Raw genomic sequence first — 72,089 nt, 5'->3', positions numbered from 1 at the left:
GCTCCGATCTTAGTTATTTTTTGTCTTCTGCTAGCTTGTAGATTTGTTTGTTCTTGCTTCTCTAATTCTTTTAATTGTGATGTCAGGGTGTCATTTTGAGATCTTTCTAGCTTTCTGATGTGGACATTTAGTACTGTAAATTTCCCTCTTAACACTGCTTTAGCTGTGCCCAGGGATTCTGATAGGTTGTTTATTGTCATTGTTTTCAAATAAATTCTTGATGTCTGCCCTAATTTCATTATTTACCCAGGAGTCATTCAGGAGCAGGTTTTTCAATTTCCACGGAGTTGTGTGGTTTTTAGTGAGTTTCTTAATCCTGAGTTCCAATTTGATTGCATTGTGGTTTGAGAGACTGTTATGATTTCAGTTCTTTTGGATTTGGAGTGTTCTACTTTCATTTATGTGGTTGATTTTAGAGTAAGTCCATGTGGCACTGAGAAGAATGTATATTTTGTTGATTTGTGGTGGAGAGTTCTATAGATGTCTATTAGATCTATTGATCCAGAGCTGACTTCAAGTCCTGAATATGCTTGTTAATTTTCTGTCTGGTTATCTGTCTAATATTGATAGTGGAGGGTTGAAGTCTCCCACTATTATTATGTGAAAGTCTAAGTCTCCTTGTAGGTCTCTGAGAACTTGTTTTATGAATCTCGGTGCTCCTGTATTGGGTGTATATGTATTTAGGATAGTTAGCTCTTCTTGTTGCAGTGATCCCTTTACCACCATGCAATGCCCTTCTTTGTCTGTTTTGATCTTTGTTGGTTTGAAGTCTGTTTTGTCAGAAACTAGAATTGCAACCCTTGCTTTTTTTCTTTGCTTTCCATTTGCTTGGTACATTCTCACTCAGTTGGTTGTTACAGGGAGCAGGACCCATTTAAGGAAGCACTTTGGCTATCCCCTTGGTGGAGCGGGTGTGCTGTGCTGGGAGGAAACCCACTTTTCTGGGCTGCCCAGACTCCTCAGAACTAGCAGGAGGAAAGGCTATGTCTGCTGGTCCATGGAGACTATGACCACCCCTCCCCCTAGGGGCTCAAACCCAGGGAGATCAGAGTTCTGTCCCTGAGCCCCTGGCTGGAGTTGTTTGAGTTCCTGCAGGGAGGCGCCACCCAGTGAAGGATGGGTCAAGGTCAGGACTGAAGAGGCACTCCGGCTTCAGTCTGCCATAGCCGGTGTGTTGGGCTGTGGGGACAGGTCTTGGGACCAAGTCGTCCAGCTTCCCTGGCTCCAGAAGAAGAAAAGCAGGGCCTTGAGCTATAGAGATGGCTGTCATCCTTCCCCCGCCCTGGGAGTTTAGTGTGTTAGGCAGCTAGCAGTCCCAGTGTTGGCTGCCACCTCTCCCCCAAGAGCACAGACAGCTTAGACAACAGGCAACTGCCCCTCCCCCATCCTGCTCCCCCACCACCTCAGCAGGTTTCAGCAGATTCTAGCTGAGTGGCCATTGAGAATCTACATGGCTTGGTGGTTTGTACTCTAGGCCCCAGTGGCGTGGGCTCACAGTGGGGTCTTCCAATCCGTGGGTTGCACAGTTCCACGGAAAAAGCAATTTCCCAGGCTGGGTAGCATGCTCACTCACTGTCTCCTTTGGCTGAGGGTTGAGGTTTTCCATGCCCATGTGGCTCTCAGGTGAGCCACTGTACCACACTGCTCTTCCTTTCTCTCCGTGGGTCATGCCAGCTGCCTAATTAGTCCTGATGACAGAAGTTAGATATCTTGATTGCTGGTGCTGGATTTACATGCTGCTTTGCTTTGTTTTTTGTTTTTTGAGACAGTTTCACTCTGTCACCAGGCTGGAGTGCAATGGCGGTTCTTGGCTCACTGTAACCTCCGCCTCCCGGGCTCAAGTGATTCTCCTGCCTTAGCCTCCCAAGTAGCTGGGACTATAGGTACACATCACCACGCCCAGCTAATTTTTGTATTGTTAGTAGAGACAGGGTTTCACTATGTTGGTCAGGATGGTCTTGATCTCTTGACTTCATGATCCGTCCGCATTGGCCTCCCAAAGTGCTGGGATTATAGGCATAGAACACATTTGACTGGAGGCAGTTTTGTATTTATAGGTTATCTCTTATTGCTCATGGGTGTCCCTTTATTTTCACTCAATAAGCTGTGAAATGCTTGAGTGTCAGCCCTTGTTTTAGTTCTTTTGAAGGGAGCCTCCTTCTAGTTGGTCACCTTGGCCCTTCCTACTCCTCCCCGCCCCCAGATTCATAAGAAAGTGGAGAATTCTGTGGATGTTTAATGTATGTGATGCTCAAATAATAGCAGTGATAACATGCTCAGGAACTTAATAAAAATTTTCAAAATAAACAATAGGGTATTATGTAAGAGATATGAAGGAAGCCAGAAGAGACTAATAAATGTCATCAAAGTAAATTTTATTAAGAACTTTAATAGCCAAAGTGCAGTTTTAATGAGGGGATAGAGCCATTTATAAATAGGGATTCAGTGTGTTAAACATAATAACACTGAAGGAGTGAGGTAATGTTAAGCTTGGCTAAGACTTTGGCTTTTTTTCCGCTCTTGAGCAGTTTAACCATTGTGCTTAAATTGTTCAGTTAAATAAATCACAGTTTGTTTCTTCATTGCCCTGATTAGTTGCTTGATAAAACAGTTCGGTCATAATGGCTGAGTTATGGCTGAATTGATGGTGCCCATAAATAGATTAGAGAGGATTATGTACTTTTCAAATTGGAAGACACATTATAGATTGCCTAGTCCAAGGCGTGTAACCAAATCTGCCTTAACAGAGCTAGTCTATAAAATCTCATTTTGGAGGGAACTTGGAAGGACTAAGTATATACTTTTTTGGAAAATCTGACATCTGCCTCTTGCATGGTACTGGAAAGAGCGGGATCTGGGAGTCAGAAGACTTGAGTTTAAGTCATAGTGCTATTTCATATAGCTATGTAAACGGGCAGGTCACAAGCTTTGGATGCTTACTTCCTCAAGTGTAAGATGGGGCAGTGTTACCACCACACAGGCCTGTGGAAGAACTGTACATTTGTTTATTGTGTTTGTGTTCATTAGTAATAATCATGTGTAGAACACATTTGACTGGAGGCAGTTTTGTGTTTATAGGTTATCTCTTATTGCTCCTGGGTGTCCCTTTATTTTCACTCAATAAGTTGTGAAGTGCTTGAGTGTCAGAAACCAGTTACTTTATTATTCCCTATTACAGCAAATATGGTGCTGTTCCCAGAAGATGATTCTAGCTAGAACGGTTGACCAATTGACTGAATCCTTGCCTAATCCTAGGAGACATCAAGTGGTGGCTACCAACGAAAGAGAACAGGTAATGGAATGTCATTAGCCGCTGTGTATTCTACCAATAAATGCACTCGTGTTAATGTTATGTATCGTTAGTTTTGAAAATGTATATTAGAAGCTTTTTGCTTTATGAAATTGGCTGCATTTTATGAAGAGAATTTGCATTTTTATTTTCAACATAGCTTTTATGATATCTTCAATTTTGATTGGAACTGAAGAATATTAACAAAATATTGTCCTCAATTGAAGAACTTTAATGAGAAATGTAAGTCTTGTATCATTCTGGGATACATTTAGCTTATTGTTTGCTGAAAGACCTGATCTTTGTCCACAAGTTCGCTTTCCTTTGCAGCACATCGTGGTATTTTTCTTGCCAACTCATTACTCTGCCTGTTATTAGATATTATTAATTCAATACCCATAAATGAGCACCTACTATGGGTCAGAAACTGTGCTATCTATCAGAAATGTAGAGATAAATAAAATGCAGTCCTTATCCTCAAGGAATTTACTGTCTGGCTATGGGAACATAATTTTCATAAAGTCTTCATAAAGCATTATGGCAAAGGCAGTGATGATGTTCTGTACACAGTATTGTGGGATTCCCGTAGAAAGGCTTCTAACCAGCCAGGGAGGGATCAAGGAAGGAGATCAGAGAAGTGAGGAGATCAGAGGCAGAGGACACTACTCCATGGAGGACGTTAATGCCTTTTCAAGAAGTTGAGCTTAAACCCATGTACTATGAGGAACATGGCAAGTATAAGGATTGGAGTCGAAGATTTCCATGTTAGATGACTCTGGCAGCTGTGTATACGTGGAACTTGAGTGGGGCAGCAAGAACAAACACAGCTATATTAAGTACAAAGCCACTGCAGTAGTTTGGAATGGAGATGATGAGTTCTACTCGTGGCAATTTTCCATGGAACTATAGACTCCCAGGTGTCAGTCTTTAAACATTTATGTAGTTAATAGTTAATGAACACCTACTATATGCTGGGCACCAGGTATGAAGAGACAAAGAGAACATTTAGTTACTCTCAAAAGAAAAAAAAAAGCAGAAGCGTGACAAGTGCTATGACATAGGTATCATCAGGTTTATGGCAGCACCACTGAGGAACTATTAACTCATCTTGGAAACCAAGAAACACATCACTGAAAGTCCTCCAGGGAAAGAAGGTACAGGTACAGAGGCATCCAAGCATGTGAAATAATATGTGAAGGGTGCTATGCCACTGAAAGAATTATGTGTTTTGCTTGGAAAGTGTTTAGGAAAAATTTTAAGTGGGGACAGCACCTATTGGATTTATGTTTTGGAAAAATCTCCCTCCAGCAATTCAATGGACTTCCTAAAAAAAAGCCTAGACCAAAGGAGATAGGAAAGCAAGGATAAGGATCAGAATAAAGGAGGTAGCTGGAGAATAGACGAAAGGGTTCAAATTACTTAGGAGGTCAAAATTATACCAGATATCCCACAGCGCTCAGAGCCTACAGGACTACATGGCCCTCACTCAAGAGGACTGCAGGGAAAGCTGGGGTTCAGTTAAGGTGGGGGGGTCAGGCATGAGTCTATGAAAAAATGGAATATGTATGGTCATATTTTTTCATTTTTTTAGAGTCATGGGGTAGAAGTTCTAAGGTCCCAGATAGTGTAAATGTTTGGGACTATGAAGATGAAAGAACAGTGAAAGAATATGGATTGAAAGACTCCAAATGAAGAGTCTGGGGAATAACAGGTGAATGAAGGGACTGCCACTTAGAACATCCACCAAGAATAGTCAACTAAGGCATTCATTCGCTCAGAAAATATTCACTTAGTGTGTTTATTCTGTTTCTATGTTTTATGTATGTTTACATTGCATTTATTATTTACTGGGTTTATTTATTTATAAGAAACATATATTTGTGACTCAACAACAATGTCCTAGTTACTCTGTGAGGCATTGGGGATACCGTCATGAACCATGTGTACCAGGAAAGGACCTAGTAACCCCAATGTTTGAAATGAGCTTTGATGTGGAGTTGGTGTGATGCTCATCCTGGCGGAGCTGTAGGTGGTGAGAGAAAAGATGCCCTGAGCGGTCATTACTTCTGCAGAAGGCAGCATGGCACAGTCTACATTGGAGTCTCAGGACAGCACAAAATATCCTGGAATGCTCAGGCTCTGGACTCACCCAGGCCTGAGTCTGAGTTCTGCTTCAACGTGTACGGTTATGTCTCTGAGAAAGCAACTCCATCACTTGGTCTCAATCTTAACCTTTGTAAAATGAGAATAACGATAGCCACCTTGGAAATCTACTTGAGTATTCAAATGACGTGCATATAAAGGCTAAGCACAGACCTTGGCTCAGAGTAAGCACAAAAGTAATTAGTTGTTTTCATCATTATTAGTTGGTACATATATGTAGAGCCATAGGAGAATCAAAGACCTGGATCTTCAGGAGATAGATACTTGCTTTGATTGCACTGAGGCCAGTGGCACATAACTTCAGAGACAGCTTTGTTGGTGGCCATAGAGACTGGCTTCCTGTGGAAGGACCTTAAGGTTGCAGCTACTGAAAATTTGCTTACCCTTCTACATTTTTTTAAATAAGTAAGAGCTTTACAGTTTCTAATAGAGCTGTCACATTATTTCACATCCTTAGATTAAGTGTCCAAATTCCTTTACTGGCAATTAAAGCCAATGAAAAATTATTTTCATATCTAGAATCTGTTATAACTATCAGATTCCAGGGATCAATTTGGTTTATGATGCAGATAACCTGCACAGTCTAAGATAACACTGAAAAGGAGCAACCTGAGGTGACGTGGGCTAGAACTGTGATATCAGCCCAACACATTTCCGCTAACACACCGAATATGCTGGAGTTTAATCAACTGAAGAGAACAGTGGCGCTTATTGAGTGTGCTAATTCTCTAGGCAGAAAGCTGCCCAGAGCACACACAGCAAAGATAAACAAGGCCATGACTTGGTGCGGAGAGTCTACACAATTGTGGAGGCTGAAGGAAGGATCAAACAAAGGCGATGATAATCTCAGTTGTCAGAGCAATTCTGCTTATTTGGGTTAGATTGAGTTTATGGAGGGTTTGTTCTTTAGGAGTTGTTTAAGGAGGCAAACAAGAATTATTGTCACTCCAGGAGATGTTGAACCCGTGTCTGATTTCATTATGATGGGTAATGTCTACATCAATATGAAAAAGTCGATTAGCAACACTATTGTTTTCAGAGAACTCATCTGGCTTTCTAGACTTCCAACAACATTCTCCAGACCACCTCACAATGCCATCTCTCCCTTCAGAGGCAATGTTTAAAATACTGGAATAAACCTTTGAATCTTTTTTTCATACCGGACATTTTCAACTATTTCATATTGTACGTTATTCAAAAGGCAGGGTTTAAGACAGTTATCTCTCCTTCATCCCAATGGAAACCTTTGACTCCAAGGTGACTTAGCAGAGATGACTGGGCTTTATAAACAGCTAGACTTCAGTTCAACACCCACTTTCACTAGCTGTGTGACCTTGGGCAAGTCACTTACTATTTCGGGGACCTTTGATGTGATCTGTAACATGGCAGTAACTATGACCGTTTAGGGTGTCTGCAGGTAGTCAATAGGAAAGCCTGTTTGAGCATGGAGTACAAGAGCCTGCAATGCATGTTCTCTCTCACTCCTTTTGCCTCACTAAGCCTCTCACTGGACAGGGACCTGTGCTCAGATCCCAGAGGCTTGAATTCTAAGTGTCTCCAGCATTTACTCATAGGGTGTCCTTGGGCAAGTCATTTACCTTGCTAGGCTCCAGTCTGAGAATTGGTTTCAGGAGCCCCAGGGTTTTTCTCGGCTTCTTGAGGAGCCTCCTCACTTCCACAGGCAGTCTCTGCTGCTGGCATAAATCTTCTTCATCTTCTACCCGTCCTAATTCCTTCTATTTCTTCAGCCCATAGTGTTCCTTTGCTCTCTGCAATAGCATAAGACTTTCTGTGTGCATCACTCACTGGGTGTGTGATTGTAAGCAGCCTTCCTTTACTCATTAAACTTTGCAGTTTTTTGTTCTTGTCTCCCACTCTAGAACAAAACATCTCTCTGAGAAAAGGCATGTGTTTTATGCTTCTTGACTTTCTTCAGTTTGTGCCAGGAACAAAGCAGGTGATTAACAGCACCTTGTTGAAGTAGTGGTCAACATTATGTGTACAAAAGCGTAGCCATGTGATACGATCCATTTAGAACACAAAAAAGTGCCATTCTGGAAAGCGCTGAGTATAGGCACCCTGCCCAACACAGTCCACTTCCCTACCTCTTTCTGTGTTTTCTGCTCCTCTGCAGGGACCTGGGAATATTCTCGAGGCTCGCCTATTCATGGAGAGAACTAAGAGCCTACCTTCACTCCGAATTTCTGTGGACTGAAGTCCTCCTCCAAGTTGAGCTGTGCAGTTTCATACCATGACAGATTTTCCATTCCTTCTTCCCAGAAGCCAATTGGCAGAACCACTCTGCATGCTACACTGTCGTGGTAGGCTGCAGACAGATGTGACTCAGAGCATGTTTGATTTCCCAGAACATGTTTCCATGGGAGTAATGGTGAATGAGCTCACCTTCGAGTCTGCCAACCAGAGGCCCACAGAGACACCCAGGACAGCTGAAATCTACCAGACACAGAAAAGGAAGTTTCCAGACACTAGCAGGGTCTACGAATGCCTGCTGGCCAGCCGTATACCTAATTCTGAGAAACTGGCTTCACTGTCTTGGTCCAGCTAATCACAGGCTAATCCACAGGTAAACTTTAAGTGGGAGTAACAAGAGAAAGAAAGGGCTTTAAGATCTATGTTCATGAAGTCATAATCTGCATTAGGGTCTGTCTTAGGGCTCTACTTTCATATTTTCATTAAATATTTGTTAAATTCCTACCATGCGTCAATCCCTATTCTAGGTTTAGAGGATATATCAGACAACAATCCCTGCCCACCCCACTGCTAGAACGCATATGCTTATATAAGACTTAAAAACAGCATCCAAATTTACACAGGCTTACGCTATTTCACCAACCTGAGCCCCTTTGCCTTTTGGTACCCCAGTCTCCCAAGGAGTTATTCAGTGAGTCTTTCTCTCATGTCCGCCAAGTGCCTAGTACTGTGCTAGCTGCTCACGTGTTGCTATTGATACAATTCATAGTTCATAAAAATACCAAAATTTTCCTGCTACCTAGGATGGTAAAATATATTTTCTGAATGTTTAAGTGATTATCTGTTATACTTTCCAACTCACTCATCACTAGTGAATAACTCTCAAAGGGATGAAATTAATAATGACCTAATGATGCCGAATAAAGAGAGCAATGGTATTAACCCCCATTGGAACCACAGTACCATCTGAATACCTTGCCTCTTAACAGAACTTCATAATTATCAAAGTGCTTTTTTAGTTATTGATTGCTTAGAGTGTTGATAGATCTACTGACACCCACCAGAAATGCAGACTAGTTTAAGAACACATGTCTTGGATACCCATTATGTGTAAAACACCTAGCTGGGCATAGGAAATCTATCAAGGAACAAAGAGAAATAAGACTCCTGTCCTCAGGGAAACGGAGATAAAGACACAGAATGCTGAGGGAGGGAGTGAAGAGCCCCAGTCTAGGAAGGCTCAGGGAAGTTTCATGGGGAGGCTGAATTTATACTTGATTCTGAATTAAGACCCCTGTGAGTGGAAGATGTGGGGAGAGGATTTCCAGCTACTGCTGTAAATGTTAGCTTCACATTGGCCATATGACAGGTTGCACGTCTGTTCCATTGTCTCTGGGGATGGTTGGAGACGTTGGAAAGAGCAGGTAACTCTGCATATTAAATTATAACCCATTAGGCGGCCGGTTAGATGAAAGGGCCTGGCTTCATAATCTCTTTCTTTCCATGAAGTGACCATATGGTCATCTTTCAGCTGATACATCATTCTAGGACTGAACTGCCTGGCAGCCAGTGACGTTTTTTGTTTATAAGATTAGAAATACTTTTTTTTAATTATTGTAAACATGATCAATGATATTTGTTTTTGTAAGTTAGGGAAAGCAGAAAATATAAAGAAGAACAAAGGAATAAACAATAATGCTACAATTCAGAGACAATTATAATTTGCATTTTGGAATATTTCTATTTGAGCATTTTTCACTGATGCAGACAGTTATTCATTCACATTTATAACTGGGCCCCTTATGGATAAATAAGCCTGCATTAGTGTGAGAGGAAGAAGAATGTCACACAATGGTAGATTCGAGTGCTCAGCAAGACACAGTGGCATCTAATGAACAGGTTTTAAAATTAATAAGAACATTCGGTTGGTTTCAGTTTTGGGGAATATTTTATGCTATGAAAAATTATAAGCCCCATGAAAATCTGATATATGCATGTATATGTTACTATTATTTCTTACAATAAATTTTAAGGTAGTTTTAAAAAATTCTTGCTTTATAAAGGAATACATTTAATAACAGAAATTCAATAAGTTAATAGGAAAGGGAGGCTACACCCAAGCAGTGTCCAGGCACCATTTGTTAAGGGTTCTGCTTATCCAGCTTCACCCATTCTGGATCCCAGGTTAATAACCAGGTTAGGATACCACTCCTTAATAATGTGGTTCGATTAAACGGAAGTGGTTTAATTAAAACTCATTGAGACTTTAAAAGGGGAGTGGATGCCTATGTGGTCTCTGTTCTGTTGGCCACCATGTGAACAACTGTTTAGCCATGGACTGTACTGAGAAACATTTTCTCTGATTGAGAAGTGCCAAGTAGGCTGGGGGACCAGCTAGAGAGACATAAATCCTTGATTTTCTGGTGAAAAAGAACATGTTTAAAGACAGAAATGTGTGGAATTTGTTGTTGTTTTTGAGTTATGGGGACTGAATATCAGATCTGTTTAAGCTTTTGTGAGAATACATTTTTCTGAAAGAACTTAGAGAAGTGTTGAGTTCCTCGTCGGGGTTAAAGCAGTCAAGCATGAAGACATACGTATGGATGAAGGGCCAGGCTGGAGCGAGGACTTCTCCAGGCCATCTGAGTTCCAGGTAGATAGAATCAATTACAACTAACATGCACAAATAGTAGAATGCCTTATGGTACTGATGTGAGTGACCGATCTCTCTTTAGGGCACTATACTGCATGCTGGACCTCCCAGACCCCCTTGGTAAGGTTGGTATTTCCTGGAGAACCCTTCTCAAACCCATACCTTATTTTATGCCTTCCATCATATCGCTTCCATTGCCGTCAATGCCACCATCCCCTTTCCTATCCTGACTTTTCACCGCCTTCTGAAATGCCGCCTTGACTTATCAAACTGTACCGTCATGGTTTGTTTGCCTGCCTAACTCCTTTAGTTTATGATTCTCCAGAATGCAGGAACTGTGCCTAGTAAAACAGTTGGTATATAATAAACACTTCATAATATATTGATTCAGTTACTGAAGCAAACTTACATCACCCTTTAATAAATGTTTCCTATTATTGACCTCTACTAAAATCCAGCTTGCCTAAGGAATTTTATTTCTAATATATGCTAACACTGTTTTCTTCTCTGACTACATTTATTGGATACTTATTATGTGCAAGACACTATGTGATCCATTTAATTCTTATAGTAACCTTGTGATATAAGTACTATGATTATGGCTACAGGTAAGGAAACAGAGTCTCAGGAAAGATAGATGACTTGGCCAAGGTCATAAAGCTGGGAAGTGACAGGACCATGATTTTTGCCCAGGGAGTCTGATGTCAGAGCCCAGAGTCTTTTCCACTCACCTCAGAAGTCCTGTTTGTCCTTCAGGGCTAAGCATAGACTCAGCTTCCTCAGGAAACTTTCTTGCAGTCATTGTCATTGTCTATCTTCTTATCTCACCATTAGACCGAAGGCCTTGTGAGGCAGGAATAGTGTCTCTCTTCCTTCTGTCATCTCATTGTATGTGGCCAGCATCTTGTAAAGTTGTTTGGAAAGGAATTCCTACCTGTGCTGGGCAGATGAGGGAAAGGAAGCTTGGGGATTTGTCTAATCTTACACAGCCACCCTCTGTTGGAGCCAGCAGTAGGCCCCAGGTTATTATCTCTAGTTCCAGCTCCTTTCCTGGAAGAAAATGCCTTAGAAAATCCCTTTATAAACAATACAGGAGGTGATAGAGTTTAGAGATTCTTAGAATTGCAAGCAACCACAATGGTTACCTAGGTAGATGTCCTCATTTGAAACAGTAGGCCTAGAAAGCAGAGGTGACTTATCCAGGACTGTGGAGCAAGTTGGTAGAAAGATTAGAGCAATGAAAGAACAGAGAACAGAACTTGCAGTTACCAGACCTGGGATTTAGTCCTCACTCTGACACTTAGTTCTTCCCGAATGACCTATAATATAAAGGATAATTGTTCAGATTCAAACCAAGTTGACAATGTCTTTCCTGTCATTGTCCTTAGCCTCTCTATATGCAAAGAATAGTTTTCTTTTCAGTAAAAACTCCTTTTATTCTGTTTGGCACAGGCACTTCTTACTGAATTGCTTTCAAGTTGTTTGTGCTGTTTTTCTTGACTTATGTTCTCTCGTAGTCTCCTGGCTTCTCCCCGCTGCAGACTCTCCACCCCCAGCCATGCCCTCTGCACCCTCCCATCTCCCCATCTTCTCACCAGCCTTTTGTTTTTTTCATGGATGCCAAGACAGCCAATCAACATTGCTTGCCTCCTTTCCTGCTGTGCTCCACACACCCAACTAAGGCCATTTCCTGGTTGCCATCCTGAACCAGGCTGCAATGGCTAAAATATTAATGGCTCCCTTTGTGAAAAATAACACTGCAGCTTCTTATTGTAAATTAAAATTTCCAGAGAGGCAGAAACAATGACATGGAGGAAATAAAGCAAAACTCTAATATGTAAGAGTGTTCTAGAGTTAAGGCAGGAGAAGATATCCTTAGCCCTGCCTTCCCCATCACAATGCTGGGATTCTGCAGTGGGAAACACTATCACCATTGCCTGAGAGTCACCATCTTGACCACCTAGATAAGGTGTATGGCAGGGTAGGTGACCCCTGTGGTTTTGCCTGGCTGGCTTTTCTTCTGGGTCCACTGGGAGAGAGGATAAGGGAAGAGCAGCGTGGATCAGAAAAAAAAAAAAGGCAAACTGCTATATGGATAAAGAAAAGAGGGTCTTCCTATGGTTAAAAATTCGTGTGACTTCTTGGGATGAGGAAGGTTGAAGGATGCTGAGAAAAGATCAGGTTGAACTCAAAGGCTAAGAAATGTGATTCCTTCCTTTGCTTAATCTTAAGTAAAGCATTTAGCACTCTATGTTTTAATGATCTGATTCCCCGACCACACTTGTCATTGTCATCATTGTATTCCTGGGGCCTTGCATGGTTCTTGGCACAAACCACAATGCTAACCAGTATTTTCTGAACGAATGGATAAATAATCAGAGAGGGAATGAGAGCAAAAACTGACCCTGACTATTTTCAGCATACTGAACGTTAATATTTTTATTTCTTTTGTAAGAGAGTACAAAGGGTTGGGAGCAGAGATATCACAGGAGGAGGAAAGACAGCGCCATCTCTGCAGAAGAACCCCTGAGCCAGCACAGAAGGAAGGTGGATCCCCAGGGCAGCCTTTCCTACCAAGAACATCAGGCCCAATTCAGGAGAGTTTGCCAGTAGTTCCCCAGGGTTCCAGGGTGTCTGCCAGCCTTCCTAGGAACCCTGGGCATGCCTCTAGGTGCCAGTGACGCAAACTCCTTTTTCTACTTCCCAGTTCAACCTGGCCACTCTCATCCTCACAAGTTCCCAATCTGAGTCCCATTCTCTGACCTTTCTCTGCTTTCTTGTTTTTATCTTAGTTGAGATTGATCCTCACAGGTTCCTCTGGCCCCTGCACTCATTTTCATTAGCAGGTATACTAACGTTTGTCTTCTGATTCAGGAAATCCTTCCAACCCTGTTTTCAGCTCTGTCCCCAAACCCTTCCACCCTCCCATTTCACTTTCCAGTCTCCCCACTCCTGGAGCAAAGAGCTCTGCACTTGGACTTCTAAGCATGCCTGGCTCATATGGAGCAGGGGAGTGGGAATATGCCCCTCAGGGCAGAAAGCCTGCTTTTGGTGAGGACCCTGTATATCATTCAAACAGGCATAGCAGTAGAGAATCTTCACTGCACCGCTCCTCCAGCTCTGCCTCTGCCCTGCACTATGCTGAATCTGCAGCTCATTCTGCAGTAAAAGCGGTAGCCTGGCTGCAGCGGGTGCTCCAGAAGCCTGGCTGTAAGCATGCATACTGTATATGTGGTATGCAAGGAAGCCATCATCAGTCATATAAAGCAGTTGCTATGGAATGTGTGAAAAGTGAGAAACATGATTTAATTGTGGATTTTATTATAAGTGTGATACTAGTCAGAAAGGCCCAGGAAGCTGGCATTGCAGCTACCAGCTCAGGGAGAAGGAAAGAGAGCAGCAGAAACAGCTATAGGAGATCCAACTGATGTTAACATATGTGGACACCCTCCGGTCTCCTGGCCCCTTTCCTTTCACCCAGACTTGGTATGCGGCAAATCTAAACATTTGCAAATTCACAGTCGTAATCAGTCATCCGGCACATTATGAACTTCCACTGGCGATCCCTGTGGGAGGGAGAGTCAGAAAATGAACATCAGCGAGAAAGGACATGGCAGGAAGAGTTACTGCTGGGGAAACAGCAGCAGAGAACATTTGGAGGATCTGGGAACTGAAGGGACACTTAACTTCACTTTCCTCTTAGAAGACATCTTTATGCAGCTGCTCAAGAACCGACAAATCTGAGAGTTCAGGTCACCCTTGAAGGTGACTAACTAGGTCACTGGCTGTGTGGAGGCCTCTGTTCATCACTGGTGGTCAGCTCACCCCTGCTGCCTCCTAAAAGTACCTCAAGGACCCATGGGTTAACAGCTTGGAATAAAAGCATGTATTTAATATAATCTCCATTTCATTGTAAAAAATCTTGTTTTAGGCCAGGCATGGTGGCTCACGCCTGTAATCCCAGCACTTTGGGAGGCTGAGGTGGGCAGATTGCTTGAGGGTAGGATTTCTAGTGAGACCAGTCTGGCCAACATGGGAAATCCCAACTCCACAAAAAAATAGAAAAAATTAGCTGGGTGTGGTGGTGCATGCCTGTAGTCCCAGCTACTTTGGAGGCTGAGAGGGAAGGATTGCTGGAGCCCGGAGGTCAAGTCTGCAGTGAACTGAGATGGTGCCATTGCACTCCAGCCTGGGAAACAGAGTGAGATCCTGTCAAAAAAAAAAAAAAAAAAAGAAAGAAAGAAAGAAAGGAAAAAGCTGGGCACGGTGGCTCACATCTGTAATCCCAGCACTTTGGGAGTCCAAGGCAGGTGGACCATGAGGTCAGAAGATCAAGACCATCCTAGCTAACACGGTGAAACCCTAACTCCACTAAAAAATACAAAAAAATTAGCCAGGCATGGTGGCACGTGCCTGTAGTCCCAGCTACTCAGAAAGCTGAGGCAGGAGAATCTCTTGAGCCCAGGAGCCAGAGGTTGTAGTGAGCTGAGACCTTACCATTGTACTCCAGCTTGGGCAACAGAATGAGACTTCATCTCAAAAAGAAAAAAAAAAAAAAAGGAAACTTGTTTTAAAAAGTCCATCCATTTTCCCACTGACTCTTTCTGAGCACTTACGGAATGCTGAGTGCTTAGCACACACTGGGCTCTGTGCTATGCCTGTGTTTCCCTTCAGAAAACACTGCTACTGAGGAATGAAAGAATCTCCTAAATTAAAAAAGAAAATGGTTGCCATTCTGGCAACACAAGAATGGTTATGAATTGCCTATGTGTTTAAGTGGTTGGGAATGGGAAGAGTGTACATAGCATTACTGAATTTTGAAAAGTGTGGTGTGGATACATTTCAAGGAATGTTCTTTGCTCGGGGCAAACTTACGTTCTTTATTCATCCATTTGAGAGAAATGAATTGAGTGCCTACATTGCATGACACTCCTGTGCTCTAACATCATTGAACTGTGATCCTGATAATTATAGCCTCCAATATATCTGGCATTGCACCAGAGGCGGCACGTGTTTTCTCATTGCTTCCTCACAACAATTCATTGTTTAGGTGAAGAAGCAGGCTCAGAGAAATAATTAACTTGCTTTATGGTAGAATTAGGAATAGCTGACGATTTCACATTCCAAGTTTATTGGACTCAAATCTTAGTCTTTCTCGTAAACTACACTGTCTTCCTAACTAGGTGATCTTAAGCCCAGCAGAACATATGACTGCCATGCTCTTTGCAAAGTCCTGATAAAGGGAAAAAATGAAGACTTTTTGCATATTTAATTAGCAAATCATTTCAAAGCTCAGTGGGGTCCTTTACAAACTTAGAGTTATCTATCTCCCTTTTCAATCTGCAAGGCCGCTTTCAACAATTTATCCTAAACACTGTGACTAACAAGGCCTCCATCCAGCTTCTACACTGGAAAATGGGGTTGACTGCTCTCAGTGCTAGGAAGTAGGGGCTCACTCTACTCAAACAGCCTAAGGCAGGCTTTCTCATTCTGAGTCTGTTGCTCCAGGTCGTTTGTTTAGAACAACTGGGTATAGAGTCTCTCAACACAAATCTGGGTGATACCAGGGCCTGGGTGATATTTTGATTTCTGCAATTGTTAAAAGAGGTCATAGCTCTTTTTAGAAGGAAATTAGAAAATTGGTGGCATGTGGGTTTACCAAATGACTGTAGCCAGGTCTTATTTATCTGTGTACCGACAGACACAGATAACAAGATCTTATGATCAGGCATTCAAACTACTCTTTTAAAAGGCTATTCATTGATGCTGAGCAAACTTAGACTTGGTCCTGTGGAGACCAAATGATTCCACCAGGTTCAGTGGCTGATTTTACTCCAGGATGGCGGGGGCAAATTTGCTCCCCAAGAGAATACTTGGCAATGTCTGCAAATACTTTTGGTTGTCACAACTCGGGGTGGGGTGCTAGTGGCATCTAGTGGGTAGGCTAAACAACTGGAATGCAAAGGACAGACCCTGAAACAACGAAATATCTGGCCCCAGATGTCAATAGTGCACAGATGGAAAAACTGCATTCTCCAATCCCTTTTCCTTCTCTTCTCTCTTCCTTCCGAAAACCCAAAGTGTGGATCATATAGAGGCACGGGGTTGAAGGGGGTCCATTCTGACAATAGGCACTCCTCTAACCATATTTGCTTTATTCTCCTGATGTTTCACAAGGAAAAGTGCTCTTTGAAATTGAGTGAGGGGAAAAGCTTCGACCATCAAGGGATACCAAGTTTAGGACTCTCTGCTCTTGATCGGGCTGGAACCTACCCTCGTCTCCAAGTTGAGCAACTCCATGAGGTGAGCTCATGAGAACAGCTCACTTCCCACTGCCTCCCATTGTCCAGCCAAACCTGCAGTTAATTCTTGACCAGTTAGGAAACTAAAATAAGGAAAACCTCAGGTCAAAGTTCTTGCAGAAATATATGTGCATGTACAAAATCTGCACTTGTATTCCATGTATGTACATGGAATACAGATTTATATTCCCTAGCCTATGGGGAAGGGGCTATCCTTCTCACCTTTCCACTGCAGAGAAAGTGGTGGTTGCTCCTCGGATATAGTAATCATAATTGTAGGAAACCATGTCCATTTCCTCACCATAGTGACCTGGATATTCTGTTGTCAGCCTATGCAGGGAGAACAAAAGGTTAGAGAAAAATAAAACACATTATCATTGCTGGGAGCAAACAGAAGACATACTATGAAGAAGAGATGAAGTTTGAGCATCTTGGCAAATCCAGACTGAAGTTGGATGGCCTCCACTAAACCACTCCAGGCTGTGAAGAAACAGATAGCTCTCCTTCTACTTCTTATCTTCCTTTTCTTGGCCATTAAACTGTACACTGAAAAAGATGTAGGTACTTCCCCAGGCTTTGGAATGATCAGAATAACTTCGGAGTTCTTGCTATTGACTAATATCACTATCATTCCTATTCAAATCAACTAAGACAATGTTTTCAAGTTTTAGATTATGACTCATTAGTTGATAACAAAATCAATTTAATTGGCTATGACTAGCCTTAAAATAATAAAATAGAAAAGAAAATATCAAAGTATGCATCACATGCAATAAGGATAAGTTTATGTATGTAAACATTTTGTTTCAAATATATATGTATGTGTATTTATAAGATGTATATATTGTGATAGTTTAATATATGTTACTTATTGTGAGTTGTAATTGACAAAGTGTTAAAAAATTATTTAATTAAAATGTAAGCTCCCTGACGGTAGAGTTTTTGCCTTGTCCACCACTGTTCATCTAGCACCTAAAACATGTACATAATAAATATTAGCTGAATAAATATATGGGCTGGGGAGAGTCAATCTCAGTTTCCAGACATGTAGAAGAATAAAGTCTACCTTATAGGTTTTTGGAACTAATAAAAATGAGTGACGAGTGTGCTATACTAGTACATGGTAGGTGTTGAACCACTAAGCACTATTTTGTTTCTTCTTCCTCTTCCTTCTTTCCTTTCCTTCTCTCCCAGTATTGAGTAAATCCTGGGCCTCCATATGAGTAGGTCCATTGTAGTCCACTCTGGAATAAGTCTAGAATCCCCCAGTTCTCATAAGGGCTTTGCCACTGGGACCTTCAGGACCAAAACAGTCCTTTTACATGAAATAGTTACTCCAAAGTTTTTATCCACACCCCAGGGCAGCTTGGAAAACAACTAGTTTTTGAATGTTAATAATTTAATCTGATTTGGGTTTACCAGATCACTGTTTATTAATGCTAGGAAGATCTTCCCCTCTGAAGACTGATGGTGATCTTTCTCTGAGATTGCCATGAAATCATGAAAAGATTGATTTATAAACTGTAAGGGCTGCTAGAAAGATCTCGGTGCACTGATGGAGCAAGATGAATGATTAGCACATTCTCTTGGTTCATAATCATTCCTTTTACCCATTATTCCCTAATCCTTGTTCTCTGATTTGACTTTTCCTAAGACATAATTATGTTCTATCAGGATGCCAAGCCCAACCCAAAGTGGGGTACATGTGTTTTCGCTTCATGTGTTCATGAAGGGAAATAAGACCCTGCTAATCCAGAAACCTATTTTGTGCTTCTAAAGAGATCCAGAAGCAGGACTTTATCTTTCTAATAAAAAAAAGTCGGGTAAACATCTTTTTTTTTTTTTGAGATCAAGTCTCACTCTGTCACCCAGGCTGCTGCGCAATGGTGCAATCTCAGCTCACTGCAACTTCCGCCTCCTAGGTTGAAGCAATTCTCCTGCCTCTGTGTAGCTGGGATTACAGGTGTGTGCCGCCATGCCCAGCTAATTTTCATATTTTTTTCTATTTATAGTAAACTCATTTTTGACAAAGGTGCCAAGAACATACATTGGGAAAAGACGATCTCTTCAATAAATCGTCCTGGGAAAACTAGATATCCATATGCAAATGAATGAAACCAAACCCCTATCTCTCATCATATACAAAAAGCAAATAAAAATGGATTAAAGACTTAAGACTTCAAACTATGAAATGAACTTAAAGAAAACATTGGGGACACTCTACAGGGCATTGGATTGGGCAAAGATTTCTTAATACCCCACAAGCACAGGTAACCAAAGCCAAAATGGACAAAGGGGATCACATCAAGTGAAAAATTATCTGCACAGCAAAGGAAACAATCAGCAAAGTGAAGAGACAACCTACACAATCAGAGGTTGTCTCAAAAAACTAAAAATAGAGCTACCATACAATCCAGCAATCTCACTGCCAGGCATAAACCCAAAGGAAAGGAAATCAATTTTTGTATTTTTAGTAGAGATGGAGTTTGACCATGTTGGCCAGGCTGGTCTGGAACTCCTGACCTCAAGTGATCTGGTCTCCTCGGACTCCCAAAGTGCTGTGATTGATTACATGTGTGAGCCACCGCGTCCAGCATGGTAAATGTCTTATAAGTAGAACTAATAGGGCCTTTGTTGGATCCCACTGATTTATGATCCACGAGAATTCTAACAAGGACTGTACTAAAGTTTACCCAAAGAAAAGGAGGTTTGTTGAGAATGTGAACAATGCAAATTAGAATTATAAGAGGTTTGTGTGTGTGTGTGTGTGCGTGTGTGTGTTTTCCTTACTTCAGGGAACAAAAAATACTTTCTAAAACTTTGAAGCAGTCTTGGATAAATGTGTAAAAGTTAATTACCTTTTTTTTTTTTTGCTAAGGCAGAATCTACATACAGCAACATTGCATTAGGCTAAATCCAACGGCCAGAAGTATTATGAGGCTAAATTTTTAGTTTTTAATTTTTTACTGACTACTCTGATCTGTCTTCAGAATACTTGGATAAATACCATGGAATAAAGTGAAAAAGAAAAGCTTACCTTTAAAAAAATTTCAGAATTTTTAAACTTCAAAGAAGGCAAATAATACTTTCTTTAACTAAAATTCTCTATTGCTTCATTTCTGGTAATGACCAGACATAAGACCCCTGACTAACTACACAGTTTGTCTGAGAAGCCTCTTTGTGGGGGACTGCTGTCCAGTGAATTTCCAGAATCTGCTAAAGCAGGTGAGGTGCATGATCATCGGCACATTTTCACCATGGTCCCAGACAGGTTTTGTTTTGTTGGACTTTCAGTTGTTGTTATTTTGTCTTGTTTTTGTTATAATACCATGGGATGGAATTTAGACTGTCTTAGAGAAACCTGGGTTAAGGAGGGCAGGAAAGGAGGCTGGATATCGATGGAAATCTCTCCTACTTTATGAAATAAAAAATCCCAAAGGAGAAATGACCCAAGTCACTGGTACAAAGTGAACCTCCCAAACACCATCCATAGGAAGAACTGTCATGTCAATGTGACCCAGGATTCTGTAGTCCATATTTTCAAACCAGATATATGTGGGTACATTCAATTCCTGATGACATCACGTGTGTGTGCGGACACACACACACACACAGTGTCCTAATAAATGAAAGCCTCAGTAATAGTTTCTTAGAGAGAAAAAATAATTTAAACTTTCAGAACTATACACTGAGACAGGGGATAGGGACTTGTCAGGAAATTAAAAGAGGCTACAAGGAAGCAGAATGATCAGGTGTGACATTCTGTCACATTCTGTCACATAAGCTGTGACATTGAGCTTTGTGAATGTGGGTGGTGGAAGAGTTCAGTGTGGTTTCAGCTTCCTTATGAATTACTAGGTCACTTTCAGCAGCTTTTGGGCAAAATACACTTCATACTGAGCATGGCTGTACATTTCTAGACCAATTAAAACAACCAAACAAACCTTCAGCTTGGCAAGATGAAGAAGAGCACAGGTCAGGAAGATGCCTTTACTGAAATGAGTCTATTTTTCAAACATTTCTATGGGTAGCCTTATTTTCTCTTTTCCCCTAAAGTAGAGCTTGAATAGATTGATTCAATTTTAGATTATTCAATTTTTAATAAAAGCTACTGGTGGGTATGTGGTGTGTGTGTGTATTTCTCCTGTTGCTTTGGGATGAATAACTCTTGTGGTACAATTTCTCACTTTGCAACACTTTTTCTGCTGTCAAGGTGACAGACAGAGAATTGTTCCAAAGCTAAGTAAAAACTTGATAACATGAAGCCACTTGTACAACTCTTGTGTCAGCTGAGGCTGATGGGAAAAAATTAAATAATATCTTAGTTATAAGCTGAAGGAATCAGTCCAAACTGAAGAAAATTTTAATATTGAAATGGATTTTCCTCATCTAAGATTCTTGAAGCACTAAAATTTTCAACAGATCCAACTAGACTCAATGAAAGTTTGCTGGTCAATACAATATCATAGACTGAGCCACTGCTGACAGATGTCTTGGCTCCTTTGCCACGAGAATAGACATGTCGCATAGCTGAGCCCAGGTATATGCTTGCACATCCATTTTAGAAAGGGAAATAGAGATACAATCTAGTTATATACAGTGGCCAATTTTATTCATTGTCAGAGGTTTGGTTGAGGACTGATTAGGTTTTTAATAGTCAAAGATTTTCAATCTATTCCCTGACATAGAGGTGCAGCATAAGGTCTTGTGAAACACCACCTCTACGAGACCTTATTCAGAACTAGACATTTTTCTTCTATGAAAGCCCAACTTCATAGCACTGAGGTGTGTTTGTCACAGCCATTTTACTAGGGGGAATTAGGACAACTGGATTACTTGATGTTACCAGGAAGCTCCTTTTTCAGGACTTTCCCTCCTATTGATGTGCACATGAACACAGATGCAGCTACATCTCATGGCTCTGATTAGCAACTATCAGATCCCAACCTGGTCCCACTTTGTGGGGACACCAGAAAATCACATGCCACAGACTCCCTACCATAAAAATTGGAAGAAAATGCCAGCATTTACAGATGAACAGCTCAAAATGGATACCTGAGGAAGCCATACTTCAGCTTTTTAAAAAATAAGAATAAAATTAAGATGGTCTTCCAAATGATCTTTTATAGCTTGGCTCATGCTCAAACAATATAGCTCAGCTCATGCTCAAACAACATTTTAGAGAAGCTTCTACTGTTCATTCAATATTGAATTTTGTTTTTCTCCTATTTCTCCATCACTCAATGAGCACCTTACTTTAAATGTCCTATTCTAATGTCTGGTGACATGTCAGCTGATATGGTTTGGCTATGTCCTCACCCAAATCTTACTGTGAATTCCCACATGTTGGGAGAGGTACCCACTGGGAGGTAATTTAATCATGGGGCAGGTCTTTCCTGTGTTGTTCTCATGATAGTGAATAAGTCTTATAAAAGCTGATGGTTTTAAAAATGGGAGTTTCCATAAACAAGCTCTCTTTTTGCCTGCTGCCATCCACACAAGATGTGACTTGCTCTGCCTTACCTTCTGCCATGATTGTGAGGCTTCCCCAGCCACTGGAACTGTGAGTTATCCATTAAACCGCTTTCTTTTGTAAATTGCCCAGTCTCAGGTATGTCTTTATCAGCAACATGAAAATGTACTAATACATCAGCACTATATATTTAGCATTTGATTAAAATTATAGAATGCTGTATAACACCATGATGGCCAATATAGTGAGCTCTTTGAGGGATCATTGGTGCATGGCATCAAATATACTTTTATGATCTGGTTCACAGGTGGGTTTGGAAAAGAAACTCGATATGTGTGGATTTGATGTGTTAAGGTTGACTTACATTCTATATTCAGCTAAAAAGATGTCCCTTTCTGACAGGCAACTCATTGAGAAGTTTGTTAAATAAAGCCAGTCTGTTCATGATCAATCCTCTTGGATAATGCTTTTCCAGCAAGATATAAGGAATTAACATATTTCAGATTAGTTTAGTTTGTTTTTATTAGAAGCTACGTCAGACCCTCTTTGAATTAGTTTTGCAAAGACAAAAAAAAATAATCCCCAAATGGAGTTATGTATAAAGGAAAACACCCACAAAACAATCCCCTGGCTTCTTTTCACAAGAGCTGGGGGTTGGCCAAATGGGACCTCCGTAGTCACCCCAGTGCCCTTCTCTGCATGGAAAACCTGAACCCTGGGGTTCTGGGGTGTGAGAAATAAAAACAAATGTCCATGTGTATCCTCTTGTGGCATTTTGGGACTTTATATTTCAAACACTTCAGACATGTATCACAACACAAGGGAACAACAGTTCTAGGGATATCTGTGGCTTAAATTAGTAAAGGAAAGTCCCTGAACACTTTCCAAATTGCTCTCTTGGAACTGAGTTTCTAACTCACTGTCCAAGCCCAGGGCTAGTTAGCAAGCACATTTGCTTTGACTTGTGTTGGTTTTCATTAGCCACATTACGTGGTGGTTCACCCTGGGTCTGCACCTTCAGGTGGAATAGTAGGGGCTATTCCACCTTCAACAGCTCCCCTCCAATTAGACTAGCTTTATTCTCTGTTTTCTACAAGATGCCTACTGTGCTATTATGTAAAGCTTCACCTGTAGAAGTCTTATTCCTCATCTAGAGACAGCTCAGTACTATGCAAGGAGCATGGGATTTAGAGGCAGATAGACTTGTTTGAGTCAAGTTTGAAGCTATGAAGGAAGTCACAACTTCTGTGGCGCAGTTCTTTCATCTGTATGATAGTATCACAATTTTTGTGTATGAGGATTAAATGCACTAACACATGAACACACAGTAAGTGTCAATAAATATTATTATCATCATTACCATTATTAGGATTTCAACCAAAGCCAATGAATTTTTATTATTTCATATCCATTCACATTCATTGACTAAGTGAATTAATTAATAGAAGTAAGAATGATCACCTCTAGAATCTATTATAGTAGAGGGAAGCAGACTAGATAGAATAAAGCATCAGATTTGGTTTGTAACTGAGAGGTTTACTTTGTTCTAAGTAGCTAGCCTTGGGTTAAACAATACTTAGCCAGATACATCTATGATATTTCCGCTTTTGGAGTTTGAACATAGGGAGGGAGGTATAGGTATTTCCTACCTATATGCAGGTAGCAAATACAGTCGATATGGTTTGGGTCCGTGTCCCACCCAAATCTCACCTTGAATTGTGATTTCCATAATCCCCACCTGTCATCGGAGGGAAGCAGTGGGAAATAATTTAATTACAGGGGTAGTTACCCTCATGCTGTTCTCACGATCATGAGTGAGTTCTCACAAGATCTGATGGTTTTATAAGGAACTTCCCCCCCCTTTTGCTTAGCACTTTTTCCTGCCATCATGTGAAGGACATGTTTGCTTACCCTTCTGCCATGATTATAAGTTTCCTGAGGCCTCCCCAACCCTGTGGAACTGTAAGTCAATGAAACCTCTTTCCTTTATAAATTATCCAGTCTTGGGTATGTCTGTATTAGCAGTGTGAGAATGGACTAATACAACAGTCATCAGTAGCATCTGCAGGGGATTAATTCCAGGACCCTCATGGATAGCAAAATCTGCAGAAACTCAAGTCCCTGATATAAAATGGTGTAGCATTTGCATATAACCTATGAATATCCGCCAGTTTACTTTAAATCACCTCTAAATTACTTATAATACCTAAAATAATGTAAATTCTATGTGAATAGTTATTATACTGTGTGGTTTTTTATTTGTATCATATTTATTGTTGTATTTTTATTTTTATTTTTCTGAATATTTTTGATTCAAAGTTGGCTGAATCCTTGGATAGGGAACCTCCAAATGTGGAGTGCCAACTGTGCATGTCTACATTTTAAATATGTAGTAATTATGAAAACCACTCCAGCCGATGAAAGGGATGATTTATTTTGCTCAAGTTCAGAGAGGCTGCTGGCTGCCAGAATGAATGCTATGTATATCATGCAATGCAAGGCAATGGTTTTAGTAGGGCACAAAGCAACTAAACCCAATACAAGTTCCTTTAAATAGTGATATCTAGTCCAATTTTCTCAAAACATAATTATATCCATCTTTATAATAATAGCTTCCAGCTTGCATAGAGGACCTGCATAGAATTTACTCTTCTTCCCAGGCCTCTGGGAGCTGAATTGCAGGAGGCTGTTTGGGCACAGGTGGCATATGACAGGCACAGTAATGCGGGGGCCTGTGAAATTGTTCCTGTCCCTGAAACAGCAACGGGAGTGGGCATGCAAGCACTCCCTATCTTGTATTAACATCTGAACAATAAGGCTAGGAATTAAATTAGACTGAGTGCTTTGGGGTGGAAGAGATAAGAATGTTCTAATCAACTGATTTTGTTGTTAATGAGAGCTATACAGGAATTAAGAAAAAGCACTCTCTGGCTTATGACTTGTACACACAGAGAGGGGAAATAGGCAGTGAAGAATGCAAAGTCTGAGAGACAGATTATCAGGGTTGAAGAAAAATGGTCATCTGAATGGATGCATGATTTTGTGGTCAAACGATATTATCCAATGCACCTAGTGAAAGGCCATGAGTCTGGAGAAGAACGATTTAGAAAAGAAAATAATTCACAACCATCATTTCTTGGGACACAGAGTCTCCGCCTGGACACTAACAGTCTGGTGTGCAGCCTGCAGCTGCTGAGCTGTTTGGAGAAGGGAGGTTATAACAAACAATGTCTAAAGGGTTGTGGCAACTTCTGTGACATGTGTTTGTGGTTTGTAGACCACTGGACTAAGAATTAGAATTCTCATATCTAAATAAATATCTGTAAAATTCACATATTCATCATCCGGTAGAGACCATTTCATAATGGCATGTCCACATCTATCAGGAATTTGCTTTCTTGCCAGAGTCCAGCGAGGCTGCAGTATCCAGCAGAAACTGCACAAGCTGAAATGAGAGCAGCACCTTGGTTCCCACCAAACAAATAAATCCCACACTCATTAGGGAGTTAGTTGGATGATTTGTTTTTTCCAGTCCAAAGTGATGATATTTTTGAATCCTTAAATGCTCACAAACATAGGCACTAGATGCTCACTTAGCTAGTTCATACAGTGTCAGGCTCCGTGCTGCAGAATGGCTTTCTAAGAGGGAAGGGAAAAAATGTCGTTCCCACCCACATGGGTCCAGTTCCCTGAGAAGTAATTCAAGCTAATTAAAGTCATGTAAGGGAAGGTTTCAGATAAGAGGGTTATCAGCATTTCACTGTGGGAAGGTGCAGGGAAAACAGTTCTCACTTCACTCTGCAGAACTGTTAAGAGGATCAAATAAAATAACGTACATGAAAGAAGGTCTTTGTCAACTACAAAACATCATCACATCAATGTCGGGTTTCACCATTGCTACTGTTCCTAGGGGCTTGCAACATTCAGTTACTCTTATTAAGAATCTATTTTGTGCTAGGCAATGTGCTGACAATGTTGAAAAAATAAGACCTAATTTATGCCCTGGAGGCATTTAGAAAGACATATAATACAACATCATGACTCAGGCAATTTAAAGATGCCACTAAAATGTCTAGACACACCAGCGGGATGGTGAGTCATACACCGGGTACCATGGTGCATACTTGAATCTCGTTCTGCTGCTTCTCCAATGCTTTCTTTGAAAAAAAAAAAAAATACCGTTTTATTTGGCGACCGTGATAGCTCTCAGCTCCAACACCATGCCATCAGAAATAGCCAGGTGGAACCATGCCTTAGTGGGACTTGTTTCAAAGTTGACTTATCATGTCTTTCTGAGTAATTCTCTCTGCTTTCCCCCACTTTGGCTCTACAGACCAACAGAAACATGTCTGGATGGTAGGATGGGGTAAGGAAGGGTGAAGTGTGTGCAGGTAGGGGTGGGGTTGGGGTGGGAAAGTCATTGCAGATTAGGCTTTGGGTAAACTTTGCCAGCAGAGACATGAATATCTTCAGCAACTTAAAATTGCTCATCTTTATCTGTCAGTCTTTCACACTGAGACTTTGTTCCTACATATATGTCTATATGATCATTACATTTTTAGCACATTAGCTGGTGAACTGCATCTAAGGGAGCTTAAGAAGCTCTTTCTAAAGTATGTGAGAGGAATTAATACTTAACATTTTTGAAGCAGAAGTATCCTGGAACCAGTCTCCAGGTGACCACTGGAAATCTGGGGCATCATTAAAACAACAGATTTTTTTGTTGGAAAGCAAAGACTTGTCTTTTTCAGATCTCAGCATTCAAATAAACAGGATAAACTTCAAGAAGCCATGCTCAGTGAGTAACACAGATCACAGAGGTCCATGGAATACGGGAATTCTGGGAAGATTTTGATGTTTACCTCTTTCTCTCACAGTTATCTTCATCCACCCCTACCTCTGCTGTTTGACAACTTTTCTAAAACCAGTGAGCCTTGGTTCCTTACCTACCTGATCACCCAAAGCCTTGAGGCCCAAGTTCACTCCCTGTTGTTTTGTTTGGGCAGGAGCCAGCCAGCCATGATGGCATGGCCACAGACACAGCAGGCTTTCCCACTCATCTCTGCAGAGACCTCAGGTCTTGCTGTGATGAGGAATGTTGCTGCCTCAGCTTACTCCTCTCTGCCTGGAGAAGAATGAGTTAGTACCCGAATAACAGACTGTCCAACTGGTCAAGTATCTTGTTCCTCTGCATAACCATCCCTCTCTCAAGTTCTACTTCCTTCAATGACCTGACACCTGCCAGGTTGTTCCTGGGCAGACTTTGCCTTTGAATGTCCTGTTAGTTGGTGAGGAAGCTGGTCTCTCCTGCATCTGGGAGGGTGAAGGGGACTCTGCTTCAAGACAGGTCAGCTCTGTGTGATCATAGACAGTGGCAAGGCCAGAAATATATTATCTTATCTGATGCTCATAACAAAAAGTAGGCTGAAGTCATTCCTTCATCCAAACAAATTCTGTGTGCCTGGCATTATTTATAGGGCTCGGCATATGTCAGTACAAAGATCTCTGCTTGTGTAGAGCTTATATTCTAGGCAGAAGTGGAGGAACGGAGGAGATTACAAAAAGTTTTATGTAAGAAAATTATATTTTCTGGGACACTTCACTTTATTATATACACCCTCCAGCGGTATTAATGTGGACATTTGTTCAAGAGTTGTTAAGAAGACACTATGTTCCAAGCACTAAGCTGGTCATTGAAAATACGAAGAGCAATAGATGGCCCCATATCCTCCAGACACTGGCAGTCCAGGTGGAGAGGAGCAACTGTATGCAGGTGGTAAAATGGAAAAAGTGCTGTGGCAGAAGCATCTACAACAGGCAGAGACAGGGCCACCCACACCCAGGCCTCTAGCTGCCCCTAGGCTGCCCATCTTCCCCTTCCTCCCCAGTGTAGCACAATCAGGGCTGCCCCCGCACCTGCTCACTCCTTCTCCTGGTCCTGAACCCCCTCCTCTTGACCACCCAGCATACCCTAGCCCTGATGTGTTCCTTTGGAGTCTGACTCAGGGAAAGTTATGCTAATGTAGTAGATGGATTCGCTGACTGAGTACTAGCTTTTGCCTGCTCTTTCAGGTACACTATGTACATTTTAACTGGCTTTTAGTGCCTTGCAACAAAGGGAGGCTGGTTTCCTTCTGAGAAGTGCCATTCTGTTAATAGACCAGGAAGGAGAGATTGTGGAGGCCAAAATCCTCCCAGTCAAGCTCCTACCTACTCTTCCCTTTCACTGGGACACACTAGTCTTTGGAAGTTCCTTCATCCTCTCAAAACAGTTCCAGAATCTGGATCATCTTTTGGAAAACTGCCTTTGGAGTTAAGGCATTTTTAGCGTTCAAAACAAGCTCAAGGATCTTGTAGTCCTGGGAATTTCAACTTATGATCCTGGGGTTCTTGGCAGTGTGTCCATGAATGGCCTTCAGGAAGCTTGAGGACTCTCTGCTAACTTTTTAATAAACATGCTTCAGTACATTTCCCCCCTGAAGACAAGGTCTATAGTTTTCATCAGAGTGTTAACAATCTTGGAGACTGAAAAAAGGTGGTCATCATTTTAAGTGATGTACTTGAGCCTACAGAGGAGTTACAGAGGGAGGGGAGAAGAGGAAAAGGGAAGGAAAGGAGGCAAGTGAGGAGAGGCCAGTGCAGAGACTAGAACTAAATTTTTTTTTTGCCCACACTAGTGTTCCTTCCACCTCTCCCACTGCAAGAGATTTTTAGGTCTTTGGTTCAGTACCTATCCTAGTTGCATCATAAATCTCTGCCAGGCCTGCTCACCTGCTGAGGTGGAGTAAAAACTGATTTATGGAAGCAGTTTTGAAGAACTGGAGGAGGTTTCTGCTTCATCATACAGTGACAGGTGACTTAGAGCTCTGAATTTACTATTGGTCCTTACTTTAAAAAGAAAAACGTTAAGCTTTTGGGGCTTTGTATCCTTAGAGATACTGTGTGCCACTGGGTATTTATGAAGTAAGCTGTCTGATTACAGAGAATAAGCATGACCTGTGAAGCTGTCCTTGAAAGCATTAAACTATAGAGAGATCAATCACTTGAGTGAGCCAAGCTTCACATGTTGACAATTCTGGATCCCTTTGCCCAAGGCAGAAATGCCTGTCTTGTTTTTAGACCAAAAAACCTGGGCCAGTTGTGTTACCAACACCCAGTGTAAGTCATCAGGGCAAATGACAATATACACATTCTCCTAGTCAATTGGAAGGCTAGGTCAGGAGATATTCGGCATCAGCCCAGGGAGAGGGAAAGGAGCAAAATATCAGAGGCTGGAATTCCAAATATATCCAGAAAACAGCAGCATCTTTTTTTTTTTCCTGTCTATAACTGTGTACTAGACTCTGACCCATGACAGGATTGGTTTCTCCCAAATAAGCCCTGCAGGCTTGAATATGATGAGAAGTTAGAGAAAAGGAGAACAGCACTGTGATGGGAGTCAGTAGGCCTAAGCTTAAGACTTGGCACTCCAACAGAGCAGGTGGGTGACTTTGGGCCAGTCACTGTCGGCTCTATGATTCTGTTTCCTTTTCTGCCAAAAGATGGATGTGGGGGGTTGGAAAGATCCATCTTGGCACAAACATCCTCCTAAGTCATTCATTCATTCTCGTCCACATGCCAGCACTGCCTTCCAGGTTTGCGTGTGACTCTCAAGCTTATCTGAAGCTGGAAACATGGGCCAGAGCACTTCCTAGGTGCCTCTCCCACCCCAGCAGTCATGAGGGTTTGGTCGGCTGCCAGACTCACCAGCAGGAATATGGGCATCTCTTGCTGTAGCGACAACAGTAAAACTGCCACTCCCGATCCAGCACTGACTCGAAGTAGCGGCTCTGGAATCCTGCTACCAGCCCATTGTTGGAGCACGTCTGGTACCTGAAGAGAACACAACAACCCCAGGAACCTAAGACAGTGACACATACACAGACCCCTTCCCAAGGTCCCACTGTCACAGTTACACACTCTTGCTCTGACCTAGGTTCCTAACAATTTATTCCACTTTTATGCAAATAACAGTCTTTGTATATTTGTAGAAATAATACAGCCTCTCTATTAAAATTTAAGTGACTCAGAATCTTCTAACTGAAGGAAATTGAGGGAACACTGCCCCTTTATACCTCTTTGAATATATATTTAGATGGAAGCATGCATAAATGGGTAGATCTAAAATTTTACAAATTCAAGATTGTATTATTCCTGTCATTGAAAATAAAAGATATTATAATTAATTTTGCTGGAATTTAAACTATAAGAAGACAAAGAGAAACACAATGTATTGATGAATTTCAAATAAACATTTCTTCTGCTTAAGAGCAGAGCCCTGGGAATTGAACACAAGGATGATCATTCGTTCTGTCCCTATGCAGCATGCAAAGCCCAGATGGGTACAGTGATTTGCCCAGGACAGCCCAGGGGGAAAGCTGGGATCACACTCTGGGTTCTTGCTACTTATCCAGGAATCTTTTGACCACCCACAAGACAATAAGGTCTACACAGCCAGGGCATGTTTTGCTCAGAATTCTGTTCCCAGTGGCCACCAGGAATCCTGGCTGTGGAGGCAGTCCTTACAGAGTTGCAACAGGCCGGTTGAATGCCTGGAACTCCCTCTAAAGATCCCTTTCCTGTCCTAGCTGCTTAGTCCTAACACTTCAAATATAGTAACCCCTCTGCTCCAATCCACAGAACAGAAAGAAGTTTTGCTCTTTCAGGCTACCTGTGCTGCTGGTCTTCACAGTGAGAACCTTTCTAATTAACCATTGTCTTAGTTAGAAAGGTACCATGATCCCTGAGGAATCACCACTCTGTCTTCCACCGTGGTTGAACTAATTTACATTCCCACTCACTGTAAAAGCATTGCTATTTCTCACAGCCTAGCCAGCATCGATTGGTTCTTGACTTTTTAATAACTGCCATTCTGACCAACTCATTGTGATTTTGATTTGCATTTCTCTAATGATCCGTGGTGTTGAGCTTTTTTTCATATGTTCGTTAGCAGCATGAATGTCCTTTTGAGAAGTGTCTGGTCATACATTTGGCTCACTTTTCGATGGGATTTTTTTTTTTTTAATTTGCTTAAGTTCCTTGTAGATTCTGGATGTTATACCTTTGTCAGATGGGTAGTTTGCAATAATTTCCTCCCATCCTTCAGGTTGTCTGTTCACTCTGATGATAGTTTCTTTTGCTGTGCAGATGCTCTTCAGTTTACTTAGATCCCATTTGTCAATTTTAGCTTTTGTTGCAATTGCTTTTGGCGTTTTACTCATGAAGTCTTTGCCCATGCTTGTGTCCTGAATGGTATTATCTAGGTTTTCTTCTAGGGTTTTATGGTTTTGGGTTTTACATTTAAGTCTTTAATCCATCTTGAGTTAATTTTTGTATAAGGTATAAGGAAGGGGTCCAGTTTCAATTTTCTGCATATGGCTGATCTAGCCTCCCTTGTTCTACCATTGCTCACATCTCACTAGGAGTATACTAACTACTTTGTAAATGCCTGGCATATTTCAGCAAGTTATATGAGTAGAAGGGACTAGGCTCATGGTATGGTGGAAAGGTAGTTTTGTGGGCTGATCTACCAGGATGGTCTATTTTATCCTCCTTCCTAGTAATGTGGGTGAGAGGTAATTTCAATATGAAGCACTAATAATCATAAGCAAAGCTCATAGGTGTCCAAAGAGAGAAGGTTGCTGCAAGCTAGTGCTCTCTATGACCTATTCTCCTACCATCACGAAAATGCTGCTTTCCTCTAAAATTAAGCCCTTTCAGAACTGAGCCAGGCTGTGGTTTCCATGGAGCTGTTGTTTCATTGTTTTGGCTTGTCTTGTGTACTCAGACCCCTACAAGGGACAGAGCTCTCATTGTGGTAAGTTCCCCTAAGTAAAAATAACTGTAGGAAGATAAGCTGAACGGTTTCAAGGAGTACCAGTTCTGAAGGCAATCCAAGTTTGACGAATTCCCTACTGGCTGTTGGCCAGGCTGCTGGCCCAAGTGCCTGCATGGGAAATGTGTGTCACTTTCTCACACACCACCTTAGATAACTCTGCCCTGTGAAGATTATTTGGACCCTAAAGGCTCAGAGCCTAAGAACATATGGTGAAAGTTAGATAACCAAACATAACCCTCCTCCTCTAGCTTTGGTTTGATTGCCTTCCCATTTTGGTAGAGTGAGCCTGCTTGGGAGTTTGGTATGTGAAAGCTTTCCTTGCAGAGCTGGATCTTTGTAGGGGTACCTTTTTACACTGTGGGGAGCAGATGACAGAGTGGCTAAGAGCATTGGCTGTACTGCTAGATGACGTCACTGTTCTTAGCTGTATCATCTGGGTGGGCTTAATGCCCTCTAATAGCCTCAGTTTCCTTGTCTGTAAAATGGGCATAATAATAGCACATATGTATTAAAGTTATTGTGAAGACCAAATAAGACAATGTATGTAAAATTCCTGGGAAAGTCTTTTAATGCTTAATAAGTTGATTATTATGGCATTATACTTACGTTCAGTCTACACAGTAATTATGAGTCTACTTGTAAAAGCTGACCCTTGGATCCCGGTCTCCAATCAGTGAAACACTGATGGCTCATAGGCCCTCCCTGAGCTGCTGTGTCCCTAAAACAAAGCTCAATGAGGTTGGATGTCTTAGCCAGTACTTTAGGATGCCTTGCCACCCCCAGGAAGTGGTATTCCATGCAGTGTCTGACATAACAAGGGACCAAATGAGTGACCTGGCTATCTCCCATTATCAGAGGCAGAACTGATTTTTTAAGAGCTCATCACTCAACTCCATGAAGGGTCTTGAAACCCCCTCCAAGTAGTTTCCATGGATCTTGGGTGAGTGATCCCTTTTCTTGCTTTCATCTTCTTCCTGCAGCTCCATGACGAGGGGGCAAAATAAATATAGCTTTGAGCATTCCTCTCTCTTTCACTTTTTAACAAAGCTCCTTATTTAACAAGACTCACCTAAATTCAATGAAACTTGGGTTGCCTTCAGAACTGGTACTCCATGAATTGCGCATTGACTCAATGCTCTGTTCTGCTTGGAGGAAAACCACTTGGATGGAGTCTCAGGGCCCCTCATGGATTTGAGTGAAAAGTTCCTAAAAGTCACCAAGACGATGGTGAATTTCCTGGTGCATTGTATGACATGACACCAGCCCTCAGGAAATAAGAACATTTCCTTAGAGCAGGAGGGCACTGGTACCTTGCTTCCAAGACTCTCTTCTTCCTATCTGAGAAGACATACTTTTTTTCTCACCATGTCTTTGAAGGCTGAGGCTCAAATTTACTTTCAGAAACTGGAGCATTGGTAGCCCCGGTCCATCTGACACTGGAAACTTTCTAGAAGGAAAGCCACAAGGTAATTACTTGCCTCTGAAAACACATTTGTGAACCTATTCTGAGAAAGTGGCCTTTCTGAAAATGATTTATCTCAGGGCCATCACCCTGAAAGCTAAAATGGAAGACCTTCTCCTGTATCTGAAATAGTAAAACAAAAACAGTGGGGTGCAGGGGAAAGAGACCTTGTTGAGGAATCGGCAAACATGAGTTCTAGACCTAGCCCTTGCCTTTACATGCTTTGTGGAGCCTCTCCTGAGGTACTGTGTGGAGTCAGTGATAGTGCCTACAAAACTCCTAGCCAAGATAGTAAATGGAAGAGCTAGGACCCAAACTCGGAGGTTCATTTGAGGTCAAAGCTCATGTTCATGAGCTCTCAAGGAGTACAAAAAAATCCCTTTGAGATCATCCCACAGCTCTGATTGGTATGCTGGACACGACTTCTTTTTGTTTTCTGCATTCTCTACCAGGTCCAAAGCTATCGGAAAGGCAGAATTACAGAGCATCTGCGAGGTGTGTGAGTGTCTGGTTTTGTTGGTGAACCTCTCTCTAGAGTTTGAGAAGTTGGACTTGCTAAGAGTTTGGACTTTATATGGGGTGGGGATGAGTCAAATGAGGAACAGGGTAATAGGAAGCAGCACCATCTTGGTCAAGAGCTCTCAAAATTCCATTAAATAGACAATACATGGGCTGGTTGTGCTGGTCTTTTTCTTCCCAGCTTCGCAGAATTACAGGTATTTCAAGGGCTGTTAGCCAATTTCCAACCCCACTGCAGAGATGAACTGAGAGAAGTTTTGCCCATGATCCAGACCAGTGGCTCACTCCATGTGGCATAGACTCCTCAACACCCTCAAACTTCTCCCTTCCCCAAAGGTGGATAAGGCCTTAAATTGTACCAAAAGAGTTTTATTTTTTTCTTTTAGAGTAAAGCTTTGATTTTTGTTAATTCTGTTTTCCCCAGAATAACTCTTTGAGTTGCTATCAGGCATTTATAACAGGGTTCACAGAATTTCAGAATGTTCAGTAAGTCTTTTGACAAATATTCACTAGAACTTACACTATACCTGATGCTGCACTTGGTCTGGAATCTTTTCAGAAGACTGGTACCGATAAGTAGACACTATGATCATACAGATACTGGAAATAAGTAGACTGGTACCAAAGACAGAGGAGCAGAGGAATAGGAGAGTGGGTGAGGGCGGTGGAGCAGTGAAGCAGCAAGGGGCAGAGACAAACTCAGTTGGAGGCAAGTTTGCCCAGTAAAAGAAGCCTTTAAAGTTCTGGATCTCTCTGCTAATTCCAAACAGAACTGTTGCATGACCCATCTCTCCCTTTCTGCTGATATTTATACCTACTTCTGTAAAATCAGGATGACAGTTCTTAACCTGACAGTATTATGTAAAAAGTAAAGGGATGTTGTACGTCAAGTGTGTAGCACGGAACCTGGCACAACATACCTAATTAAAAGGCAGGGGAAGTTGTAGTTATTATTACTATGATGATGAAAATATCTGTAATTTAATAGAATGACAGGCTACATCCTAGTCTCCAAAAATCACTTTCAGTAAATATTGGAGCCTACATTAGAAATTGTCAGGATTGAACTCCAACTGGGCACTAAGATGAGCCTCAGAAAGCACACATCAGAGCACAAAAGACAATACCAAGCCTCCCTTCCTTCAAGGAGTCTTCCTCCCTTGACAATTCCAAATTATACTGACTTTCCTTCCTTGTGACATGTTGATGTCACCATCACACATTTCACCTAACATGTGCTATCACCGAGTAGCCTCATGGGGCTACAGTGCCAAGTTTTTGAAGGCAAACACTGTACTATTTACTGCTCATCCTCCTGCCACCATGGTGGGGGATATGAACAGTTTCTTTGAACAGTGTTAAGTTGCACACATTCTGCTCTCTTCCTGCCTGCATCTGGGTAAGAGTTCTGCTGTCTTTTCCATGTCCAGGTTTTAAGTCTGCTAGTCTGTCTACAAGGCTTTAACACAGAAGCAGAAATGACCTGCAAAAGAGCATCTCTGGATAGAAAGCCCTAGTGCAGGAAAGAGGGAGAACATCTTCAAAGATACAAATTCCTCAGTCTTTTTTGGAAAAATAGAGGCGAGAGAGGCAACCCCAAAGACCTCTGAGATCTAGATTATCTTGTGAGATACATTTATGTCCTGAGAGCAATTCTAGGCCATTCAGGGATTGCACGAGCTATGTTAGCGTCACAGTAAATTCCATGTGAGTTTATACATATCAATTATAATACTTTTTAACCAAGAGATCCAGTGCTTTCTCAGTGTTTATTAAAACGTAAAAAATATTCAAGACACTCATAATGTACACATAATAGTTATAGATTGTGATTAAATTACATGTTTCAAAAGCAAAATGATATATATCAGAGGCTCTGTAATCTCGCAATTTGCTTTTCAACTTAAGTTTTGTAATTTACCAACTGTATGATATTTGTCTCCATAAGTCTCAGTTTCCACAGAGTAGTCATGATAAAGTAATAATAAATAACCTTTATCATGGGCTTACCATGTGCCAGGCATTGTGCTTCGCACTATACATGCACTAATTATTGTAATTAATTATCAAAACAATCCTACAAAATGGGCTTAAATAATGAGCTTCCCACCACAATCACCATTTTATGTATAAGGAAACTCAGGTTTAGAAAAGATAAGTAATTCCCCAAAGGACACACAATAACATACATATATTATTTAATTCTCACAACAGTTCTAGGGAGGTGTGGTTAAATGTGGAAGCTGAGGATTCAAGAGTTGAGATGACTTGAGTAAAGGTAGTAGTGGAGTTGCATTTTGAGAATTGTTCTGTCTGACTCTAAACTTCATAAACTTTCTAAAACTTCAAGAAACCTCAGACACACACACACACACACACACACACACACACACACACATGGTATCTTAACTATGCAGAACTCTCTTATTGATTGGGAAGATTGGGGAAGATTGTGTCCTGCCAGTTCCCAGACAGAAGCAAATCCCCTCGGAGAAGGAGGGAGCTTTTGCCATCCTTACAAGAACAGTAAAGAGCCATTTTTGCAGAGCTCAAGTTCCCCTAGACAATTAATTCCTAGCACTTAGGAGAGTGACCTAGATGGAAAATTGGCAAGAATCCTAGATCTGCCATAACCCTATTCTCCCACACCCAGCCTTCTTGCCCTCAGAAGTCATCCTTACATAGACTTGGTATCTTTTTTAGGTCAGCACTCTCTATGGCTTTATCCAGGAACAAAAATAACATCAGCATTTCGTATCACCCGCAGCACTGTGGAATCAGGCTGGCTGGCTGAGGTCCTCCCTCTGCCATCTGCTAGCCATGCAAGGGCAACCTCCTCATGTGCAAAACACCTGGCTCCCAATATTGTTGTGAAGATCAAACAATATTAGATTTTGAGTAACACATGGGCATAGACTGTATGTTATTCTTCTCCATCTTCCTGGGGCCTGGCAAAGTTTGTGCAAATAAGCATTTGGTAGTGAATGTATGGACAAATGAACATGTAAATGAGGAATACTCTATAAATCACCATATGGATCAGGGTTAGGGCCATAGAACCTATACTTGATAAAGTTATGGATTTCTCTCCTCATACCCATCTCTCCCCTTCTGCTGATATTTACATCTACTTCTATAAAACGAGGATGACAGTTCCTAAACCTGACAGTGATGTTTTTATTCATTTTCTAATTGCTTTAGTCTCGTGGCCTTTATTCCTATTCTATGAGGTAAGGAGGTTGCTCTAGATTGTTCCTGAGGCCCAATCCCTCCTGTGCTGGGATTCTCGGATTCTGTTGTATTATGTTTGTGCCACATCCCTATATTTGTTTTTTTCAACCTTTTTATTTTGAAATAATTTTAGATTTACAGAATAGTTGTAAAGCTAATACATAAAATTCATGTATACTCTTCACCAGCTTCCTCTAATGTTATTTTTCATAACTCTGGAGTGTCCAGGAATGCTAAGAAATGTTAAGAAATTAACCCTGATATAAAACCAAACTCCAGACTTTGGATCTTATCAGCTCTTCCACAATGTCAAACCAGGGGAGGTTACTGTGAAGCATTTAGTCCTTATGGCTTTTGAAATAAAGAGTTTATTATTCAATTTTTGAAACTGATCAAGACCTTAAGATTATCGAGAGAATAGAAACCTGATGAAAACTTCATTCTGCGGTGGCAAAGTGTATCAGCCATCCTCTGTGCATGTTTTAGTGATCCTTAGGAAATCTTGAAAGACCATCCTGCATATTAGTAAATGCAACAAATCAGAATGAGATGTGAACAATATACTTGAAACCCCTATTATAGACACTGTAATATTGAGAATCAAAGATGTAAGCAAAATGGTCCCCCCCTGTGGAAAATCTCAGGCCTCTTTGCTGAGGCCCGTGGCGACACTGGCTGAGGTTTGGACTGCTGATTTAGTCTTTCACTGCATATCTACTGAGGGCCTGTTATGGACCAGCACTCTTCTAGGCACTGGGGATACAGTGGTGAATGAGACAAAGCCCCTGTGTTCACGAAGCTTACATCTTGGTGAGGGAGACAAAACAAGAAACAAACACGAGGCAGGCAGTGATAAGGACATTGCAGGAAACTAAGCAGGCTGAGGGAGTGGAGACGGTGAGACGAGGCGGGAGAGGAGGTGGTCTTGGAAAGCATCCCTGAAGAAGTGGGGGCTGTGAGTACTCAATACTCAGAACCATCACTCAGGACAACTGCCCTGTGCTACAATGAGCCTTGATCTTGCTTAGATTAGGGAAATAGTCCTACCGTGGAAAACAGTTCCCACCCAACCTACCCATCTTCAAATGCACCTTGATGCTGCTATAGCCCTGTTCCATAGACTCCTTTCTCCTCCTCTCCAGTCTGTGGCTCACCACTGGTGAATTCATAAACTCAGCTCTAACACAAACTGCCACTCCGAATCATCTCCTTGAGATTCTTTGAAGCCCAGGGTAAAAAGTAGATGCCAGTAAACAGAATACTCTTGCTCTGAACTCAGACTCCATGGAAAGCTGGCTTCCCCAATATGAGCCACATCAATTCCAGGTTCACTAAATTTTTACCACCTGCCCATGATGTGCCAGGCATTTGTTTTTGACTTTAATTTGCTTTAGAGTTTTCTTATACTTTCTGCTAAAAGTATCAGAGTAACACAAGTAACAGCTTGTGAGGTGCAACTTACACCTTCCTTTCTTCCTTCTTCCTTCCTGCCTTCCTGCCTCTTTGTTTCTTTCTCTTTCTTTCTTTTTTCTTTTCTTTTCTTTCCTCTTTTCCCTCTTCTCTTTCTTTTAGCCAGAATGAGGAACTGAATGCCACAGATATGAGCAGGAGCTGTGAATCCAGCTTTCCTGCATCCAAGCCCAAAGAGCCTTCCACCACATAGTAGCTCAATCTTGTTAGAAAAGTTCAGTTTCATCTTGTTCCACACTGGACCCAGTGCCCTATAGCCTGTGCTGACCCAAGTTAGAGCAGATTCCCTGAGAACAACCTAGGCATGCTCTAGGATGGAAGAATAGCACTCATGGGACCCAGGTAAGCCTCTGGGCAGTTGTTTGTGTCAGAGACCAGCATCCACACTTCAGAAGCCGACACCTTGAAGAGGTGGGTTTTCAACAGAGAAACTGCTCAGCTATGATGGCAGCACCTTTTAAAGATGGCGCTTTGATTAGAAAGGTTTTCTTTTCAGCAGATCCTATGTACTGTCATCAAGTCTGTGTTCAAGACTCCTTCCTTCTTTTAAAATAAACCTGAAAGCTAATTTGGTTATACAAGGCATCCAAACTGCACAGAACCATCAACAACTACTACCTGAGAACAGACTAAGCCTGTAGCCAACATGAAGATGTAATTGCTCCGCAGCCCATAAGCAATTTCTTTCCTTCCAGTTTTTTCCCTAAGACTGGAGCCTGAACTCAAAGGCATAATTATCTTTAAAAGTGCCTCCAGAGGAATTGGTGTTAGTCCTAGAAAAGCTGGATCTTATTGTTAAGAAGCTGTTTTACATGTTTGTGAGTTTTCAACCCTGTGATTAGTAGAGGGGAAAAAGGAGGCAACAGAGGGTGGAAGGAGGAAAGGAAACCAAAATCACTAGACCCTGCATACCCACATATGCTGAGGAAGAGGAGGTAGAAGAGATTTCTCAGCTGTCAGCTTTTCACTTGACACTATGGGCCAAATAAAATCATGTTATTTCATCTTCTTCCTCTTTTGCCCTTCTTCAAAGAGTTTGGGAGTTCATGAAAAACCTATCAGAGTTGGCAAGTTTAAAACTAAACATCATTTGGCTTCTCCCTCCAGCAGGGATGAACACAAAGATCAACAGAATGCAAGAAAAAGCCAAGAGCATTTTCAGGGGGAGCCACAGCTCTGTGGATCCGTCAGAGATCATGCAGTCTGACTGCTCATTTTCCAAATGAGGCAGGAGCCTAGAGGGCTGAGCGCCTGGGCCCAGGTCACACCACAGGTCATTAGAACCAGCATCCAGACCCAGGCCTCCTGACTCAGCACCAGGGCTCTTCCTCTAGGGCTTGGGAAGTGAGGCTCAGTGCTGCTTAACTGTGGCTCTGAAAAGGGCTGTTAGAAAGCAGTCCTGCCCATGTGACGGTGCCCCTGAGAGGTGAGGACGGGAGGGACAGTTGTAGCTAGGTCATTGCCATATTCCACATTAGGCAGTGGGCCTGGCTGTGAGGAATCATGGAGAGACTACCGCCTGGTCTCCGAATCAGCATCTGTCAGAAGGGGTTTGGAATAACTAAATCTGCTCACTAGAGGCCATGGGATAGATGAGGACAGCCCATAAAGGCTGCCCAAGCAGCCTCCACAGCCCCAGTGCCCCAACCTGCTGCTGCCTGTGTGAGCCCACACCCACCCTTCTGCTGGCCAGCTGAGCCCCTCCACAGTCCTGGTAACAAAGAAGGGCTCATCCCTCCAGGGCTGGGCTTCTGCTGTGGTCTTGTAGGTCCTCACCCTCTCCAGGATGAAGAACTGCTCTGAGTCTGGTGGCCGTAGCTCTGCTTACAGAGTCAGCTGTCGGGTGGGAGCCCATACTGGGTGGAGGCAGCAGCCTCTCAGGAACCCATCATTGTGGCAAAGCACAAACTCTTTGGAGCAAAGACTCTCTGGTCCAAAACCCAGCTTTCTAGCAGAGGAAATACCTGATCTCTGGACTGCAATTTGTCTACCTATAAATGGCATATACATTTGTTTTGAGCATTACATGAGATGAACCACATAGCGTGGAGCCTGCTCAGGGTAAGCACCCAATGAATGGCAGCTGTTGTATTACTTAGAGGCCCGCACTCTTGCCTGGCTCCTTCACCCATCAGTGTTTCTTCCTCTTGGATTTCCCATCATCACCTCTCTACTGGTTGTATCCCCCAGAGCTCTATGCTTTTTCCTTCTTTCTTTTTTTTTTTTTGAGACAGAGTCTTGCTTTGCCGAGTGATCCTTCTGCCTTAGCCTCCTGAGTAGCTGGGACCACAGGCTATGTGCAACTATACCCGGCTAACTTTTTTCTTTTCTGCAGAGACAGTGTCTGGCTATGTTGACTAGGCTGGTCTCAAACTCCTGATCTCAAGTGATCCTCCCTCCCCAGCCTCCCAAAGGGCTTGGGATTACAGCGTGAGCCCTCATACCTGGCCAGGTTTAATGATTGACCCCTCCCATCCCCACTACACTAAGTACTTGTTGGCAGGCGTCTGGCTTGCTCTACAGATAGCACATGCAGCAGCCCTCCAGGTGGGCTTCCTCCTTTCTGGACCACCTCCCCCATTCTCTCCTCCAAACCTCCTGGCTCCATCTAGGCTGTTGTAAATAATCAGCCTAGCAGTCAAACTAGGATGAGCTTCTGACAAAGCCCCTGGGCTGAGACCCAGCTGAGACAATCACATCCCACAAAAAAGTACATGTTCCATGACACTACCTAGGGTAGAATGCAGTCAGGGGGAGACAGCACCTCTCTCTAAAAGCCTTCAGTAAACTATTTTCCAGCCATAAAACCCACTTTAAATTTAGAGAGAGAGAAGGACCTCAGTACTCAAAATTGAGAAAGCACATTTAATCTGGGCAGCAGACAGCTATTTAATTTCACTCCCCTTTACCTAAATTTCCTTGCCCCCTTTTCCATTCACTTGCTCTAAATCAATATTTCTCAGCTCTCTGTGCTGAGAGATCAATTGTTTATTTTTATTGTTCCCAAACTACTGTGGGCTAATACTTTTGTAAAATGGTAAAAATAAATTGCTACAAAAGAAAAATGCCATTCCAATGGCACAGCAAGTTTAAATTGTCGTAAAGTTTCTTACTTTCAGTTTCTATACATATCGTTTGGTAGTCTGGTAAGAAAGCTTCTTGAGACCTACCCAAGCCCCTGGCCCAAACCGAGAGTAGGTAGAGCTGCTTCTGGAAGGAACAGACCCACAGAGGAATCTGTCTCCCACAGACATTCCCCATCCCGCGGTTTTGTCCTATAATGTAGTCTGCTCAGCAGCAGCCCTGCTCCACCCAGAGCATGCAGTGGTGAGGTTTGGGGTGAGATTTGCCCAGGCTTTGGGTACTGATATTCCTTGAGAGTCTCGCAGCCCCCAGGAGGAGGGATATGCAGAGGTGTTCCCAGTCCAAGTGCAGTGCAGCGACTGGCCCTTACCATTCCATGCCAGCCCTGTTGATCTCCTCCCACCAGCACTCCGTGGGTTCCCCGAGGCTCTGTGGCGTGGGCATGCAGGCGTAGTTCCATTGTCTGTCAGAACCTTCCTTCTTGCTGAAGATGCTCCTCACGGCCACTATCACCTCTCCCTGGGGACACTGGTAGCTGAAGCCTTGCCGGTTCAGATTCACCCACCCATCATCGCTGTAGTCATGATACTGCTGGTATGGATACCCATAATCACCGTACTGGCCCCAGGCTATGGTGACCAGTGGCAGAAGCACCCAGAGAAGACTGAGGTCCATGCTGCCTGGGATTTTGGCAAGCAATGTCACTCTAAGATTGCTGGTCTGACTGTTTTATATAGCGGCTGCTGACATGTGGCTTCCAGATGTGGATGCGAAGGATCCAAATGCAGTGTGTCATTGCTTAAGCAAAACTTTTCCATGCTGAGATGTTAGCCACAAGTGCATTCAGTTTGTTTTAAGGTGGAATTCTAGGAATAGACCAGCAGCATGTAAGTCTAAGAAACTCCCTGGAGAAAGGACAACTTTGTAGGTACATTATAAAAGCCAACTGCTGCAACCCTCTGCAGATACATTCACTTGAAAAACACTGATTAGCAGCATATCTGTCCCTCACCCCTTTCTGTCCTACCCTCCCTGCCACTAGCAAACACCTATATTTGTTCTCCAAACTAGCCTTCCGGGAGCACACAAATACCCAGAGAGTGATTTTAAAACACCGAAATCAGAGACTGAAGGCACAGAGCCATCTAGATTTCTGTAAGCCTGAATGTGTAGCTAAGTTCTCAGTCCAATATCTTTTAACCCTTGAGTATAAGCATGGGTGTACCAGTTTGCAAGGCTACTCTGAAAATTCATATATTGCATAAGGAAGTACTATAGGCCCATGGGGAGATAAGTTGGATGTGATGTCTCAACTTAAACATTCTACTATGCTGGTGAAATTCGACCCAGTCAAGTCTAGAAGCTGTGTTCTGCTCTCAAAATGTAATGGGTTGAATCTAAGTAAACCTGCATTTCATCCTTTGGTATTTTTGCCCTCACATTGAATTTTCTTTTCATTGAGTTGCAATTTACATATAAATTAATTCACCTTTTAAAATACTTAGTATTCAGTAACATAGCCAGCACCTTAATCAAGACGTAGAGCAGTTCCATCAATCTAAAACATCCTCTTACAACCTGCGTGTCAAATCTTTCCAAACGCCCAGACCCTGGTAACCACCAATTTACTTTCTGTCTCTATAGTTTTGCCTTTTCCAGAACGTCAAATGAATTGAATCATACCACACGCAGCCTTCCAAGGTCGTCTTTCACTTAGCATAATGCTTTTCAGATTCATCCACTTTAAAATTCAATATCTTGTTGCATGTGTTAGGATTTTGTTTCTTGTTATTGTAGAGTGATATTCCGTAGCATGAATGTACCACATATTCTTTATACATTTACCAGTTGAAAGACATTTGAGTTGTTTCTAGTTTTTCAAAATGCATTATATATAATGAATTACATAAACGTAATTATAAATAAAGTTGATGTAAATATCTGTGAATAGGTTTTCATGTGAACAAATTTTTACTTTATTTGGGTCAATACCTAGGAGTAGGATTGCTGGATCAGAAGCTAATGTATGTTTAACTTTAAAAGAAACTCTAACGGATTTCAAAAGTGATGATATCATTGTCCACCCCTACCAGAAAATTGCCTTTAAAAAATTTAGCTATTCAGATAGATTTGTAGTGATATTTCAGTGTGGTTTTGATTTTCCTTTCCATAATCACCCGTGATTTTGGCATCTTTTCATGTGTTCTTTACCCATTCTATGCATTCTTTGAAGATTTGGCTTTTTAAATCTTTTGAAACCTTTGGGCATCTCTTAAGCACATAGTATTTCCCATTTCTCATCAGTGCTGTTCTTAAAGTTTCCTAAAATTGTAATCGTAGACCAATTCTCTCCAAAGCCTCTGTGAAGCTTGTTAAAATGCAGACTCCAGCTCATCTCCAGGCCTGCTAAATCATAACCTCACAAGAGGTGCTCAGGTATCTACATTTTTAAAAACGTTTTCCAGGTGATTCTTATTCACATCAATGGCTAAGAGTTACTTTCCCAAAGGAATATGGTAACAGAAAAATCCCACTATTAATCCCACCCTCTGCCTAACCTATAGTACATTTAGCAGATGATAGTCAGTCTAGATCAAACAGCAAGATAGCCTTGAAAGGAAAAGAAAGTTATACATGAGAATAAAGCAAAAAGCAACTCTCTCAGTCTCTCTCTCTCTATCTCTGTCTCTCTCTGTGTGTGTGTGTGTGTGTGTGTGTGTGTGTGTGTGTGTGTGTGTGTGTGTTGGGCATGCAGTCTTCTCTGATGATGATGGTTACTGAAGCGAAGTGGGAGAGGCTCTGGGCTGAACAGCTGTGTGTCTCAGTTTTGTTTTTAGCACCATCTTCTCCCACCACTTCCACCCCTAAGTTACTGCCCAGTGCTGGCAATTGAATTCTTTCTAGCTTAGAATGATCTCTCTGATTCATGATACGCTGGAGCAATCATTCTCAACCTTATCAGCATTTAAGGATTATCTGGAAGGCTTCTGGAAACCTCCAGTGTCTGAGCAATTTCTAGACCAATCAGCTCAGAACTTCTGAGGAGGACCCCGACAATCGTGTTCTTTGAAACCTCCCAGTGGGCTTCTCACAGGCAGCCAGGGTTGAGGAACTCTTTGCCAGAGGATTCTTTTTTTCAGTTTATCATCCTGATACCCATGGGTTGTATCTTGCACTCTGGGCATGACATGAGCTATTTTAAATTGTAAAGAGCTCTAAGAGACAAAGCAAATTATTGTAAGCACTCATCTTTATTATATATTTATTTTCCAACAGTTCCGGGGCCTGCCTGATCTCCATTCTCTGCAGACCTCTTTCAATTACAGCTAGAACTACCTCAGCTGGATTCCCTGTAAGGAGCAAAAGTAAACATCTTCATGCTATAGTCCAGATTGAATGTAGATTTCTGTTATTGAAAGGTGAGGCAACCTAACTCATCCAGTGTCGCAGGAGATTTCAGAAACTGCTGAGGCCTTTGAGAGAGATTCTGGTAGCCGCCCAGAGAATGTTTTCCATATGCAGACATTAAGGACATAAGAATAATGCATTTACAGTTGACCATGTGTTTTCAACTAGGTTATTATATTATCTTCCGCATAACTGTATCTGTTAGTGAGGCATTACTGGAGTCAGTTTTTCACAGATGAAGACACTGTGGTGAGATGGCATTTTGGGCCAAATTTCTAGAACTGGAAGGATATGATTCCATGTCTTCTGATTCCCATTCTGCAATTCCTTCCATCATTTCATCAAAGTTACAGGTACTAATTATTGTATTTAGAAAAAAATTGTCAAATAATGCACTTATAAAGTTATGTATATTAACATACACATAAAACTAATTTTCACTACGGATTTCTGCTGTGATTTGTAAAGTCTGCTCAATAGACCCTGGGTGCTTTAAAGAACTAAGTATTCGGCCGGGCGCGGTGGCTCACGCCTGTAATCCCCGCACTTTGAGAGGCCGAGGCAGGTGGATCACAAGGTCAAGAGATTGAGACCATCCTGGTCAACATGGTGAACCCCCGTCTCTACTAAAGATACAAAAAATTAGCTGGGCATGGTGGTGCGTGCCTGTAATCCCAGCTACTCAGGAGGCTGAGGCCGGAGAATTGCCTGAACCCAGGAGGCGGAGGTTGCGGTGAGCCGAGATCGTGCCATTGCACTCCAGCCTGGGTAACAAGAGCGAAACTCCGTCTCAAAAAAAAAAAGAACTAAGTATTTGATCAGTAGTTTTCAGGGTGTTGCTCTAAAACCAGCAGCATCAGCGTCACCTGGGAACTTGCCAGAAATGCAAATCCTCCGGCCCCACTCAGACCTCTGAATCAGACAGTCTGGGAGTAGGGCCCAGCAATGTGTGTTTTGACAAGCCCTTTAGGTAACCTGATACTCACTAAAGTGAGACTCACTGTATAGAGGATAATGCAGAACACTCTACCCAAATTCCAGGAGTCACTTCTAGAGAACTTACATAGTGATGCTGAAGCCTGTATGACTCAGTTCACCAATTTCAATTCTGGTGCCCACACAATTAACCACTGGCCTATCTTACCTTCTAGTAGATAACAGACTTCAGATATTTTGGAGATTCTGACAAAGAGCATTTAAGTCTGCATAATTCTTCTTCTTTCTCTTATTCCTCTTTTCTATCGCCTTATCCTCCTCCTTCTTCAGCTTTATTGAGATATAATTAACGTACCATATAATTCACCACTTAAGGTATTAACTCAATATATTCCCTAACTCAGTGTGTTTACAGAGTTGATACAACCACCACCACAAGCAATTTTAGAATATTTTAACCACCCAGCAAGAAGCCCTGAATACATCAGTAGTCACTCTCCATTTCTCTTTATCCTTTAGCCCTAGGCAACAATTAATCTACTTTCTGTCTCTATGGATTTGTCTATTCTGGACATTTCATATGAATAGAATCATTCAATATGTGGTCTTTCATGAATGGCTTCTTTCACTTAGCATAATGTTTTATGCTCATGGTTTGTAAAGTTCATCCATTTTGCAGCAAGTATTACTAGTTCATTTTTTATAATGCTAGATAATATTTTACAGAATAAGTCTACCATATTTTATTTTCCCATTTATAAGTTGATGGACATTTGGGTTGCTTCCACCTTTTGGCTATCATGAACAGAGTTGCTATGAACACGTATGTAGAAGTATATGTGTGGACATGTGTTTTCATTTCTCTTGGGTATATACTCAGGAGTGAATTGCTGAGGCATACGGTAATTTTATGTTTAACCTTTTAATGACCTGGCAAACTGTTTTCCAAAGCAATCATGCCATTTTACACTCTTACCAGCAGTGTGTGAGGGCTCCAACTTCTCCACATCCTCACCAATGCTTATTAAGTCTGGGTTCTTCTGAAAGGTATAGAAACTCATAACTGCTCTAGTAAGGCTTTTTGGGACCTGGATCCACTCCTATCTGGCAACTTTCTCAAACATATAACCCCTTTTTGAGAGATTCTTAGTATGATACTTTGCCCAATTTTAATCAGGAGCCCCCAGAATGGCCGTAGAAACAACTCATTCCTCAAGAGTTAACTTTTACACTTTCTGGATTAGGGCAGCTGCTATTGTACGTTGGGAGGGAATTATGTAGACTTACAGAGGTCACCCCGGAGCAGACCTGATCCACTGGAGCATTCTGGGTGTGACCTTCTGGCCCTGAGGAGGGCTGCTCAGACAGGAGAAGGCAAGGCTCACCCTAGTGCCTGGGCAAAGCTGGTAGCCCCAGATGAAGGGATGCTTAACTTGAAATACTGACTGTGAGTTATTGGAGGATTCCATTTTGCCTGCTGTCTTTTTTCCCTTTTGACTACTGTGTCTAATCAGGACTTGACTGCAGCTTTAGGTGGCCAAAGTACTATTATGAACTTCCCAGCAAGTGTACACTGAGCTGCCTGTGGCCTCCAAAAAGAGTCTTTGCCAGTTTCACAGTTTAGCTGAGGAAGGCGTTTGATAGCGTCGGCACACCCAGACCGTCCTCCCCTTCATCAAACTTGCCGCCCTTGCCTGACCCATTGCTTTTTAAGATATTTTGTGGAACCCACTGTGGTATCATTTGGGGTTAGCCCTGAGGGCTACAAGTGAGGTTAAAAATGTTCATATGGGAAGAGGCAGGAGAAAGACTGACAATCCAAGTTCAGGAAATAGAGAAGCTAAGATTGGGAGGAGCAGAATAAGGTGAACCTACTGTGTGCTAAATACTCTACTATGTGCTTTACATATGATAGACCAATTGATCTTCCAGCAGTTCTAGGAAGATTAGGTTCAGAGATGACTGCTAGCTAACCCCAATTTTCACAGCTAGTACAGAAAGGGGACTTAATTTGTTAATAGCTACACTACCCCAAGTGCCAAATGGTCACGGCAGTGCCTCAGAGCAGTGGCAGATGGTTCTGAGAAGAGCAGACACTCCTAAAATCCAAATTCTAAGTTAAAATTCTGGTTCTGCCGGTAATCAAAATGGCCTTCTGATCCGGGTCGGATTGTTGCGGAGGCTGCTGCCCTGCGCATTACAGGGTGTTGGACAGCATCCCTGGCCTCTATCCACTAGATGCCAGTAGCATCTTCTCTTCCTCCACTGCGACAACCAAAAATGTTCCAGATGCTGCTAAATGTTCCCTGGAGGGAAAACTCATCTCTGATTGAGAACTACTGAATTAGACAAAACCCATAACCTCTGTTTTATCATCTGCAAAATGGGGGATAATCACAGCACCAGCTACTCACCACAAGATTATTATGACAGTCATATCAAATAGTGGTCTTCCAAAGACTTTGCCAATTGTAAAGCTTAAAACAAATATAGGTTGTTATTCTGACCTAAGGGTAACACTAGAAACTGGAGTCGAGGGGACCATCATGCACGTTCGTGTAATGAACAACCCCAGGCCTACACAGGGCAGAAGAGCGTTTTTGTGCAGATGATGACTGGAGGGGTTTGGGAATGAGCAAAGCTGGGGGAATGTGGTTTCACCACTTTCTGGAGTTCCATTAACATGTGGATGAATATCAGTGGCAGAGGTTCCTGAGAGTAAGTTTTCAGGGAGAGGTGTCAGGATAACAGGGCTGAGCACTAAAGGCAAAGAGGGAGAGTGGAGAATTCAGGAGGCTTGGGAGCAGCAGGCAGATGGAGAAGCTACTGTAGTAGAGAAAAAGCCTGGGAACTTGTGAGCTTGGGAACCAGGACTGTGTCTTGGGGTGAGAGTAGGGAAGGGGATGGGGTGGTGCTAAGCCAAGTTAGCTCTGAGACACTCACAGAAGGAAGCTTGAGGGCCCAAATGCCTAAGGGATCTGTGAGGATGAATGAAGTACAGAGATGTACGTGTAGGTCCTGGAAATACTGCTCTAGTAAATATACGGTCATAAGTGGAGCAACAGAGACCAGGGTATCAGTTACGACCTCTGAGCTCATGACCTGCTACAGACTATGGTAAAAAAGCGGGGGCAGGGGGTTCCACTGGAGAGATTTGGTTATAAAAGAGGGAAAAGAAAGAAAACAACTTAATCAGAAAGCACTTAAGTGATGTCATTTAAAGCCAAATTTTCTAATTTGAAATTGGCTTCTTGAGTGAGTAAACCTAAGGTTTAAAAAATAAATAACAGCCCCTTTCATGTGTGTAGCATTTTGCATAATGTACATAAAGCACATACTCCAGCACTCAAACATTTATTCTTTTCCATTTGCAGGGCTTTAACAGATCTCAGTTCATCTTTGTATTGATGAAGGAGTAAAGTCGGCTTTCTTATTTCCATTTTATCAGTTTAGAAATAGAGACTTTGAGAGGTACAGTGATGTCCGAAGTTACAGAAATATTGGGTGACAAGGCTTGGGCATAAGCCCATGTTCCCTAGCTTGAGCCCTGACAGTTCTCTGAAAACTTGGCATTGAAGGACCTGGTGACACATCCTTTAGGGAAGCAAGGTGGCCAGTTCTAGAGTACTTTGCCAGTTCATACAGTTTTTCCAAGCCCTTCCCTCCTACCATCCCAAAGGCAGGTGGTGGGGGCAGGGCTTTAGCAGGAGGAGCGGTCTCCCTGAAAGTGATATCCTCCCATTTAGGACATCTCTGCTGATGCTGTCCTCCAGTGCGGTTTCTGTGTGCTGCTTCCTCTGATCAAGCTTGGCTCACTCTTTAAGATTCACATTCTTGTGATTTTTGCACATTGATTTTATATCCTGAGACTTTGCTGAAGTTGCTTATCAGTTTCAGGAGTTTTTGGGCTGAGGCGATGGGGTCTTCTAGGTATACTATCATGTCGTCTGCAAATAGAGACAATTTGGCTTCCACCTTTCCTATTTGAACATGCTTTATTTCTTTTTCTTGCCTGATTGCTCTGGCTAGAACTTCCAGTACTATATTGAATAGGAGTGGTGAAAGAGGGCATCCTTGTCTAGTGCCAGATTTCAAAGGGAATGCTTCCAGTTTTTGCCCATTCAGTATGATATTGGCTGTTGGATAGCCTGGGGAGAAATGCCAAATGTGGGTGAAGGGGAGAAGGAAAGCAAAGCACACTGCCATGTGTGTACCTACGCAACTGTCTTGCATGCTCTGCTCATGTACCCCACAACCTAAAATCCAATAAAAAATTAAAAAAAAAAAGATTCACATTCTTGCTCATATTCCTTAAGCTACAGATTGGCATCTCTTTTCAGCATTGTGCAATCACTGTACATCAATTTCAGATGATGGACTTGGTTACCTAAGAAGCATACTATCTCTCCTAGCTCTAAAAACACACACCCACCCCAAAGTACTGATAGATACATGAGGTCCACAGGCCACCGGCGTCACGGCCATGGAGGAGTATGCTTAGGACAGATTCCTGAGTTTTTTACTTTTTGGCAGCCTTGCTTCAGTGGAATCCTGGATGGAGGTGGGACCCTGGAATTTGTGGGTTTTTTTTTTTTTTTTCAGATGGAGTCTTACTCTGTCACCAGGCTGGAGTGAAGTGCTGTTTGATCTCGGCTCACTGCAACCTCCACCGCCTGGGTTCAAGTGATTCTCCTGTCTCAGCCTCCTGAGTAGCTGGGACTACAGATGCATGCCACCACACCTAGCTGATTTTTGTATTCTTAGTAGAGTCGGGGTTTCATCACGTTGGCCAGGATGATCTCGATCTCTTGACCTCGTGATCCACCTGCCTTGGCCTCCCAAAGTGCTAGAATTACAGGCATGAGCTACCACACCTGGCCAGAATCTCTTTTTAACAAGCTTCCTCACATGACTTTTCTGCATCTTGAAGTCTAAAACCACAGTCTAGAGTGCATATTTATTTCCTGAGAATGTTTCCGATTTTGTAAGCTTCTCCAAGTATGAGGCAGAACCAGGCAGGGCTCCTCTGCCAACCACCCCACTGTGGGTTGCAGTAGAAATACTCCCCTGGCTCTGTGGCCTGTGGGCTCTGCTGAGGGCTTTGCACCCTAATCCTGCTTTCAGGGAGCCCACCACCTGCCTCCTGCCACACACCGCCCACACGAGCAGTGACAGAGCAGAACTGAGAACTGCAGCAAAGGCAGCAGCTCAGCCTTCCTCTCATGCCTGTCAACAGCCTGGATCTGAGCACGCTGCACACTAATGAGTACTATTTTCTACCCCAGCTTTTTAAAATGCTGCAATATTAACAACCATCAAAATAATTCAACTCTCTACAGCAGTGGGCTGGCTTCACCGAAAAAGCCACTAACAGGGGCTACAGCATTTCTGCCGTGTGGCTAAAGCCCTGCAGAGTATGTGCACACACACATGCACTCAGACAGACGTGCATATACTTTATCGTGAAAACAAAACGAGACAATACATGTAAATGTACTGTGCTTGGAACAGATGCTGCTACGGCTGATACTAAAAACAATGAGATATCATTTTGCAAGGAGATGTGCTGAATATTCTCTATTTACTTTTCAGATCTTTCCCTTCCCTGCACTGTGTTCTGGGAGGCTTTATGTGCTGCCTTAATGTGCTCTCCTGCCCTCTGGTTCCTGCTTGGGCTTGGCCAATGAGAGGCACCAGCAGGATATGGGAGGATGGGAGGAGAGGGGTCAAAATATGAATTCCCAAGGCCCGGTTAGCAGTGGCCAGGGTTCTCTCCACATAGCCTTAGCTTTTGCTGGCTGGCCCTGTTTCCAAGGTGAATGCTTCTGCTGGGTTCCAGTAACCTCACTCCCTCACCCTGCAACTTTAGGACTATAGGGATGGTGTCACTGTGGTTTATAGCTGTAGCTAGCCCTGGGGTGTTCACAATTAACCCTACTCACATCTCTATACATAGTTCTTTCATGAATTCTCTCCAGTCACCACTGTTGAATATGCACCTGTTTCCTGCCAGGACCTGACTGATATAAGGAACAACTGTCTGGATTTGATCCAAGGAAGATCCTGAAACAATGTGACTGTCTCCTGCGCTGGGCATCTGTCTCCAGTGTCATGGTCCTTAGCTGCTCATGAGGAGAAGAAAGTCCCCCCGCTGCTGTGTGATGCTGGGAAGCATCCACTGTTCCTTCTTCAATGCAAAGTCAGCACCATTTCCACCCACTATTTTTCCACTGTTAATTCTCGTATCATTCCATCCAAACCCCTCTGTAACCTTTTCCCTTCAGGAAGTCAAAGGTAAATCTTCTGAAAATCCACTGGGAATCCCTCCAATTTGTCCATACATGTGTGCCAGGCTTCCCACTAGGCCATGTCATCCCTGGGCCTGGAGATCTTCCTAGGCAAGGGAAAGTGAGATCTCACCAACCTGCATGCTTACATCAGCAGGTCTAACTGTGGCACACACTTTGCTATCCATTGTGATGAATATTGTCTCCATACTCTTTGAAATACACATCCTCCCAATTTTACAAGTGAGGGCACTGATGCTTAGAGAGAAACTTGTTCAGGGTTACCCAGCCAGTGGAGAAGATCTATTTTGAAGCCTGTTATAACACAAAGCTCGTGCTCCCAAAATGAAAAGTCTCTCAGGGTTGCACCAGAGTTACTCAGAGATCTTGCAAAAAGTAAAATACAGTGTCCTGGCCCACATTCACAGACTGATACAGGTCTGGAGAGAAGACCTGGAAAACGGGAGCCCACAGTGAACTTGCCTGGAGGGCTTCTCCCTGCTCCCTGCCCCTGAAAACCTTCTCCTCAGTTAGATCCCAGCTTTAGTCTCAGTTCCTGGGGAAGTCTTCCTGATCTCTCTGACTCAGAAAATTCCTCGCACTCTCACAGGCCTGCATAAATCCCCTTCAGAGCCCTTATTCCAATCACAATTTGACATTTATTTGTATAATTATTGGATAAAATCTGACTTCCCCTACTAGACTGTAAGTTCCAAGAGGGCCAGTCCTGGGCCTGATTTTACATACTGCTGTTTCTTCAGAGTATTAGTACTGTGTCTGCTGCATTGTGGACATTCAATAAATATTTGTCAAATACCTGTTCACTGAAATCAGGAGACTGGACCAAATGATCTGTGAGGTCACATGCAGTCTTTAGACCTCATAGGATTTACCTTAAGGATCAAGATGTGAATTCTGTTTATCTGATGCCTCCCAAGATAGAAATTTAGATCAGAAAGTAGCTCAGAAAGTACAATTTTTGGTCAGGCATGGTGGCTTATGTCTATAATCCCAGCACTTTGGGATACTGAGGCAGGAGTATCTCTTGAGGTCAGGAGTTCAAGAGGAGACTGGATAACACAGAAAGATCCTGTCTCTAAAAAATTTTTATTAAACATTAGCCGAGCATGGTGTGTGCCTTTTGTCCTAGCTACTTGGGAGGCTGAGGGAGGGATCTCTTGGGCGCAGGAGTCCAGGACTGCAGCAAGCTGTCATTGCACCAGTGCATTCCAATCTAGGTGACAGAGCAAGACCCAGTCTCCAAAACCAGAGACAACAAAAAAGAACGTACAGTTTTTCTGACTTTTCATTGATTGAAAAATGACCCCAGTATATCTGAGCAGCTGCTGTTTGATAAACTAGACAAGCCATCAGAAAGCAGGAAAGACGCCCTTGCATTCACCACTGTATCCCCAGAGCCCAACTCAGGGACTGGTGCATTGATTGCGGATACTGAATCAGTGTTTTCTTACATGGGTGAGTTGAAATAGACCCACACCAGTGAAGTAAAGGCACTCTCCACTCCTCCTTTCTCAATTTGTACCCTTTACCCTAAAAAATGCTTTCAGGAGTCACTGAAGCAAGACTTGAAATAATGTGGCCTTCTAGCTAGTAATATTGCAGAGAAAATAATAATGAAAAGCACATCATATCCAAAATCAGATGGCTTTAGACAAAAAAATATAATTCATAGAATGAAGAGGAAGAACTGTAAAAAAGTGTCATGTTTTGCATAGCAAAGTAACTCATAGCTTCAACTAAAAGTCTCCAAATGCATAAAAATGCAAAGAACTTCCCGTCTTTTTAGCTATATGAACATAATGATATAAGTCGTGTCATGTAAAACTTATTCTCTCCTTTTCTCTCCAGTTACCTACGTGTGTATGTGTGTATACAGATGTGTCTATTCCTACTTAAATGGCTTCTGCACCAATGTATCTATTTTTCTGTGACTGCATGGCTAGATCAGACATCTCATCTCAGGTGACCATCCCAAAGAAAATGCATTGCAGCCCACAATCCTTACTATCTATCAAGTGACTTTATCAATTAGCAATACTTCCTGAGACATTATAATTTTAAGAATTTTGACCTGATGCCTTACAAAGGCACTAAACGGTCGTTGTTCTCTCTCAGGCGAGGGCATACTTGCTCTGTTTATTTTACTACAGCCAACAGCACTTATGGCTTCGTAAGACCTGGTGTAGTGGGTTACATAGTGCCCTCCCACAATGTCTGCCTACCCCAAAACTTAGAATGTGACTTGGTTTGGAACAAAGATCTTTGCAGATGTAATTAACTAAAAACTCAAGATGAAATCATCCTGCATTTAGAGGGAGGCTGTGGGCCAGTGATGGGTGTCCTTATAAGATGAGAGGACACAGAGGGACACAGAAGAGGGGATGATACAAAGATGGAGGCAGAGACTGGAGAGGTACATGTACAAGCCAAGGGGCTCCACAGATTGCTGGGAGCCACCAGGAGCTAGGATGAGGCAAGGAAGGATTCTCGCTTAGAGTTTTTGGAGAGAGCATGGTCTTGATGACATCTTGAGTTTTGACTTCTAACCTCCAGAATGGTGAGAGTAAACTTCTCTTGTTTTAAACTATCAGGTTTGTGTTATTTGTGATGGTATCCCTAGGAAATTAAATCATCTGAGCTCAAGGGGGGTTCATCACCGGGGTGATACAGTCATCCTTCTAGTTACACCTGAGTGAATATCATACAATCCTGGCAGGCCTTCTCAGCTTCTCTAAACCACCTTCCTCCTCTCTCTGACAGACTCCACCTGCACCAGGTTGTCCCTCCACACTTTAACCTGGATGGGACATCACAGTGTCTGCTTCCTGAGCAGCCACTAAGCTGAGGGACTGCATGACAAACCCTGGCAGTGAGGGGCAGGGAGCTCTTGGGGAGGAGAGGAGGGCACCTGGAGCAAAGGGGAATCAGAGACGGAGGGAAATGCATGGAAAAACATCTCTCCTTCCTTTCTTCCATTCACAGTCTGCTCTGAGGCACACTTCTCCTTGCAAATATTCTAGAGAAGTCCAGGCGCCCAGTGACCACGTCTGCTGAATATAACCTCACACGTCCCCTCGTTCCTGACCTCTCCCTCACTGGGATTTTCAGATCACAAATACAGCCTTCACATTTAGTCCTTGTGTCAGACTCTGGGAAGACAAGGTGGTATAACTTCAGCAAGTTAATTAATGTCTCTGTGCCTTTGTTTTTCCCTCTGAAAAATGGGGAAATTAGCAGTTTCTACCTCATATAATTGTGAGAAATTAAATAAATCGACATACGTAAAACAGTTGAAAGACGTCAGGCATCAAGTAAGTGGTAAATGATACATACTGTTGCGTGGCTTACGTAGGGTTAGGTTTTGGTAAATGATGCGTACTGTTACCTGGCTTATGTAGGGTTAGGTTTTGATACCAAATGTTAATAAGAATTCTTCATCAAACCCTAATCCTCTAGGAACAATCTGATAATCCTGTAAGTATCTCACTTTAATGAGATCAGAAGAACAAAAAGAAATACAAAAGCAACATGTCGGGAGAATGATTATTAGGTGGAAAAAGGCCTGAGAGAGTAAATATTGTTTTTACCAGGTCTCTGTTCATAAGTTAAAAAGGTACTGAGACAACAGGGGAAAATTTGCTTCTTTTTTACAAAGGCAAAGCAGTGCTTGGCTTAACTCAATGAGCAAGTGCCGCAGCAGCAGGCACCATCTGCATGGGATATGCTGGACGCCACGCTAAGCTCTACATGTTCATTATCACATTTAATCCCATAGCAATCTTTTGAGATGGGATTATATACATTTAGACATGAGAAAACCGTTTGATAGGAAAAGGTTAACTATTTGCCAAGGTCACACTGCCAAACAGTGGAGCGATTTGAACCCAAGAATTCTGACTTTCAGTTTCCCCATCTCATCCTTCCCTAGAGTGTGAAGCAGTCTGAGTCTAGCTCTAAAGCTAGTCCCTTATTACAATGCTGGAAGAGTCCTAAAGGAGTAGAATATAAAATGCTAATTTTCCCATCGAAGCAATCATTGTCTCTAACTACTTGGACACACCACAAGTGATATTGGGTAGTACTGAATGAGGTGTCCCAGACTCTACATTTTTGTCCCCTGACTTGTCCTGTTAATTAGGAGCTACACACACACGCGTACACGCGCGCGCACACACACACACACACACACACACCCCATTAGCATCCGAAATAGACTCATGAAACATCAAAAAGTGGGTTATAGGCTGTTCATGCCTTCAAATTATGATACTTAATGTACCCTGCAGCAAGCCAGAGGCAGCAGCCTGAGGGGTGAGGCTCCTGGAACACACAGCCCTTCCCCAACACCCACTGCCCCAGATCAGAGCCTCCCGAAACACTGCCATTTGAGTAACAGAATGCTAGGTCCCTGACAAAGTCCCTCCCCTGTTTAGCTTTCAGTTTCCCCTCTGACACAGGCACTTCCCTCTGTGGGCCTGAGAATGATGAACTAGAACGTGTGTGGTGCCTTAAATTGGAAAGGGCAGTAGTTTTCCTGAGCAACGAGCACTGACATTTTCCCATGGCTAATCAGAGAGGGACCAGCACTGTAATGCCAGTCAATCCCTTAGAGCTGCCTGGATAAAAGACTTTATAGGGGCATTAATTATCATCGCAGCTGGAAGGAAGAAGAGCTAACATATGAAGTGCTTTTACGGGATGGAATGGAAGGCTCTGAGTCAGAGATAACTGACAGTGCCTTTGCAGGTTTCCTTTCATTGTGGAAACCACAATGAAAGAAAAAGCCTGTGACACCACAGTCTTACCTTTAAGTTAGCATACTGGCCACCAGTCAGACTGATGAACAATATTAAGGACAAGAATATTTCCCTTTGGGAGGCCGAGGCGGGTGGATCACGAGGTCAAGAGATCGAGATCATCCTGGTCAACATGGTGAAACCCCATCTCTACTAAAAATACAAAAATTAGCTGGGCGTGGTGGCACGTGCCTGTAATCCCAGCTACTCAGGAGGCTGAGGCCGGAGAATTGCCTGAACCCAGGAGGCGGAGGTTGCAGTGAGCCAAGATAGTGCCATTGCATTCCAGCCTGGGTAACAAGAGAGAAACTCCATCTCAAAAAAAAAAAAAAAAAGAATATTTCCTCAGAAAGTGTGTTTTAAAATGTACTCATACTCATGAGAAGTGAGCTATAACCTGTGAAAGCACCTTGTGTATTAGGGGAAATGGCTGATCCCTCCTCCACTCTACCTTTCTGTTTAGAATGCACTGTGAAACAGACAGTTACCCTGAAGGACTTGAAAACTTGAGTGTCACTGATTTCTGGAATGATTAGGTGAATTGTTTATAACTAATCCTTTTGCCACTGTAATTAGAGTTATGTGAATGCTACACCTGGATCTAAAAAAGCACTCTCTTTGACAATGCACACACTTCCCATCTGGAAATGTAATACACTTGTGCACTGACTAAAGCAAACGCATTTATTAAAAGCTTGCTGGAGACCTTGGATAAGTCACCAAACCTCTCTGAGCTTCAGTCTCCACATTTGTTAAACAAATGGATTGGATTAGATTTGAGGCCTTTTCCAACTCTAACATTCACTGATTCTATATTTAAAATGTTCTTGTGAAGATAAATTCCAGTTTACAGCGTTGGCAATGCTTCTGTCTCTGAAACTTCAACGTCACCATTAAATTATTAGTTATGGGACAGAATCTGTTACTGAGAAAGATGAGGAGCTGTCCTCTCACAGTCTGCTCCTGCTTCTTCCCTGGAATCATATAATTCAGTCACATGAATTACTTCTAGGTACCTGAAAACGCCATGATCACTCTTACTTCTGGCTTTTGTCTGGTCTTCACACAGTGTGGAATGCTTTGTGTCCTCTTCTCCGTTCACCAGACTCACCCCAATTCACCCTGCAGACTTCGGCTTAGGTGCACCACCCCCCACCCCCGGAAGACTCACCAGGCCCTCCCAGCTGCACAATGCCCCTCTGGAGCATTCCTGTTTTGAGTGCTTCTGTTATACCACTTCCCAAACTTTACTGTGCTTCTAGAAATCACTTTCTAGAAGTGTCTTCTATTAGGTTGGTGAAAAAGTAATTGCGGTTTTTCCGTTGAAAGTAATGACAAAAACCTCAATTACATTTGCACCAACCTAACAGATTGTAAGATCCCTGGTGGTGGAAACATTATATTTTTCACTCTTAAATCCCATTTCTAGCAGAGTATCTAGCCACAGATGCTCAAAAAATATTCATTGTTGCAATGATACAATTTTAAACCCTGAGCAGCAGGACATCCATATAGTTTAGTGACAGCACTTCACCTCCAACCAGCACTTTGACATGCACCACTGTCAGCTGGTTCTTCTGAATGCTTCTGAGTGTCATGGAGAGCTGCTCCATCCATTAATAGTGCAGTTAACCACCCAACAGATATTTGGGCATTTACCTTACAGCCAGGCGAGAAACACTCCATTTCACTTTTCTGGGATGGAGAAGGAAGTACATTTGGCAGTTTCCCCAGGGCACTGGACTCATGGGACTCTCCTCTACATTCCTGGCAGAGATAATGCAGATCTGTGAGAGTGGCCTCTGATGGGGTTGTAATGCTAGTCAATCTCTTAGACCTCCCTGGGTAAAAGACATTGAAGGAGCATTAATTATCACTGCAGCTGGAAGGAATAAGGAGTAAGGTGGTATCACATTGTGGTTTTCACTTCCAAGGATATTTCATGAACAAATCTCAAAGAACCATTTGTTGTCATTTATGGCAAGTCCAATACAAAGCTCCAAAAACTTCACAAAGAATAGAAAACCCCAAACTGAACCTTTAAAGAAGGAGACTCCTCTACAAATTTTGACTGGAAGCCTAGAAAAATTGCTTTGGAAAATACCTTTTTGGGTAAATATGCAAATATAGTGTGACTTATATATTGGTAAGCTCCATAAATATCCAATGATACATTAATCACTTTTGCCTCTAAATTGCTGATTTTTAGCTAAGGTTATTCACTTTCTTTGTGTGAGTTCCTTTGTTTGCAAAAGTGGAAATGTAGAAAGGACTACTCATCTTAACGGGTCATGATGAGATTGTCTCTACTCCCATTTCTTCCTTATTGCTGGTTAACCATCCAACTACTAATATTACAGCTGACAAAAGGAAGGCAATTTGATGGCAAGGACCTAGAACTTTATTATGGTTATTATTATTATCTGTTTTGTTTCGGTCAGTGAACAGATTTTTATTTTATTTATTTATTTTTTATTTTAATAGTTTTTGGAGAAGAGGTGGTGTTTGGTTACATGGATATGTTTTTTAGTGACGATTTTTGAGATTTTGGTGCACCCATCACCAGAGCAGTGTACACTATATTCAATGTGTCTTCTCCTGACTCCCCAAAGTCCATTGTATCTTTTTTTTTTTTTTTTTTGAGACTGAGTCTCACTCTGTTGCCCAGGTTGGAGTGCAGTGGCATAATCTCAGCCTCTCATTCTCCTGCCTCAGCCTCCTGAGCAGCTTGGACTACAGCGCAGTTGGCTAATTGTTGTATTTTTAGTAGAGATGGGGTTTTCCATTTCCAAGTTACTTCACTTAGAATAGTGGTCTCCAACTCCATCTAGATTGGTGCAAATGTCATTATTTCATTCCTTTTTATGGCTGAGTAGTATTCCATAGTATATATACATCACATTTTCTCTATTCATTCATTGATTGATGGGCATTTGGGCTAGTTCCATATGTTTTGCAATTGCAAATTGTGCTTCTATAAATATGTGTGTGCAAGTGTGTTTTTCATGTAATGACTTCTTTTCCTCTGGGTAGATACCCAGCAGTGGGACTGCTGGGTGATAGTTCTACTTGTAGTTCTTTAAGAAATCTCCACACTGTTTTCCGCAGTTGTTGTACTAGTTTACATGCCCACCACCAGCAGTGTAAAAGTGTTCCCTTGTCACCACACTCACACCAACATCTATTTTTTTTAAATTTTTTTGATTATGGCCATTCTTAGAGGAGTAAGGTGGTATCACACTGTGGTTTTCACTTGCATTCCCCTGATCATCACTGATGTTGAACTTTTTCTTCATGTTTGTCGGTCATTTGTATATCTTCTTTTCAGAATTCTTTAATCATGTTCTTAACCCGTTTTTTACTGGGATTATTTTCTTTTCTTGCTGATGTGTTTGAGTTCCCTGTAGATTCTGGATATGTGAAATTTTTTCTCCCACTCTGTGGGTTTGTCTGTTTACTCTGCCAATTATTTCTTTTGCTGCATATAAGCTTTTTAGTTTACTTAGGTCCCATTTATTTATTTTTGTTTTCATTGCATTTGCTTTTGGGTTCTTAGTTATAAAGTTTTGCCCAAGTCAATGTCTAGAAGGTTTTACCAATGTTATCTACTAGACTGTTTATGGTTTCAGGTCTTAGATGTAAGTCTTTGATCCATCTTGAGTTGATTTTTGTGTAAGGTGAGAGATAAGGATCCAGTTTCATTCTTCTACATGTGGCCTGCCAATTATCCCAGCACCAGCTGTTGAACAGAGTGTCCTTTCCTCATCTTATGTTTTTGTTTGCTTTACCAAATACTAGTTGGCTGTAAGTATTCGGCTTTATTTCTGAGTTCTCCATTCTGTTCCATTGGTCTATGTGCCTCTGCTGTTTCGATGACTATAGCCTTCTAATATAGTTTGAAATTGGGTAATGTGATGCCTCCAGATTTGGCTTTTTGCTTAGTCTTGCTTTGAAGGTACTTTTTTGGTTTTATATGAATTTTAGGGTGTTTTTTTCTTATTCTGTGAAGGATGATGACATTTTGATGGGAATTGCATTGAATATTTAATTTGCTTTCAGGTCCTGGGCTGAAGAAAAAAAGGAAGTAAAGGTATGGTAATGGTTAAAGACCCAGGAAGTTTTTGACCAGCGTTGTGAAAGCTCCTTTCCCTGTAATAGATTAGAGAGGTCCTAAAGATCCCAGCCAGACTAAAGATCAAATCCCTGCTCTTCAACATTCTTTGATGTCTCAAGCAAGTATACTTAAACTCTCTAAGTCTCTACAACTGTAAAAATTGAGATTATAATATCCAGTTACCATGATTATTATAAGGATTAAATAATTGTGTCTGTGAATACTCAGGCACTGCCTGGCAAATAGTAACCTCTTGGTAGTTGAGAATCATTCTAAGGATATTTTTTTTCTAGCCTGTCACAGTCCTGACACCAGACTTCATATGAAGGAATATTCCTTCCTTATCCAGTAAACATAAAAGTGCAGCCTGGAATGCTTTCCATCTTCTGCCTGTTAAAAAACCTACTCAAATTAGCATGTGTCTGGTGAAGTGGTGAGGGGAGGAACTGTGGAGTCAGCAGGAACTCCTTTGGCAGTTGAAGCTATTTGAACTCAAAGACTGTGTTCACCCATTTGTAAAGTTGGAATAACATTGTCTCCCTCATAGGATTCTCATGACATGAGAAAATGCATGGGAAAGACTGAGCACACGGGTTGGTAGCAAGCAGTCAATAAAGGACACCTGTTAACTCTGTTTGGCAATAAGGGCTCAACTCAGTAGCATCCTCCTCTCTGAGGATTTTTCTGTAATTGCTCTCTGTGCTGCCATAACACATTGTCTACAGTGCATTTCTTTTCAACATGAAATTGTCATATCGCCATGTGTTAAAATTAGTAGAGTATATGAAATGTCTATACAAGCTCATGTGCTCCTTGAGGACAAAGATTGTTTCAGTCATGAGGTCCTTACAATCAGTGGGGGTTACATAGTAAAGGCTCAGAAGACATTGTTGATCTTAACTAAAGTGATAAATTAAAACAGAAAGGTTTTCTACTAAGGTGATAACTAGGAAGACAGTTATCACGTCCTCTAAACAACAATAAAACCAGCAAGAGGCATACCATGTTTAATAGTCACTCTAACATAGATGATCAGGAAATTGGTTGTGAGTGAGAAAAAGAGATTGAAATAATTGAGAAAAATATTTACATGTCAGAAAGAAAAGTGTGAATCAATTCTAGAGTTAACATTAAATAAGTTGCTTGAAAAGCATTGATATATGGATGAATTGGGCAATTTTTCCCAAGCTTTCCAGAAAAAGGAATCAAGATCACTCAGCTGCTGACAGGTGATTTTAACCTCTCAGATTCAACATTATTTAGTGTCACCCAGCTAAAGACAAAGGAGTTTACATGCTGTGTACATAGAATAAATATTAACTGGGTGATTACTCACAATTCATTTTTATGGACCCTCTCTAATTTGTAGTTATGCATGCAGACAAGCATCCACTGAGAGACTGTCAGAGGGATGAAGAAGAGGTGTGGGAGAAGGGGAAGGGAAATAAACCTCTGCAAGTTTCCACTCACACCACTTCCTCCTTATCTGTGAAATTCTATCTTCTCTGTTATTGTCTAAGACACTGTTGTACAAACCCTTCACACCTGAAAGTCCTGGGAATAGAACTGTGGTATGAGGTTTCACGTATCAGGGCTAGATATAGGAGTACTTTTCCATTATACAAAAGCAGATAACAGCCCTCGCCCCCCAACTCCAGGGCTTCATCAAAGGAGATCAAACCCTTGCTATGGGCATCAAGTTCGTGCATAAGATGAAGTATGGGAGACAAGGAGGGAGGGAGTATTTACTCAAACACATATGTAGCCCCTATCCTAAATCAGTGCCAGATTGGGTGATGGCAAACCTAAGAAATACAGTGTCTCACTTAAACAATACCAGCTCCTCCTCAATGTTAAAGGGTCATTTATAAGTTAACACGAAAAGAATATTTTTAAAAACTAAATTTAGTATCTATCATTTGCCCGAAAAGTCCAGGGGATATCGGTATTGGTGGGAATGGTTCTAATTCTTATGTTCTAGAAGTCCACAGATTTCTGTTCATGCCTAGGATCTGCTACACTCATGGAGGACATCAGGCAAGTTGCTTAACCACATAAGTTTGGGAGTGGGTGGGCAGTTTCCCAATTGGTACAATGAGATGGCTGATTAGCTTATTTCCAAGACAACTGGGCTTAATATTTTGAAGATCATAGATAACTTGGAGAATCTGATGAAAACTGTAAACCTTCATTCCAGTAGAAAGTACATATATTTGACTTTTAACATTTATTTTCAGAAACTTTATGAACACCTTGAATTTATTGACGGACTACAGGTCCCTGTTCTAAAGGATTGTTGCATAGTGTTTTAGATGGTTTGAATACTAAGAATGAACACCAAGAGGGTGTAAAGAACAAGGGCACTGCTTTTGCCTTCAAATACACCAAGGTAAAATTTAATATTTCAGAGAATATCAAGTTAAAAATGAAAGATCTGATATCTTCTGACTTTCAATCCATACATCAAAAGACTTTAAATCATAAGCCTTAGGTTTCTTTTCTATATTTTTAAATAAACTGAATTTTCCTAGTGAATTAAACTTTCTACTAGCACTGTAATTTCAAAGATATTTCCCTAGAGAAAAATATTTGGCTCCAACTGTGAATATACACAAACAAAATTATCATATTTTGGTAAGAACTAATGTTTAATCTGTGAAACCTCATTGGCCTATTTTAGCTTAGGAAACACCCCCTCCACCACTTTCATGTGACCACTGTTTCAGAATATTAGGAAAACAGACTAAAGCATTGATGACTTAACAGAAGCACTGTGTTGATACACTCATAGACTCCCTTTAAAAATCTACTTACTGAACCAGAGCATTTTAAAAATTGCTGCAACAGGTCAAACAGGAAACAAGTCAGGTGGGAAGTGAGAGCAAACATAGGCAATTTCAACATAGGCAGAAAATGTCAAGATCATGTCACAATCATAACATGGCTAAAATCTCCATTTGGGATGAAAAGTACTGGGTGTCTTAACACCCTCCAAATTACCTATATTTTTTTAACCTAAAAACTGACCTAGACCATCTTTTTATTTATGGAATTCCCAAGTCCAGATCAGTATTTGGCACACTGTTCTTACTGCACGATCTTCTCTTACTTCTTCCCATTTTTTGAAAAATGTTGGGGTAGTATGAAACAGAAAGATCTGCATGTTTTTCGTCTTCCCGTTGTAGAGCCAGAAATCCTGTTAGATTCAATTCCTTGAGCAAAGGTGTGGAGTCCTCAGCTATCTTCCTTTCTAGTATAAATATTTCTGGAATGTATAACACTCGAATGAGATGTTAACTCATTAATGTAATGTAAAATATGGTCTCCCAGTTTAATTTCACACAGATACCCAAATCTGGGGCATTGAGGAAACCAAAGACACAATGGGCAAGGACAGGTGGATTCTGGTTGCATTGAGAAGAGGTAAGAGCCTACGAAACAACTGACATGAGCTAAGATGAGATGTGGTGGGAGGAGGATGGAGGTACCTGACACAGAATGTTAGAAGAAGGAACAGAAAATACAAAGGCAAACTTGGCCTTCTTCACTTTCACTTCGAATAATTCCAATCCAGTTGACAAGAAATTATATGTACCACACTACTCTGAATGTGTCAGTTATTTTATTTTGAAAACTTTTGCACATGGTAGGCAGTAAAAATATTTGTGGAATGAATGAAATTATCACCAACACCCCTATGCCATATGATAACTAAGTTAAGAATCCCTCTCATTAAAATGCAGTTCTAAAGCTGAGGCCCCCTTAGAGCAGACTGACTTTTATCAGAAACAGTATGGCCATCTGTCCTGAATAAATGCCTTTAAGGTCATTTTTCAAAATTCTGCATCCTGTATTTCTTCTAAGTCATGGAATCCGTGCGTTTTGTTCTACTATATTTCCTTTGCTTTTCCTTGTGGCCATGTTGATAATACAAGTCTTACTACCACAGATTGACTGCTTAGTAGAAACACTGTGTTATACTAGTGACACGTACTGAACATCTAACAGGTGTAAGGCAGTAGAACAGCACCTTACAGTGCATTAGCTTATTTGCATCTGGTGTGTATTAACGTTATTCCCGTTTTACCAATTGAAAGTCTAGGAGTTAAAAGTCGTACATTTAGTAAGCAGTGGAGCAGATTTCTATCCCTCATTGAGTGAAGTCATGGCTCTCAAGCCCTGGGCTGTGCAGCTTGTGCTTTGCAGTGAAAGGGCACCTAGTCAAGGTTGCTGACAAGTGAAAAACAGTTTACCATATTAATTCAACATTAAAGTAGAGCTAAAGGATCCAAAAGAATAATAAATGTCAAGGTCCTCATGCCACGTAGGCTCCATTTTTTTTCTGGAATATGAAGTTCCCACTCTTCTAAGTTACCCACGAGAGCCTGCTGCTCATCAGCCAAAATACAAGGAGTTGATCTGGCAGAGGGTGGTGCTGCCTTCATGCTCTGCTCAAAGGTGTGGGTGACATACAGCCTGCAAGTGACCTTGGAAAGTAGGCCATTTCTCTCCCAACCTTCCTAGGACCTAAGGGACTCTAAAAAAACCTTCCTGCTTACTATAGCTTTCTGAGAGGCATAGGGCTCCCCAGGGAAATGGCACTGGGGAGGTAATCTTGCTTCTAGCAGTTCCTGTACTCACTGCCTCATTCTTCTAAGCTAGCCTGGTGGAAACTGCCTGTCCCCAGCCAGTGAACCAGGACCATGTCCCTGTTCCTTTCTGTAGAGCAATAAAAGCAAAGTCTGGTTTGTGTCAGCTGTGGCTGGTGACCTGGGTTACAAGTCACCCTCAGGGAAGCAGACTGGTTTTCTGAACACTTTGAGTTCCAGCCTCTTTGGAGCAAGAAGACCAAAAGTGGAAGCTCGTACCTTGCTAAGAGGTAGGGTTACTAATTATCCAGGGCCTAGTCTGCTATTGGCATTTTAACATATATTCTTATTTAATTGTCACCATATTGCTGTGAAGATGATCAGAATATCCCTGGTTCCCCAACCAGGAAGCTGTGGCTCAGAGAGGTGAAGTAATGTACCCAAGGCAAACCCTAGAGAATGTCAAGACTGAGCTTTAGACCCAATGTGACTGGCAGTGAAGTTGATGCTTTCCCCTATTCTATACTACTTTATAGCCCCTCCCTCATGAGCCCCTCTGCAGGATGCTCAAACATGAGATATCAGTGTCCACTCCCCATGAGAGGCTCATCTTTCCAGCTGAGGGCTAGATTCTTGCACCATTCATTCTTCTGAGCCAGAGAAGGGCTCTTAAACTCTTCCCTCTCTTGTCCACTTCCTATTGCAACTTCATTACATTTGGTAAGCTAGGACATCACCTGAGATTAAATTCATCTTTGACTGTGTCCCATGCACTATTCTCTAAAACCCAGAAAATTTACTTGCAAATTGTTTGAAAGCCAATACTGTTTCTGATTCTGACACAGAATGCTCAATAGAAGACAGAGAAACACAAAAATTCACTTTATCCCCACTTTTACCATGTGATCTTCTAGGCCATGTTATCAGAACACCAGGGTATGGGGTAATAAAAGTATAAGGAAAGACTGGATAGGCTCATCCCAAACTTTGACACTTAATGGCTGTGACCACAGGCAAATAAGGTTCTCTGGGCCTCAGTTTGTTCATGTTCACCTTTCAGGTAAGTATTACCTGTAGGAGCCCACTCAAATTAAGGAGGGTAAATGAAGCCAGAACCCTAAAGAGTTATTCACCCTCCAAAAAAGAATAAACTAAATTAAAAGAAAAAAGAAACAAACAAAACCAAAAAACACCTCCACGAAGAAAGTCAACAAGGAAAATTGTCTGGTAATGCTTTCAAGAGGCCTGAGAGTGAGAGGATTCTTGATAACCTATAGATATTGTTACCAATTCCACCCTTTTGTTGGAATATGGCTTAGGAAGTCTCTGCCTATGCAGTGCCTTAGTTTTCCTCTCTGTAGAATGGAAATAATCTGAGTCTCCTGTCTGTCTTATGCATTCTCACAGAAGCTTTACAAGATGTACCTGATAGCTGTGAAACATTGAGTTCCCTAGGGACAGTCTACAGGAGCAGATTTCAGCAACCCAATCACCCATAGCCAATATGTAATTTTACAACTTTTTTTTTTCACTGTGACTATCCACTAGACTGTGAACTCCACGAAGCAGAAAATTGTGTTAGATTTTGCTTACTGATGTATCCCTGGGCTAGGAGAGGCTGCAGTGCATTGCTCAGGTCCTGCCTTCGGAATGGAGGCATGCTTGCCCCTAACTGCTGGGAGCATCAGCTGCCAATGGTTCACAGCTGATTGCCTTCCTAGAAACTGCCCTTGGTAAAAGAATGTTCTTTGCCAATGTTCTCTTCCCTCTACAGTTGCAGCCCAGTGACTGGTCAATACCATGGTACAAAGGCCTGGGCCCCTTGCCTTCATTCAGGACAACTCTGAAAGGCTACCCCCAGCTCCAGAACTCTCTGAAGGGCCAGCTAAGGCCTTGATCAAAACTGCAGCACAGTTTAACTTCTTCTGCCAAGTCCAATTTCCCTCACTCAGAGATGATGTATCCACCAGCACTTCTCAATAAACCTGCAAGCAAGTCTGTAATTCACGATCTATTTCCCAGGAACCCAACCAAAGACACTCATTGTAGGGTTCAATAATATTTGATGAAGGCTGGATGAACATTGGAAGGGATAAAGTTGCCAACAAAATCAATTCAATTTGATATAGACATTCTTCAAGCGATGAGAAGGAATATAAACCAAGGATTCTTTCCATAGTTTTATAGACAAAAATTCCATAAGATACAGGAGAGCCTTCGGGTAATGATGCTGTCATAATTTGTTATTTCTTTTGAAGACTTTTAAATGATTGATACAGGGCATAATAAACGAAAAAGTCCAAAGTGACCAAAGTCACGTAACCATCAGTCAACAAACTCTTAAAATCCTTAAAAGTAAAGAGGGTTTGCCACATGTAAAATTCAATAGACTTAATTATTTTCAAATGAACATTAAGTTCTCATTAATTTTCATCTGACCAAATTAACCAAAAGGAGAGAGGACAGTCTGTATATCAGGTCAAGTTTAAATTACATTAGTGTAAGTGGATCAGGAACATGTGAATTAGATTTAACCTTTGGATGTTATGAATGCAATAATTAAGGCCATCACCCTGGCAGATGGAGAGTCTGCCCAAATACCACTGAGCTCACATTCCTCATTACTCTTCAAGATTCTGTACAACAGCACTTAATAATGGAAGTCAACTCTCGGTTGACATTCTCCCCACCCAGTTTATTTTTTCCCCTGAACATCAGAGATATGCCATTTATGACACTGGATCATTGTTGATTGGGACACAAACCACACAACAGAAGATGGGGAAACAGATCCCGTGGACCACCACCTTCACTCATGCTACAACAGCCTAGCTCCTCCAAACCCGGTCTCCTCTCTGTTACTACCACTTGGGGTTGAGTGGGCAGAAGGCCTGCATGGAAAATGACCAATTTTGTTTTTAAAGATTCAGGACATTTATGCCGAGAGAGTCTATGAACAAAACTTGCAAAAACTGCCTCTGAATAAGTGCCAGGCAAGTTTCCTTCTTCGTTTTAAGCAATTTATGTTCATTATCTTGAGTCTTCCTGAGAGCCAGATCTGTGGATAAGTATTATTATTCATGTTTTACAAGTGATCAAACAAATTCAAAAAAGCAAATGGATTGCCCAAGACTGAACAATAGTTAAAATAGAACTGGGATTGAAGTCCGGGGCGAGACTAATAGACACTGCCAGGACATTTTGCTCCTTTATTTTTTATAAGTGATTTCAACTTGTGCAAAGAAGTAAAAGCAGGAATTCAAAACCATGGGCCATCCTGGAGAAATCAGTTAATTTCTGGTGGCTTTAGTGACTAACCCTGTTGTAAGAGCCCATTCAAATTAGGGAGGGTAAACAAAGTCAGAATGCTAGAGAACCATTTATCCTTCATAAAAGATTACATTAAAACAAAAACAAAAAACACCACATCAAAGAAGGTCAACAAGGAAAACTGTTTACTTAAATGTAACCATAGATAGAGAAAAATAATATTCCCAGAGAGTTTTTTTCATTAAAATTTAGCCCTTTTTTGGGATTTTCTGAGTTTCATAAAAATTCACATTGCAAATTTAATTCAAAAAAGTACAAGTTGAAATTTTATTTTTAGGTGACATTAGATTGGTGGCCTCCTGTCATCTGGCTAAAACAAACACAAATTCTTTACAGAAGAATGCACCATCACTAGGGACCTATTCCACACAAAATTAAATCCAACAAGAGTTCCCTGAAAAAGCATGAAAGAAACAAAGCATTGTGATTGAGAGCAGAAAGAAAGAGCTTGGAGAATCAGACCCACAGGATTTCAGACGTTGGATTTATCAGACGCAGTATACAAAGTGAGTATATTTAGTATGTTTAAAGGTATAAAAGGTGCCAAAAGCATGAGCAAAGAGAAGAGAATATAAAATGACAGGGCAGTTTTAAAGATCAAGTAGAACTTCTATTTTTAAAAAAGCATATTTGCAATTTAAAAACTCATTGAGTAGACTAAGCAGAAGATTAGACCCAGCTGAAAGCATACATAAAATGGAAGACGAATTTCAAGAAATTAGCGGGAATGCAGCACAGAGAACAATCAGAGGTTTAGAATTCAAATGAAGAAAAGGCCACAATATTTTTAAGAATTGGGGGCTGACAAAACCCCTCAGTTTCAGAAAGTCCAAATGAAATCCAGGCAGGATTCTTTAAGCTCAACGCCAGCTTCAGATTCCTCTAGCATTACCTTTGATGAGGGCTCGCTGCCTGAAAGTCTTCAATGTCCCTATGCCACCCATGCCTCTTGCCTTCCTGTGTACTTGAACATCTGAGGGGCTCTCTCCTTGCCCCTTCCCTGTTTCTCCCATTAGATTGCTGTTGCTAGTTACCTGGTGCCACTAGGCTGGTTTTAGGCATGCCCTGTGCATCCTGTTGTTAGGATGAGCCTTTCTCTTGGCTCCTGCCCCACTCCCAACAGTGGAAGACTTCTAATAATCTGCTCCAGGGCGATTTCCTTCCCCTTCCTCTAGGGTTAGTTTTCGTTTGCTTGTATGTTTTTTGTTTTATCCCCAGCCCACCTGGGTCTTCATTTTTTTTTTTTATCTTGGGTGACAGGGTTAGCTGCGCTTCTGCAAGTGACTTCTTTTCCTCAGGGAAGAGGGTCTGGATGATGTTTTAGGCCTTATCTGCAGCTGAACTGCTCATCAAGGGATGTTCTTTTTGGTGCCTGGCCCTGCCTCCAGTTCTTCATCCAAGCACCTAATGGATGCACATAATGAAGAACCCTCAGAGTGGGTGAAAATTCTTTTTGTGTCTGTGGCTACCAGAGGTTCACTTGACCTTTAGAGTTATTTTAAAAAGGAAAAAGCTGGGCGTGGTAGCTGATGCCTGTAATCCCAGCACTTTGGGAAGCTGAGGCGGGTGGATCACCTGAAGTCAGGAGTTTGAGACCAGCCTGATCAACATGGTGAAACCCTGTCTCTATTAAAAATACAAAAAATTAGTTGGGCGTGGTGGCAAGTGCCTGTAATCCCAGCTACTCGGGAGGCTGAGGCAGGAGAATTGATTAAACTTGAGAGGTGGAGGTTTCAGTGAGCGAAGATTGCGCCATTGTACTGGGCAAAAAGAGTGAAACTCTGTCTCAAAAATAAAAACAAAAACAACAAACAAACCTGCCTTCTTACATACAAGTTAGGCAGCCTGTATTCCTTCTGCGCTCTGCCCAGGTGATTCAGGGCTCTTGTCCCAACTCAAGTTGGGGGAGGCCCCCACTTGAAAAAATGAGCCAGCCTCTCCCTCAAAAAGCCTTCTTAAAACCTCTTACCTTTGTTAAGCAAGGTGGAGAAAAACCTCTCCATGGAGAAAAACTTGTGGGGGATGGTGCTTAAGAAACAACTTACTTTGAAGAATAGTGAAATGTTATTTCTTTTTTAAACCCAAGTTCTGGGCATAAAGCAGCGAGATTTAGAAATTTGCATGTGAGTTAAATGGATAAATCAAGAGGAGACTGCTGTTGCTTATCTAAGCATTTGAAAGATGGAATGTGTATTAGTCTGTTCTCATGCTGCTAATAAAGACACACCTGAGACTGGGTAATTTATTAAGGAAAGAGGTTTAATTGACTCACAATTTCACATGGCTGGGGAGGCCTCACAATCATGACGGAAGATGAAGGAAGAGTAAAGGGAGTCTTACGTGGTGGCAGGCAAGAGACTGTGTGCAGGGAAAATTCCCTTTATAAAAACAACTTATTCACTATCACAAGAACAGCATAGGAAAGACCCACCTCATGTTTCATTTGCCTCCTACCAGGTTTGTCTCACAACATGTGGGAATTATGGGAGTGATAATTCAAGATGAGATCTGGGTGGGGACACAGGCAAACCAGGTCAAAATGGTTAAGAATTTCCATCTCTGGAGCTAAAAACAATAAGAGGAAAACAAAAGCTTGGACTGGAATATCAGGTTGTCACGACCTGACTGCATAACCTTGGACAAGTTGCTTAACTTCTCGCAGCCTCACTTTCTTCTGCTGTGGGAGAGTCTGTTTATAGTAGCTACTTTGCCAAGTCAACGATTAACAGACAATAAAGTGCTGAGAACAGTGACCAGCACATAGTAAGCACTCGCTCAATGTAGCTACTATGATTAACCCTCCTGATGCCAACATCTTCTCGTTGTACGTTTGTATTGGGTATATACCATAGTTGTCTTTCATGGACTAGAGGA

The 72,089-nt window shown here is 41.9% G+C and overlaps 1 protein-coding gene and 1 long non-coding RNA gene across 2 annotated transcripts; one reads left to right on the top strand and one right to left on the bottom strand.

Moving 5' to 3' along the window:
* Window positions 1-12,734: 12,734 nt before the first annotated feature.
* Window positions 12,735-42,437, bottom strand: DPT (dermatopontin). The gene is made up of 4 exons (XM_002760388.6): window positions 42,105-42,437; window positions 29,838-29,963; window positions 16,841-16,948; window positions 12,735-13,882 (listed from the first exon to the last, which is right to left on the bottom strand). Exons 1-4 carry the CDS (start codon window positions 42,407-42,409, stop codon window positions 13,816-13,818), a joined length of 606 nt encoding a protein of 201 aa, XP_002760434.1. The 5' UTR covers window positions 42,410-42,437; the 3' UTR covers window positions 12,735-13,815.
* Window positions 14,454-17,626, top strand: LOC144580267 (uncharacterized). Its single transcript, XR_013529557.1, has 2 exons — window positions 14,454-16,619; window positions 16,948-17,626. It is a non-coding gene; the product is annotated as an uncharacterized LOC144580267 (long non-coding RNA).
* Window positions 42,438-72,089: the final 29,652 nt, after the last annotated feature.

The sequence above is a fragment of the Callithrix jacchus genome, chromosome 18 (assembly GCF_049354715.1).
Source record: "Callithrix jacchus isolate 240 chromosome 18, calJac240_pri, whole genome shotgun sequence".
Lineage (NCBI taxonomy): Eukaryota > Metazoa > Chordata > Mammalia > Primates > Cebidae > Callithrix > Callithrix jacchus.
The sequence above is the reverse complement of the archived record's forward strand: the minus strand, read 5'-3'. Positions and strand labels throughout refer to the sequence as shown.

Excerpts from the sequence above, each read along its gene's own strand:
- DPT (XM_002760388.6), bottom strand. The coding sequence starts at position 42,409 with ATGGACCTCAGTCTTCTCTGGGTGCTTCTGCCACTGGTCACCATAGCC. Across the intron at positions 29,964-42,104 it reads AACAGGGCTGGCATGGAATG|GTACCAGACGTGCTCCAACA; the intron begins GTAAGGGCCAGT and ends TGTTCTCTTCAG. Across the intron at positions 16,949-29,837 it reads AGATGCCCATATTCCTGCTG|GCTGACAACAGAATATCCAG; the intron begins GTGAGTCTGGCA and ends CTCCCTGCATAG.